At 34.0% G+C, this 72089-nt stretch overlaps 4 protein-coding genes across 4 annotated transcripts; 1 reads left to right on the forward strand and 3 right to left on the reverse strand.

Annotated features, from left to right (window-relative positions):
* Positions 1–25239: 25239 nt before the first annotated feature.
* On the reverse strand, positions 25240–25859 carry LOC139875232 (uncharacterized). The gene is made up of 2 exons (XM_071862573.1): positions 25557–25859; positions 25240–25449 (listed from the first exon to the last, which is right to left on the reverse strand). Exons 1-2 carry the CDS (start codon positions 25857–25859, stop codon positions 25240–25242), a joined length of 513 nt encoding a protein of 170 aa, XP_071718674.1.
* Positions 25860–27641: 1782 nt separating this feature from the next.
* On the reverse strand, positions 27642–30485 carry LOC139877360 (F-box/FBD/LRR-repeat protein At1g13570-like). The gene is made up of 4 exons (XM_071864781.1): positions 30320–30485; positions 28504–29345; positions 28229–28393; positions 27642–28101 (listed from the first exon to the last, which is right to left on the reverse strand). The coding sequence occupies exons 1-4, from the start codon at positions 30345–30347 to the stop codon at positions 27802–27804; spliced, it is 1335 nt and encodes a 444-aa protein (XP_071720882.1). The 5' UTR covers positions 30348–30485; the 3' UTR covers positions 27642–27801.
* A 1303-nt stretch (positions 30486–31788) lies between these two features.
* LOC139875233 (uncharacterized) lies at positions 31789–32454 on the forward strand. Its single transcript, XM_071862574.1, has 2 exons — positions 31789–31910; positions 32010–32454. Exons 1-2 carry the CDS (start codon positions 31789–31791, stop codon positions 32452–32454), a joined length of 567 nt encoding a protein of 188 aa, XP_071718675.1.
* A 395-nt stretch (positions 32455–32849) lies between these two features.
* LOC139877743 (F-box/FBD/LRR-repeat protein At1g13570-like) lies at positions 32850–35901 on the reverse strand. The gene is made up of 4 exons (XM_071865164.1): positions 35794–35901; positions 33661–34493; positions 33365–33529; positions 32850–33283 (listed from the first exon to the last, which is right to left on the reverse strand). Exons 1-4 carry the CDS (start codon positions 35819–35821, stop codon positions 32987–32989), a joined length of 1323 nt encoding a protein of 440 aa, XP_071721265.1. The 5' UTR covers positions 35822–35901; the 3' UTR covers positions 32850–32986.
* Between the last annotated feature and the right edge of the window lie 36188 nt (positions 35902–72089).

A 72089-nucleotide genomic window follows, 5' to 3' on the forward strand; every position in this document is an offset into this window, starting at 1 on the left:
TTTACATTTTTGGGCTGAGAATACATGCAAATGCTTTATTAACTGTTTTACAATATTTATATGTGTGAGTTTCATCTGCCCTTTTACTCTTTACATTTTTGGGCTGAGAATACATGCAAATGCTTTATTAACTGTTTTACAATATTTATATGTGTGAGTTTCATCTGCCCTTTTACTCTTTACATTTTTGGGCTGAGAATACATGCAAATGCTTTATTAACTGTTTTACAATATTTATATGTGTGAGTTTCATCTGCCCTTTTACTCTTTACATTTTTGGGCTGAGAATACATGCAAATGCTTTATTAACTGTTTTACAATATTTATATGTGTGAGTTTTATTTGCCCTTTTTTTTACTCTTTATGTTTTTGGGCTGAGAATACATGCAAATGCTTTATTAACTGTTTTACAATATTTATATGCGTGAATTTCATTATTCCCTTTTTAAATGCTTTCGCAATATATATTTTTGGGACTGAGAATACATGCGCTGTTTTTATAACTGTTTTACGAAATAGACACAAGTAATTGAAACTACAATATATGGTTGAATGATCGAAATCGAATATGCCCCTTTTTATTAAGTCTGGTAATCTAAGAATTAGGGAACAGACACCCTAATTGACGTGAATCCTAAAGATAGATCTATCGGGCCCAACAAACCCCATCCAAAGTACCGGATGCTTTAGTACTTCGAAATTATATCATGTCCGAAGGAGGATCCCGGAATGATGGGGATATTCTTAATTGCATATTGTTAAGGTCGGTTACCAGGTGTTCAATCCATATGAATGATATTTTTGTCTCTATGCATGGGACGTATGTTTACGAGAAATGGAAGTATGAAATCTTGTGGTCTATTAAAATTATGAAATGATTATTTATGTTAAATTAATGAACTCACCAACCTTTTGGTTGACACTTGAAAGCATGTTTATTCTCAGGTACGAAAGAAATCTTCCGCTGTGTAATTGCTCATTTTAAAGGTATTACTTGGAGTCATTCATGACATAATTCTAAAGACGTTGCATTCGAGTCGTTGAGTTCATCAAGATTATTATTAAGTCAATTATATTTGGATATATTATGAAATGGTATGCATGTCTGTTAACTGTCTATGTAAATGAAAGTTTGTCTTTTAAAAATGAATGCAATGTTTGTAAAATGTATCATATAGAGGTCAAGTACCTCGCGATGTAATCAACTGTTGTGAATCGTGTATAATCGATATGGACTTCGTCCGGATGGATTAGGACGGGTCCTTTCATTTAGGATCAATGTTTGGATCATTTAGCTACCTAAACATGTTACACTACTTAATTTAGCAATAATTCATGACAAAAATCGGCCATAAATATCAAAAAGCCCCAAATTGCTCAAGAACACAAACCCTAGATTCCTAAAATTTTTGAAGTTTTTGGCTTCAAATCATGTTAAATAGCATCAATCTAGGTTATACATGCATAATATATCAACAATTTAACACTAATTACACTAAAAATTAATCAAAAATCAAATTAAAAAATAGCTCAAGAACACAAAAAAATTCGAATTTAAGAGTGTTAGAGGTGTAGAAATTACCATTCTTCTTGAAAGGGATCTAGATAGGAATCTCCACATCAATTTTTAGCAACAAATTTGATAAAAAAAAAAAAGTGCAAAATGGCGATTTGTGTGTGTTTTTTCGTGGGATTTTCGCAGAAATATGTGTGGTGTGTGTGTATGAAACTGGTCTGTCGACCAGTTTATCCTTTCTGGGTTTTTGTTGCTCCGCGATCTCGAAGGTGTATACCTTTAGAGCTTCGCGATCTCGAAGCTCCCTTTTTTTTTTTTTGAAGAATCTTATACTAATAAAACATATAATTAATTAAAAATTAAATTTTTGTTTCTTTTTAGGATGAGGGTGTTTCGGATCATTGTCCTAGTCCGTCCCTCGACAAAATTTTAAAATTTGTCAATTCAAAGCTCAGTTTTAAAAGCAAAGATTTTTGGGTTTTTTTTTAAATATTTTTGGCATACTTTAATTCAATAAGATTAAAAATAATGATAATAAATTTCTCATCCCTCCTTTGGGTAAAGCAATTTCGGTTCAACGACCTAGTCTTCAACTCACGACGAATTTTAAAAATCATATTTTTAATTTAACGAAATAAAGTAAATTTTTGTTTTTAAATTCACACCAAACTTAAATTATATTTTTGTTTTTATACATACAAACTTATATTAAAAATATTAATTTTTCAAATATTTACAAATTGAAATATATTGATTTTTAAAAAGGTTCACAATATTAATTTAATTTTTAAATATTAATTTTAAAAACATGGTAAAAATTAAAATTAAAAATCTTTTTGGCCTTTTATCCCACTTTAATCAATTAAATATTATCAAAAATATACGCCCCTCTTTTCGGTAAAGTAATTTCGGTTTCATAACCTCGTTTAACTCATGACGAATTTTTGAAATATTTTGGGTTGATTAATTAAAGATATTTATACCTTAAGAATAAACGGTAAATTTCGCAGTGATGTAATAGATTTTTGTATGATATCAATAATTTCGGTCACAAAATCTAATTTTATTGAGTACCAATTTAATACTTTATAGCGAACGATTTAGCGTTTATTATCAAAAGGTTCAAAGTAATAAAAATAAAAATAAAAACTGTACAAACTTACCTGTGAAATAGAATTCTTAGTGACCTGCTTTAGCCCACACATAAGATAGTCGGACTAATTAGTTTTCCATAGCTACATAGGCGTAACCTCGAGCATTCAACGTTTTTTCTTCGAAACATATGAACGGTCCATCTCTGCATAAAGTAACGAATTCGGTATTGGAATATGTCTGATTCATTGAGCATTTTCCTTCGTGTGACCATTTTCCGCATTTGTGACATCTTTCAAGGTGTCGTGCTCTTCTTTTCGCTGCGGATTTTGATTTTCCTTTACCAAACTGTAACGTATTATTTTCGTTTCTGGATTCTTTTCTTACTCCGTCCAATTTACCTCTGATTAATGATACTATTTCACTTGGAAGGGTGTCATTATTACGTTTAGTGATCAAAGCGTGTAGCATTAGACCATGGTTTAGTTCACAGGAAGTCTTCATCTCGTAAAACCTAAAAAAAATAAAAATTCAGAATGGGGGGAGAAGACTAGTTCTTTAGGGTCTGCTAGGGAAAGACCATTCGGGTTCCATTTTCGAGAACTACACGAAAACAGAAAATCTAACTCTAACAGAAATACATATTATCCTTTAAAGACTCAAACCTCCCCACACTTAGTTGAAATTGTGATTAACGTTATTTTCAATTGGATCATCAACAACTTGTATATCTTTGACTTTTACTTCAATCCATTTGTTGATTTCCTCTGTAGCTTTCACAAATTCAACTAACATCGCCTTTTCTTTTGGCGATAAATTGGATACTAATCAGTTACATAACTTAAAGTTTCCCTTAATCTTAGCATCGTGAATCCGTTTATAAAGTTTCTTCGTTGAACTGTTAAAAACGGGTTCATCTAATTTCTTATCATCAACGGGGTTCTTTGTGATCGGATTATCATTAAGTGTTTCTTCATCTTCCCTATACTTATGCGTTTTTATTGGCTTAACAGTTTTGGTTGGTGGAGATCTAAACTTTCGGTTCACAAAGGTGATCGATTTATCACCATCCCTAAGTGTCATTCTACCTTCTCTTACATCAATGAATGCCTCGGTGGTTGCTAAAAATGGGCGACCTAAAATTAGAGGAATATCAAGGTTTTCCTCCATATTAATCACTATGAAGTTTGCAACAAAGGTCAAACTTCCCACGTTAACAAGTAAATTATTTGCTATTCCAACCGGGTGTTTAATGGTTAGGTCAAATGATTGAACACCTATTTTGGTTGGTTTTAATTTACCCATACCTAATCTTTTGTATAAGGAAAGAGGCATAATATTTGCACTTGCTCCTAAATCTGCGAGTCCATTATATACAGCACCATCATTAAGCAAGCAAGAAATGATAAATTCACCCGGGTCTCCTGCTTTAGTAAGTTGAGTTGGTTTGTAAACCTTTTTCGGGTGTTCTTTTCTTGGTTCTTTCACTTCTATTTGAACTTCTTGTTCACATTTTTCTTCATTTCTTGGAATAGGAGGTTTGTATAAGAATTCTTCTTCATCACTCCAATTTGAATCCTCCCTATTTTCCAATTTTGATTTTTCATATGTTGTTGATAACATATTTATGTTTTCATTTTGAAGGTTTTATTGGGTGGTGAAATTATGATTGACTTCATTGTCAACTTCCATCGGACCATGTATGTAATGTTTAACTCTGTGACCATTAACTTTAAATGCAATTTTATTTGAATTTATTAACTCTATCGTCCCGTACGGGAAAACTCTTTTGACTATGAATGGTCCAGACCATCTTGATTTCAATTTTCCATGAAATAGCATGAATCGTGAATTGAAAAGAAGAACTATGTCTCCTTCTTTAAATTATTTTGAACTTCTGATTCTTTTATCATGCCATTTCTTCATTCTTTCCTTATAGATTAAGGAATTTTCATATGCTTCATGTCTTAATTCTTCTAATTTGTTTATTTGACTTAATCGTAGACGTCCGGCTTCATGTAAATCAAAATTACATGTCTTCAAAGCCAAAATACTTTGTGTTCAATTTCTACTGGAAGATGACATGCTTTTCCGTAAACGAGTCTAAAAGGTGTGGTTCCAATTGGAGTTTTGTAGGCTGTTCTAAAAGTCCAGAGTGCATCCTCCAATTTCATGGACCATTCCTTCGGATTTGATCCTACAGTTTTTTCTAGAATACGTTTTAATGCTCGGTTGGTATTTTCAACTTGTCCACTTGTTTATGGATGATATGCAGTGGAGATTTTATGAGTTACTCCATATCTTTTGAGAACTTTCTCAAGTTGATTATTACATAAATGAGTACCCCGATCACTTATTAAAGCTTTCGGTGTTCCGAACCTTTCAAAAAGATGTTTTAAAAAGGTGACTACAACTCGTGCATCGTTAGTTGGGAGAGCTTGTGCTTCCGCCCATTTAGATACATAATCAATCGCAACGAGAATGTAGAGATTATTATGAGATTTTGGAAATGGACCCATAAAGTCAATACCCCAAATGTCAAATACTTCACATACTTGAATGACATTTTGTGGCATTTCATCACGTTGACTTATCTTTCCGGCCCTTTGACAAGCATCACAGGATTTGCAAAGAAGGTGTGCGTCTTTCAAAATTGTAGGCCAATAGAATCCAGCATCATAAACTTTTCTTGCTGTAAGTTGAGGCCCATAATGCCCTCCTGTTGGTCATTTATGACAATGGTTTAAGATTTGACTAGCTTCATCCCCGAATACACATCGGCGTATTATTCCATCGGGACAACTTTTAAACAAATGTGGATCTTCCCAGAAATAGTGTTTTATATCACTAAAGAATTTCTTTCATTTTTGGTACGACAACCCTTTTTCAAGGATTCCACATACTAAGTAGTTTGCATTCAATAGATATTCATCAGGAAAGTTGTCTTGTATGGCCGATTCATTTAGAACTTCTAATTCGGGATTTTCAAGACGAGAAAGATGATCAGCGGCGAGATTTTCTGCTCCTCTTTTATCTCGGATTTCAATATCGAACTCTTGTAAGAGTAAGATCCAACGGATTAATCTTGGTTTGGCATCTTATTTCGAAAATAGGTATCTAAGAGCAGAATGGTCGGTATAGACCACCGTTTTTGCTAGAACGAGATATGAACGAAATTTGTCAAAAGCAAAGACAATAGCAAGGAGTTCTTTTTCAGTAGTTGTGTAATTTGCTTGTGCTCCTTGTAACGTCTTACTAGCATAATATATATGTTGAAATCGTTTTTCAATCCTTTGTCCTAAAACGGCTCCCATTGCAAAATCACTTGCATCGCACATAAGTTCAAACGGTAGATTCCAATTTGGTGTTATCATGATCGGCGCATTAGTAAGTTTCTCTTTAAGAATATTAAAAGATTTGATGCATTCATTTGAAAAGATGAATGGAGCATCCTTTTCTAGGAGTTTATTCATAGGAGTGGCAATTTTAAAAAAATCTTTTATGAAACGTCGGTAAAAACCGGCATGCCCTAGAAAACTCCTAACTCCTCTAACATTGGTGGGATGTGGAAGTTTAGCAATTACATCTACGTTAGCTCTATCCACTTCAATTCCTTCCTTTGAGATTTTATGTCCAAGAACGATGTCTTCTGTAACCATGAAATGACATTTCTCCCAATTAAGTACTAGATTTGATTTTTCGCATCTAATAAGCATTCGTTCAAGATTAACTAGACATGATTCAAATGTATCACCGAAGGCTGAAAAGTCATCCATGAAAACTTCCATGCATTCTTCTATCATGTCGTGAAAAATCGTCATCATGCACCTTTGAAAGGTTGCAGGGGCGTTGCAAAGTCCAAATGGCATGAGTTTGTAAGCAAAAGTACCATAAGGGCACGTGAATGTGATTTTCTCTTGATCCTCGGGTGCTATTGGAATTTGAAAATATCCAGAAAAATCATCAAGAAAACAATAGTAACTATTTCTGGCTAATCTTTCCAACATTTGATCAATGAAAGGTAAGGGAAAGTGATCTTTTCTGGTGGCGTCATTTAATTTTCTATAATCAATACAAACACGCCATCCTGTTACGGTCCTCGTAGGAATAAGCTCATTTTTTTCATTTGTGATGACAGTCATGCCACCCTTCTTAGGCACGCATTGAACTGGGCTTACCCATGGACTATCAGAGATTGGATATATTAAACCTGCATCCAGCAGTTTAATAATTTCTTTCTTAACAACATCTTTCATATTAGGATTTAGTCTTCATTGGCGTTGCACATACGTTTTATGACCTTCTTCTATAAGGATTTTATGTGTGCAATACGAAGGACTTATTCCTTTAATGTCATGAATCTTCCATGCAATGGCTGGTTTATGAGCTTTTAGCACAAAAATGAGTTTAGATTTTTCATTTTCAGTAAGAGAAGACGATATTATTACAGGTAATTCAGATTCACCATGTAAATAAGCATATTCCAAATGGTTTGGAAGTGGCTTTAACTCTAATGTCGGTGGTTCTTCTATCGATGATTTATATCGATATCTGTCTTCTTCTTTTAGCATTTGAATTTCTTCTGTTGTTGGTTCATATCCATTAGCCATAAGTGTAGCTAACATTTCAGTTTCATCAATTGGTTCAGTACTTTCTTCTAAAGAACATTCTCCTGTTCCTTGTAGTTCTGGAAATTCTTCTAACAATTCTGCATGTGATTCTTAACATGTATCATCTGCAGATTGCGGTTGTTGCATGGCTCTATCAACTGAAAAGGTAACACTCTCGTCCTCTATACTTAGGGTCAGTTTCTTACCGAACACGTCTATTATTGCTTTAGTTGTGTTTAAGAATGGTCTTCCTAGTATGAGAGGAACTCGAGAATCTTCTTCCATGTCTAAAATAACAAAATCTACTGGAAATACTAAAGTACCAACTTTAACTAGCATGTTCTCCATTATCCTTCTAGGATATTTTACTGATCGATCGGCTAGTTGTATACTTATTCTTGTTGGTTTCAATTCTCCAAGGTCTAGTTTAGTGTATAATGAATACGGCATTAAATTTATACTAGCACCTAAGTCTGCCAATGCTTCTATTGAACTAAGACTACCCAGAAAACATGGAATTTTGAAACTTCCTGGATCTGAAAGTTTTTCTGGTATCTTATTCAACAGCACTGCAGAACAATTAGCATTCATAGTAACAGCAGAGAGTTCTTCCATTTTCTTTCTATTTGTGATCAGATCTTTCAAGAATTTAGCATATCTAGGCATTCCTGAGATCACATCAATGAAAGGAAGATTTACATTTATTTGTTTAAACATATCCAAGAATTTAGATTGCTCGACTTCAAGTCTCTCTTTTCTCATTTTACTCGGGTAAGGAAGCGGTGGTTGGTATGGTTTAACATAAGGTTTAGCCTTAACTGTGTTATCTTCATTAACCTTCTCAACTAACGGTTATGTTTCCTTATCTTGCTTAGATTGTGGTTCTTGTAGGGTAGGAATAGCTTCATCAGAAATTACAGGTATTTCAGGTGGTTTAAGTATAATACCACTTCTTGTGGTAATGGCTTTAGCTGTTTCATTCCGGGGGTTAGCATTAGTATCACTAGGTAGACTTCCCGATTTTCTTTCACCTATCAATCTTGCTAGGTTACTTACTTCTTGTTCCAAATTTTGAATAGAAGCTTGTTGATTTCTAAATGCTTGAGCATTTTGTTCATTGGTTTGTTTCTGAGATGTGAAAAACTGTGTTTGAGAATCAACTAGCTTTGACATCATGTCTTCTAAATTTGGCTTTTTATCATCGGTTTGTGGTGGTTTGTTTTGAAAAATAGGTCTTTGTTGATTGTAAGTATTATTGGATACTTGTTGATTGCTAGGACCTTGTTGGTTGTTGTATGGAACATTTCGGTTATAATTCTGGTTTTGATTGTAGATCGGTCTTGGCGGTTGATAATTATTCTGATAATTATTTCCAGGCCTTTGGTTTATGTATGAAACATTCTCCCTTTGTTCCATTGTTAGTTCAATACTGAGAGAATCTTTTGTCAAATGTGGTCCTCCACACTGCTCACAACTAATTCGTATTGAGTGAATATCTTTAGTCATCTTTTCCATTCGTCTCTCGACAGCATCTATCTTTGCAGAAATGGAATCTAAGTCATGGCTAGAATCGGCTCTAGCTGATTTAGATGATCTAACGATATCTTTTTCTTGGTGCCACTCATGTGAGTGGGAAGCAGTGTTATCAATAATTTTGTAAGCATCAGTTGCTGTTTTCTTCATAATGGAACCACCAGCTGCTATATCGATGTCTTTCCTTGTAGTGATGTCACATCCTTGGTAGAATATTTGTACTATTTGACAAGTGTCTAAACCATGTTGCGGACATCCTCTTAATAACTTTCCAAATCTTGTCCACGCCTCATATAGAGTTTCATTTGGCTTTTGTGTGAACGTAACAATTTCTCCTTGAAGTCTCACGGCTTTAGATGCCGGAAAGAATTGTTTAAGAAATTTTTCAACTAAAACGTCCCATGTATCAATCGCCCCTTCAGGTAATGATTTCAACCAATCTTTGGCTTCTCCCTTTAAAGTCCAGGGAAATAACATGAGATATATCTGTTCATCCTCTACTTCTCGAATTTTAAATAAAGTACAGATCCTATTAAAAGTACGAAGATGTTCATTTGGATCTTCCTTCGGTGCACCACTAAATTGGCATTGATTAGTCATCATGTGTAGAATTTGTCCTTTGATTTCATAATCTGGCGCATTAATGTCTGGTTGAGTAATTGCGTGACCTTGGCCAGTGCGTTTAGCTCGCATTCGGTCTTCCATACTTAGAGGTTACAGATTCTCCATAATTGAATTTGTTGAATCTGAATCACTAGAGGATTCTGATTTAATGGTTCATTCCTCAACAATCTCTGTTTGAATGATTGGTGGTTCCGAAGGAAAGATTAATGGTTCAGGATCTCGGAATCGTCCCTGAATATTCTCCGAATTCTCAATTGTGAGGTCGGGTTCAAAAAATGGATTATCGGAAATTTGAATTGGAGTACTTGGTTGACTGGATGACGATTCTAAAGAAAAATCAACGGCGACAATATTTGCTAGATGTCTTGATCTGGTTACAGGTGGTGAACGTATAAAAGGTGGTGAACGTTTTGCTCGGTGCATTCACTGAATATCCTATTAGTTTTTTTTTTTTTAAAGAAAGAAAAATTATATAAGTTATTCAATTAATAGACTTTTCTGATTTTGCCCACGTTTCGAATAGCCAAAAGATGTAGCAGAGGGGCATGATTCGTTTGGTCACAATATAATTGAGTACTGTTTGGCTCCAATAACCCGGTCCACGTACAAATCCAACTATTACTACGAACCAGAAAATTTTGATGTCTATCAATTTAACTACTTAAAATAATTTTTCGTAATTTAAAGAAATTTTAGAGAAGAAATAGAAAAAAAATCTAAGTCCTAAAACTAGAATGTCGAGAAATAAGAAAGAAAAAGAGCGCGTCGAAAAATGTCGAAAAATAATAGGCGTCGAAAAATAAAAATAAGAAAGTAACGCGTCGAAACTTAGAAAGGAACTAAAAACTAAGAATTAAAAGTTGCGTCTAAAAATATTAAAGCTTAAAATGAATTCTATATCCCAAATGGCAATAACTTAAAAAGGTACTAAAATATATAAAACGGCGTCGCAAAATTCTAAAGCACCTAAATCTTAGTCTAAAGAAAAAGCACTTAAGAGATTTTACGGCAAAGCCTAAAAAAATCTAGAAATAAAAATAACTATGGCAAATACTATGAATTAAAACTAAATACGAACGAAAAGTACAAATATTACGCTAAAATAAATTAAAAGTTACAAAATATAAAAATAATCTAAAAGTTGTAAAAAGTACAATTTTTATAAAAATATTATTTTTATATTATTTATTTTATAAAAGTATTAATTTTATATATTATTAAAACTAATTAAACTAAAAATACAAATTAATAATAAAAACTAAAACTAATTAATTTAAAATTAAACCCTAATTAGGGTTTTAATAATAATAATAAATAATACTCCGTAATTAATGCATAATTAGGGTTTGACCAGGCGTGTCAGGGTGTGCTACGCGATCGCTTAGCTTTTTGCCTTGTCTCCTCCGAGATCGCGGAGTGCAATTTTACCAGATTAAAAACTGGGCTAAAACAGTTCGGCCCAATTTAATATTTTATTAAAAACAATGTTGGGCTTCGACGGGTTTCGGCCCAATTATCAGTTACAAATATTTTTTTTCTTCTGTTTTTGATATTTATATAAAATATTTATATAAATTAAATAAAAACTTAATTTTAAAAACTAAAATAGAAATAAAATTACTTTATAATTTTATATATTATAAATTTTGAACAAACTTTTAGAAATAAATATAAATTTTTTTTTTATGTTTTTAAATTTTAATATTTAAAAACGTATTTTTACAAAACTAATTAAAACTTAATAAAAATCTTTTTTTTATAGCGTTGCGCTTCCGGCGTTTAAGCAAGAATGTTCCCCGGCAGCGGCGCCAAAAATACTTGATGTGTGCGAGGTGTACTAGGAAATAGTATTAATTTTTACAAGAAAATACTATTAAATACGATACAATTTTACACAAGTTATTTATTTATTTATAGAGTGGATATACCTAAACCTTGCTACAACACTTATAGGCAGTGTACCTAATCGTACAGTAGTGTAGTTTTTAGTAAGTCCGGTTCGTTCCACATGGATCTCTTAAATAAGCTTAACGCTATATATTTTAAAACTATATTTGTAAAAATACAACAATATATATAAGTAATATTATTATTATAAAGGAGGGTTTTTTACCGTTTAATGACCGGTTTGTCGATTTTTAAAACTTTAGTCGCAGTTAAAACCTAATGTAAAATATTAAAAATAAATATAACTTAATTTAAAGCGTAAAGTAAATAACGATAATGAAATTGCGATAAATAAAAGTGCGATAAAATAAAATTGCGATAATTAAAGAGTGCGATAATTAAAAGTGCAATTAAATATGAAATAAAAGAATTATGCTTATTTAAACTTCCATAATCATGATGTTTGACGTGTTGATTTTTAGTTTATTCCCATGGGTTAATTGTTCTTTTTCCTGGATTATTCAATATGTCCATACGGATTTGTCCATAATAGTCCATCAGTCATAATCATAAAGTGTGAAAGCCTTCGTCAAATTATTCTTATTCCCGAAGTCAAATATTCCAACTAATTGGGGATTCGAATTGTAACAAGGTCTTAATACTTTGTTTAATGAATACACCAGGTTATCGACTGCGTGTAAACCAAGGTTTTACTACTTTGTTAACAATTACACCAATTACCCTTTGTAACGACCCGCACTTTTTCGATCATTCTATACTTATAAGATTAATATTTACATAAATTAAACCTTGCCAACATGATAAGCAATCCAAATTGTCGAGACTTATATTTCCGAAAAGAGTTTTACACAACGTTTGACCGTCTAGTTTGACCGATGATATCACGAACTATACAATATATGATAATTATACGTTTGTGTATATATATGTATATATACATATTTAACATGATTAAAGAATGTTTTAATACCTCATTTTATATTAATAACAACAAGTTATATGTGTATTTTGAAACTACTAACTTATGTTTTCAAAACGATAACTATACGTAACGTTATTTGACATAAATACTTAAGACATATAATGTTTATACATATATTGTATAAGTAATGTATTTAATCACTTTTAAAGACTTAAATACATAAAACCATATAAGTGTATTCACAAAAGATAGCTATATTTGAATCCTCATTCCATTTTTCACAAAATTTCTATACGTATACCTAGAGTATTTATACTCGTATCATACCTAGCTTTTATACGTATTTACTAATAGTAAATACACATCAAATCACCACCTAATCAGCTCCTATACTTGCCCTCATCAAGAGGGAACTTCTTTTTGACATCTAGCTTCAATAATTATACAAAAATACAAGTAGAAATTTTGTTTTTGTCCCCCCCATGATCACGCCACCACCACCTTAAATACATGCATGCATTTCAAGATTTTGATCCATTTTTACTTCAAGTCTTTAGCTAAAAACACCTACACTCTCAAGAACATTAAACACCATAAACATTCAGTAACTTACCAAGAAGATCTAGCTTCAAAAACCTTACTTAAATCACCATAAGAAAACCATACAAAAACACTTCAAGAAAACCCTCCAAGAACACCAACTTACTTCCAATCTTTCGTCCACCTCTAGTACCCTTTTGATTCTAGCTTCTTACTTCTCTCTTACAGCAACTTCATCCAAGGAACTTGAGGTAGAATCTATGTTCATAACCTTATTCGATTCATATATATATAGCTATCATATTTTGTGGTATACAAGTTTAACAACAAGAACATAGTTTGAATGTTTTCAAACTTGTTTGCAAACTAAATAGATCCTTCTAACTTAACTTTTAAAATACTTCAAGACATGTAACATAACTTATTTATATGTTAATTTAACAAGGTAAAACTTGGTTTTTCAAAGTATAAGTATTTTTGGAAAAATGGTCATTAAATGATTTTGTTGTAACAAAAATGTTTAACTTCATATGTTTCACTAAACTTTCACCTATGCCGTATGATTTTGAATACAAACCAAGGTATTTACAGTTCATAGTCTTAAAGAAGAACTCGATCCAAGAAGATGGCAATTTGAATCAACGAAAACGGACTTGTAACGAAGAAACTATGACCGAAACAAAATTGGCTATCCTAGACATTTTCAACTTCGGGATTCATTGGAAAAATTTACATAAAATCACATACTTCTAAGATAACATGATATTTTATATATATGTACTCATAATTCAATTTCATATGGTTCAGGATCACCCGCAAACAACACGAGAAGATTAATCATAAGATCCCATGATTGTACGCAACACGTCATTTAACAACACCGGTACTTTATGTACGCAACACGTCATTTGACAACACCGGTACCATGGGTCAAGATTAATCTCGACCAACACATATACGATGGGGTTTTATTGATTTCGTTGGGGGTTTTATTTATTTCATTGCGGGTATATTAAACATCTAAAAATGAACCATTAAAATTGAATTACTAACATCGGACTGCTAACTACGGACTAAGGAATTATTCAAAGTATTAAAAGTATAACAAGTATATATTTATAACGTTTGTTTAAAAATGAAAACATATTGATATATTATATATGGATAGGTTCGTGATATCAACCGGAAGACCGAGTCAAAATATATATATCATCAAGACAAGAGTGAGTATATAGTCCCACTTTTAAACTCTAAATATTTCGGGATGAGAATACATGTATTTTATGTTTTACATTATGGACACAAGTAACTGAAAAATATATTCTACGTTGAGTTGTACCACTGGCATACTTCCCTGTAGCTTGGTAACTAATATTTACAGCGGTATTGTAAACGCGAATCCTGTTGATAGATCTATCGGGCCTGACAACCCCAACCGGACTGGACGACCAGTATTCAACGGTTGCACAGTACTTCGTTTTGTGACTACACTTGGTACGGTGTAGTAAGATTTCATATTAAAGGGAATATGCGACGTGAAAATGTTAAGTATGGTTACCAAGTGCTCAACCACTTAGAATATTTTTATTGAAATGTTTATATACGAAATCTTGTGGTCTATATATATATATTGCTGCGCACTAAACCTATATCTCACCAACTTTATGTTGACGTTTTTAAACATGTTTATTCTCAGGTGATAATTAAAGCTTCCGCTGCATTATGTTGAATCTAAGCAGGATCATGCGTACTCATATTTGTGTCAAAAATAAAACTGCATATCCGAGGACGTGTGTTGTAAAATATGCTAGAAATCGTGTTGTTATTATCATTTGTAAAGTTTGTAAGTCGAAGATTATCGTTAAACGATAATCATCTTTTTATTGTCTAAAGCTTGTACAAAAATAATGGTTTGGTTTGTAATGTATAATATATGCAGTTTTCCTTTTTAAAAATGTCGCATATAGAGGTCAATACCTCGCAATGAAATCATACGTTATCTAACACGTTCTTATGGTTAAGGACGGGTTATGACATGTGGTATCAGAGCGGTGGTCTTAGCGAACCAGGTCTGCATTAGTGTGTCTAACCGAGAAGCCGTTAGGATACATTAGTAAGTCTGGACTTTGACCGGGTCTGAAAAAAAAAAAAAAAACCATTGCTTATCACTGTTGGTTAAAATTTATATGTAAATATTATATAAGTACTAATGGGTTAGTTGTTGTGTGATAGATGTCGAGCTCAAAAATTGTTATCACAATCAACGACTCCGAATCAGAATCTTCAGATGGCGTTCCAGTCATTAACCTGTCCGATGACGAAAATGATATCTTTGGGGAAGACTCACAAATTCCGGATGAACCAACTATAAAGAACCCGGAAAGTGAACCCGAGGAGGAAAGTGAACCCGAGGAGGAAAGTGAACCCGAGGAGGAAAGTGAACCCGAGGAGGAAAGTGAACCCGAGGAAGAAATACAGGAAATTACAAAAGACGAGTTCGAACTAGGAAAGAAACGAAAGGCTAATGAATTAGAAAATCCAAATCCCGAGTTTAATGAGAATGATGTGGCACCAATTCCACTCAACACTACCACCCCTATCCCCGCTATTCCTATTCGTTCTGTCCCGGCATCCAGTTCTTCAGTCCCACAGCCAAAATATAGGCAGACAGTTAGGATAAGCGTTAAGCAAATCTTTGTGTCTAAACGTCCTAGAAAATAGATCAAACGATGCGCTGCTGTGTCAAACCATGGAACCGAATAATGTTTTGTATAATATTAATAGTGTGGTTTGCTTAATGTTCGATGTAAGATAAGCATATGTAAAATATTGAAGTATGAAATGCAATAATTTTCCATGGTTAAGTATTATTTAGATTGTAGTAATTGATTCTGTACTAAGCTATTAAGTATGAACATTAACGGGTAGGTACTACCCAAGATATAATTATAAAACGCTAATAAGAAGAAAAGGCTTTTATAATAATACCTAGTTCATATTATTAATAAGCTATAATGTACTATAAATACACACTACATCTATAATAATCCATGTGAATAATTATTTTCTTTCATTAGGAAATGGCGCGATTGAATCGAATGACGGAACAAGAACTCGAGGAACTCATCAACCAGCGAGTGAACGACAGAATGTTATGGGTTGAGGCTGCAAGAGCTGCTGCAGTTAATCCAAATCCTCGTGTAGGATGTACTTACAAGACTTTCCAAGCTTGCAAGCCATCATCATTCAGTGGAACGGAAGGACCTATCGGTTTAACCCGATGGATAGAAAAGATGGAGACGGTGTTTAAAATCAGTGGTTGTGATGAAAAAGACATGACCAAGTTTGCATCGTGCACTTTACAAGATAGTGCACTCACATGGTGGAAGAATTATGTGAAGGCGGTAGGAGGAGATGTAGCTTATGATACTCCATGGGAAGAATTCAAAGCAATGATAATCACCGAGTATTGTCCAAGAAATGAGGTTATTAAGTTAGAAGATGAGTTACGAAGTTTGAAGGTGGTTGGTACTGAAATCACCAACTACAACCAGCGATTCATGGAATTAGTTTTGCTATGTCCTGAATTGGTTCCAACCGAAGAACGGAAGATTGAAATGTACAAAGCTGGTTTGCCCAAAAAGGTCAAGGCAAATGTTACAGCATCGAAACCTAAGACAATTCATGAAGCTATAACCATGGCAAACGAGCTAATGGATCAGGTCATCATGGATAAGAAAGTATCCAATACTGATGTGAAGGTATCAGGTAACAAAAGAAAGTGGAATGGAAATTATGATCGAGGTAACCAACAACAATCTTTTAAGAAACAAGAAAACACGCAAGGTGCGGGTAGTGGTTTAAGCTTTGGTTATAAAGGACAAAATCCTTTATGCAACCGTTGCCACAAACATCACTTTGGTTACTGTAGTGTGTTATGCACCAAGTGTAATCGACAAGGTCATCTTGCGGAAGATTGTAAGGCTCTCGTTACAAATGGCAACAAGACTCCTGCCACCAACGCAAATAGAACTGCTTTGGCTAACATTACTTGTTTTGGGTGTGGAAAACAAGGTCATTATAAGAGCCAGTGCCCGAATCAGAATGGCGGACCTGCACGTGGAAGAGCGTTTGTTATTAATGCTAGAGAGGCACGAGAAGACCCGGAACTTGTTACGGGTACGTTTACCATTAATAACTTATCAGCATCTATTTTATTTGATACTGGCGCCGATAGAAGTTACGTGTGTATAAATTTTTACACTAAATTGAATTGTTCATCATTACCTCTAGATGCTAAGTACTTGATTGAGTTAGCTAATGGTAAACTAATTAAAGCCGATAAAATTTGTCGTGATTGTGAAATAAATCTAGCCGGAGAAACGTTTAAAATCGACTTAATACCCGTAGAATTAGGAGGTTTTGATGTAATAGTCGGCATGGACTGGATGTCCAAAATAGGAGCGGAAGTTGTTTGTGCCAAGAAGGCAATTCGTATTCCTGGTAAGGATAAAATGCCAGTGATGATTTATGGAGAGAAGGGTAATTCAAAGCTAAAACTCATTAGCTGTTTGAAAGCCAAGAAGTGTTTAGAAAAGGGATGTTACGCTATTTTAGCACATGTTAATAAAGTCGAAAAGAAAGAAAAGTGCATCAACGACGTGCCTGTGGCAAGAGATTTTCCTGAAGTTTTTCCGGAAGAATTGCCGGGATTACCTCCATTTAGATCGGTAGAATTTCAAATAGATTTAGTACCAGGAGCTGCACCAGTGGCTCGTGCTCCATATAGACTTGCACCGTCCGAATTAAAAGAACTTCAAAGTCAGTTAAAAGAATTACTAGACCGTGGATTCATACGACCGAGTACTTCACCGTGGGGAGCTCCAATTTTGTTTGTTAAGAAGAAAGATGGATCTTTTAGGATGTGCATAGATTATCGTGAATTAAATAAGTTAACTATCAAGAATCGGTATCCACTACCGAGAATTGATGACTTATTTGATCAATTGCAAGGATCATGTGTTTATTCGAAAATCGACTTAAGATCGGGCTATCATCAACTACGCGTCAAAGAAGAGGACATTCCGAAAACTGCTTTTCGGACACGTTATGGTCATTACGAATTTTTGGTTATGCCGTTTGGATTGACGAATGCGCCAGCTGTATTCATGGACCTCATGAATCGAGTTTGTAGTCTGTATTTAGATAAGTTTGTTATCGTTTTCATTGATGATATTCTTATCTATTCCAAGAGTGAGCAAGAGCATGAAGAGCATTTAAGGTTGATACTGGAGTTGTTGAGAAAAGAACAACTTTATGCTAAATTTTCTAAGTGTGCTTTCTGGTTGAAAGAAGTACAATTTCTTGGCCACATTGTTAGTAGCAAAGGAATTCAGGTTGATCCAGCAAAAATTGAAGCCATTGAAAAATGGGAGACTCCTAAGACACCAATGCAGATACGCCAATTTTTGGGTTTAGCCGGTTATTATAGAAGGTTTATTCAAGATTTTTCTCGAATAGCTAAGCCGTTGACAGCATTAACGCAAAAAGGGAAGAAATACGAATGGACCTCGGAGCAGGAGAACGCATTTCAATTACTGAAGAAGAAGTTAACTACGGCGCCTATTTTATCGTTACCTGAAGGGAACGATGATTTTGAAATATATTGTGACGCTTCGCGACAAGGTTTTGGTTGTGTTCTTATGCAACGAAAGAAAGTAATTGCATTTGCATCCCGACAATTGAAGATTCACGAGCGGAATTATACGACGCATGATCTAGAACTGGGAGCAGTCGTGTTTGCATTGAAGATGTGGAGACATTACTTGTATGGGGTTAAATTCACTGTGTTTACTGATCATAAAAGCCTTCAACATATTTTCGATCAAAAACAGCTGAACATGAGGCAACGTAGGTGGGTTGAGTTAATAAATGACTATGATTGTGAAATTCGTTATCATCCCGGGAAAGCGAACGTGGTGGCCGACGCTCTAAGCAGAAAGGAACGAGAACCAATTCGAGTACGAGCGATGAACATAAAAATTCGCATGAATCTCAACTCACAAATCAAAGAAGTTCAACGAGAAGCACTTACTAAAGAAAATATAGGAAATGAAATAATGAAGAAGTATGAGAAGCAACTCGTTATGCGGGAAGATGGAATTCGATATTTTGCAAATCGTATTTGGGTACCGAAGTTGGGTGGATTAAGGAAGTTGATATTGAACGAGGCACATAAGACAAGATATTCGATACATCCTGGAGTTGGAAAGATGTACCAAGATCTTAAGACGCATTATTGGTGGCCTAATTTGAAGACAGACGTTGCAACATATGTTGGGGAATGTTTGACTTGTTCCAAAGTCAAAGCAGAACACCAGAAGCCGTCAGGGTTACTTCAACAACCAGAAATTCCAGAATGGAAATGGGACGGTATTACCATAGATTTCATCACGAAGTTACCAAAGACTGTCTGGGGATACGACACCATTTGGGTAATCGTTGATCGTCTCACCAAGTCTGCACATTTCTTTCCTATAAAGGAAACAGATAGAATGGAGAAACTATTACGATTGTATATAAAGGAAGTTGTTTCAAGGCATGGAATACCTATTTCCATTATATCCGATCGTGATAGTAGATTTACCTCAAAGTTTTGGCAATCACTACAGGAGGCACTAGGAACTCGTTTGGATATGAGTACCGCATATCATCCGCAGACCGACGGGCAGAGTGAAAGAACAATTCAGACTCTTGAAGACATGCTCAGGGCATGTGTGATCGATTTTGGAAACGGATGGGATAAATATCTACCGTTAGCAGAATTCTCGTATAATAATAGTTATCATGCGAGCATTGGAGCTGCGCCATTCGAAGCATTGTATGGAAGGAAGTGTAGATCTCCTATCTGTTGGAATGAAGTAGGAGATCGACATTTAACTGGTCCCGAGATCATACATGAAACGACTGAGAAGATAGTGCAAATCAAGGAGAGATTGAAAACAGCCCGTAGTCGCCAAAAGAGCTACGCCGATGTTCGAAGGAAACCATTAGAGTTTCAGGTCGGGGACATGGTTATGCTAAAGGTGTCACCTTGGAAAGGTGTGATACGTTTTGGAAAAAGGGGTAAACTGAACCCAAGGTACGTAGGCCCGTTTAAGATCATCGAACGTATTGGACCGGTAGCTTATCGGCTCGAGTTACCGCAACAACTCGCCGGAATACATAATACCTTTCATGTCTCGAACCTTAAGAAGTGTCTTGCAAAGGAAGACCTCACCATTCCTCTTGAAGAAATCCATGTCGACAAGAAACTACAATTCGTCGAAGAACCAATCGAAATCATGGACCGTGAAGTTAAACAGCTCAAACAGAGCAATATACCGATTGTTAAGGTTCGTTGGAATGCTAGAAGAGGTCCCGAGTTTACTTGGGAACGAGAGGATCAGATGAAGCAAAAGTATCCACACTTGTTTCTCGATGACGCAAAATAGGTACAATTTTAAAATTTCGGGACGAAATTTATTTAACGGGGAGGTAATGTAACGACCCGCACTTTTTCGATCATTCTATACTTATAAGATTAATATTTACATAAATTAAACCTTGCCAACATGATAAGCAATCCAAATTGTCGAGACTTATATTTCCGAAAAGAGTTTTACACAACGTTTGACCGTCTAGTTTGACCGATGATATCACGAACTATACAATATATGATAATTATACGTTTGTGTATATATATGTATATATACATATTTAACATGATTAAAGAATGTTTTAATACCTCATTTTATATTAATAACAACAAGTTATATGTGTATTTTGAAACTACTAACTTATGTTTTCAAAACGATAACTATACGTAACGTTATTTGACATAAATACTTAAGACATATAATGTTTATACATATATTGTATAAGTAATGTATTTAATCACTTTTAAAGACTTAAATACATAAAACCATATAAGTGTATTCACAAAAGATAGCTATATTTGAATCCTCATTCCATTTTTCACAAAATTTCTATACGTATACCTAGAGTATTTATACTCGTATCATACCTAGCTTTTATACGTATTTACTAATAGTAAATACACATCAAATCACCACCTAATCAGCTCCTATACTTGCCCTCATCAAGAGGGAACTTCTTTTTGACATCTAGCTTCAATAATTATACAAAAATACAAGTAGAAATTTTGTTTTTGTCCCCCCCATGATCACGCCACCACCACCTTAAATACATGCATGCATTTCAAGATTTTGATCCATTTTTACTTCAAGTCTTTAGCTAAAAACACCTACACTCTCAAGAACATTAAACACCATAAACATTCAGTAACTTACCAAGAAGATCTAGCTTCAAAAACCTTACTTAAATCACCATAAGAAAACCATACAAAAACACTTCAAGAAAACCCTCCAAGAACACCAACTTACTTCCAATCTTTCGTCCACCTCTAGTACCCTTTTGATTCTAGCTTCTTACTTCTCTCTTACAGCAACTTCATCCAAGGAACTTGAGGTAGAATCTATGTTCATAACCTTATTCGATTCATATATATATAGCTATCATATTTTGTGGTATACAAGTTTAACAACAAGAACATAGTTTGAATGTTTTCAAACTTGTTTGCAAACTAAATAGATCCTTCTAACTTAACTTTTAAAATACTTCAAGACATGTAACATAACTTATTTATATGTTAATTTAACAAGGTAAAACTTGGTTTTTCAAAGTATAAGTATTTTTGGAAAAATGGTCATTAAATGATTTTGTTGTAACAAAAATGTTTAACTTCATATGTTTCACTAAACTTTCACCTATGCCGTATGATTTTGAATACAAACCAAGGTATTTACAGTTCATAGTCTTAAAGAAGAACTCGATCCAAGAAGATGGCAATTTGAATCAACGAAAACGGACTTGTAACGAAGAAACTATGACCGAAACAAAATTGGCTATCCTAGACATTTTCAACTTCGGGATTCATTGGAAAAATTTACATAAAATCACATACTTCTAAGATAACATGATATTTTATATATATGTACTCATAATTCAATTTCATATGGTTCAGGATCACCCGCAAACAACACGAGAAGATTAATCATAAGATCCCATGATTGTACGCAACACGTCATTTGACAACACCGGTACTTTATGTACGCAACACGTCATTTGACAACACCGGTACCATGGGTCAAGATTAATCTCGACCAACACATATACGATGGGGTTTTATTGATTTCGTTGGGGGTTTTATTTATTTCATTGCGGGTATATTAAACATCTAAAAATGAACCATTAAAATTGAATTACTAACATCGGACTGCTAACTACGGACTAAGGAATTATTCAAAGTATTAAAAGTATAACAAGTATATATTTATAACGTTTGTTTAAAAATGAAAACATATTGATATATTATATATGGATAGGTTCGTGATATCAACCGGAAGACCGAGTCAAAATATATATATCATCAAGACAAGAGTGAGTATATAGTCCCACTTTTAAACTCTAAATATTTCGGGATGAGAATACATGTATTTTATGTTTTACATTATGGACACAAGTAACTGAAAAATATATTTTACGTTGAGTTGTACCACTGGCATACTTCCCTGTAGCTTGGTAACTAATATTTACAGCGGTATTGTAAACGCGAATCCTGTTGATAGATCTATCGGGCCTGACAACCCCAACCGGACTGGACGACCAGTATTCAACGGTTGCACAGTACTTCGTTTTGTGACTACACTTGGTACGGTGTAGTAAGATTTCATATTAAAGGGAATATGCGACGTGAAAATGTTAAGTATGGTTACCAAGTGCTCAACCACTTAGAATATTTTTATTGAAATGTTTATATACGAAATCTTGTGGTCTATATATATATATTGCTGCGCACTAAACCTATATCTCACCAACTTTATGTTGACGTTTTTAAACATGTTTATTCTCAGGTGATAATTAAAGCTTCCGCTGCATTATGTTGAATCTAAGCAGGATCATGCGTACTCATATTTGTGTCAAAAATAAAACTGCATATCCGAGGACGTGTGTTGTAAAATATGCTAGAAATCGTGTTGTTATTATCATTTGTAAAGTTTGTAAGTCGAAGATTATCGTTAAACGATAATCATCTTTTTATTGTCTAAAGCTTGTACAAAAATAATGGTTTGGTTTGTAATGTATAATATATGCAGTTTTCCTTTTTAAAAATGTCGCATATAGAGGTCAATACCTCGCAATGAAATCATACGTTATCTAACACGTTCTTATGGTTAAGGACGGGTTATGACACCCTTGAATGTAATCCACCCCTGTTTCAATAAGTCTACTAACTATTAATCCAGTTCCGTGTCCGGTAAAATGAAAAATTATTGGTATTTATAGATATCCCGCCCACCGTGCCCAGTCAAGCGTATGTGGTTATATATAAATACGTCAAATTGTAAGTCTATATATTAAATTAACGAGGTATCATTTAGTTAATATAAAGTCCATTAATAGCCCATAGTCTAATTTCCACAAGTGTCGTTCTTTTGTCCAAACCCCAATTATGGTACAAAGCCCAATTACCCAATCTTAATATATTTAGTCCAACATCATGATTACTTCGGTATTAAATAAGCATAATAATAACTTAGCTACGAGACATTAATTTAAAAATAACATTAACCATAACTTACAGTGATTAAAAATAGCGTAGCGTTACACGGACAGAATTTCGACTTACACCCTTACAACATTCGCTAACATACCCTTATTATTAGAATTTAAAATTAAAATTAAAATTAAAATTATAATATATATATATATATATATATATATATATATATATATATATATATATATATATATATATATATATATATATATATATATATATATATATATATATATTTTACGTATGATAGAAAGGAAAGAAAAAGATGGTGTTAAATTTCGATCGAATGCGATGCCTTTTTATAGGCCCCATTTCAGTTTTGGTGTGCTCCGCGATCTCGAAGGGTTTTTCCTTCACAGCTCCGCGATCGCGGAGTAGTGGATTACAGCTCATCCAAGTTTGGCTCCTAGCTTGCCGACGGATTTTTTTAATAAATAAATATAATATATATATAATTTTAAGAATTATTTATATATTATATTATATTTATATGCATAGTTGACTTGTAATTTTTGCTCCGTTGCGTCGTGCGTTGAAAGTTGACTTTAGTCCCGGTTCCGGATTTTTGAACGTCCTTGCGTACAATTTAATATCTTGTAGTTTGCGTTTTGTAACTTGTACTTTTGTCATTTCTAGACGTTTCTTATCAATAATTGGAAGCACTTTGATTGTACTTTGTACTTTTGAGCTTTTTGGTCGTTTGCGTCTTCAATTCGTCGAATCTGTCTTTTGTCTTCACCTTTTATTATTTAAACGAATATCACTTATAAATAGAACAATTGCAACTAAAAGCTTGTCTTTCTTGAGGAATAATGCTATGAATTATGTGTTCGTTTTTAGCATTATCAATTACCATCACCAGAACTAACAACAGCAGGGGGTTCAATATGTTTAGGATTCGAATCTTCCAATATGTCAACTCATACACTCACAAACAATAAGCTTGGCACAGTTGCATCTTCACCCACCAAAACCTCGTTCACTGTTTCAATCCCAATTTCAACAAGCAAATTCCTTTTGAATATATCTTACTTTTTGTTCATGATATTGAGATGGTAACCAAATTACTATCCTTTGAGATGAATATACATAAAAGGTAGTGTGCAGAATTTTGTTGCCAACATTATGATATAACAGTATGAATTTAGTTACATCAAGGTTAGAATAAACACATTGAGTTTTTACAATAATGTGAAAACTTTATTTCACCATTGATGTTTAAAATGATGAATGAATAAACTTGTGTAAGTTTATAGTTGCACATGATTTCATCACCAATGTTCACAATTTCAACATTTAAGGCTACAAAGATGCAAACTTTAATTCTCAACTATTGCCCCGATGCCTTCTTACTAGACTTGAACTTTAGACACTTTGACCATGGATTGCCCTGATGCCCTATCTTGTGTATTTTACCATGGATGGTTTTTTTTTTTTTTCTTAAGGTATGATTTGGACGTTAGATTCTAATGTTTAACCTTTGTACTCTATCATATCAATTTTGCACAAAGAAAATACCTTTCTAGTCCACTTTATAGCAGTTTTTTAGATTTTCTTTTTAGATTTTCTTTTGTTGCAGAAAATATATTTAAGTGGCTTCCAAACATGGCTAATGGCTTAAAGATTCTTAAGGATACTAAACATCAAATTTGGTGATCTTTTTTTTTGAACCGCAATATTATTATAAACCCAAAAGATGCAATGAGTTCTCACAAGATGATACACATACTGATACCGAGCTAGCATCCTATGTGAACATCAAAACAAAACCGCACCAAACACTAAATACAAGAACTCAAGATAGCAAAAGTAATTACAAAACAAGAACACGAGGATTGTGCAACCAATCAAGCCAATCAATATTTTTCCTCTTGCATCTCTTCCCGATCCAATCAAAACTCACCACTTGAATATCACACAAGGCAACCGGAGGGGACCAACACGACTTTTTGAATATCATGTTGTTCCTATTTTTCCAAATTAGATAAACGCTTGTCCAAATCATTGCTTGCCAAATCTCCGCCTATCCGAACATTGCAAATGAGAAGACCCACCCAATATGTCGTCGAGATTTTGTATATTAAAACCGACGCCCCACCACATTAATATTTTTTCCCAAATTACACGAACTTTTTTACATGAAGATAATGCATGATTCACAGTTTCGACCTCATCATCGCATAGGGGGCAAAGAACGGAATGAAGATCAATACCCCGTTTGTCAAGTTCCAACAAAACGGGTAATCTATCCCGCCTAGCCCTCCATACGAAGATCCCCACTTTTTTTGGAACAAGAAGATTCTTTTGAGTTGAAATACACGAAACATTATCCGGGTAACACGATCTCATAATATGTTTTGTAAGAGAATTAGTTGAAAAAATACCGAACCCGCAAATCTTCCAAGACCAACCATCATCCTCGTCAACATTCATTTTGAGCCTCGAAATCAGCCCCTCTAGATCGTCCAATTCAGCCACTGTTCGGCCTGTGATTGCGCGCACCCATGCCCAGTTCGTAATACACGTATTGCCATCCCAAGAGACCCGTTCCGACACCGAAACATTTATGTTGGATTCTAGCCGCACCAATCTTTTAAAAAACATCCTTTAAAGGTTTATCTTTGAGCCACACATCTTCTGAAAATTTTGTTGAGTTCCCATTGCCGAGCACCTTAGAAAACGACTTGGAAAAATTGACTCCAAGTTCATCAATCTCGAAACCTGTTTTCACAATTTTGCTCCAAGTAGTATTAGAGTAAGAAAGTGAATAAACCCCACCCGTAGAAATTAAACCCGACCCCCCAAAAATACTTTTGATAACACTAACCCACAATGAAGTGGGCTCGGTATGGAACCTCCACCACCACTTGCCGATTAATGCTAAGTTTTTGCAATTCAAAGAACCAAAATTTAGTCCGCCATCCTTGTAAGAACGAATGACATCATCCCACTTTACCCACGAGATTTTGGACTCGTCACCCGACCCACCCCAAAAAAAAATTCTTCTCACACTCTAATTTTTTAAGCACACAAGGCGGGGCACGGAAGAGCGAAAAGTAGTACAAAGGCAAACTATTTAGAACCGAAGCCACGAGGGTTGCACGTCCACCGAAAGACATCGTACGTGCTTTCCAATCCGATAATCTTTTCTCGAACTTTTCTATAACCGGTTTCCAACTTTCATACTTGTTCATTTTCGCACCGATAGGCAAACCAAGATAAATAAACGGAAAAGTACCAACTTTACAACCAAATAAACAAGCCATAGATTCAACTTCATTTGGTGATCTGGATCAACTTCAAGGTGCTCTATGTATGCTTCGAAACTTACCTAAGCTTGAACAACTTCATTTGATCAATTCACAGAGAGTAAAAAAAAAGTCAAAAGTCAAACTTTCTTTAATATGCTTAAATAGTGAATAAGTTCGGTGCCAATGCCTTTCTAAATTTTAGTGTTTTACTAGTCTCGGCGCATGCATTTTAATGTGTCACCGGCATCACTTTATTTTAAAGCGTCAAAGTGTTTGGGCCAAACATTGAACGAGTTAAAAACTATAGAAATCACACTTGTAGATGGACCGAGACCCGTGCTATCTAATACTAGTTTGCTGTCATTGCAGATATTACAACGACTCGTTAACACTGGATCACTCAGTGATCCTGTTCCCGCTATTTAAGACTTTAAACAAGACATTACATAGTAATTGATTATTGTGCGGTTGCAACCAGTAGTTTTGGTTATTGTTGTATTTGATTCATACTTCATCTACATTACAGTTGTAGATCCAAGTTTTGATTCCATTGCTATTTGCTCATGTTTTTGATTACATGTTATACAAAACCAGTAGTTTTGATTGTTGGTGGTTGAAGCCATTTTATGTGTTTTAAAGTTACTCTCCATCCGCCCTAATATGTGAAACTAAGGTCCAGTATAACACTATAAATTTGGTGTGTATAGCTTATAAAAAAATTAATGTATGGACTACATTTTTTCAAACTGCTTGTTGTTGAACTATCATGCAAAGAGCATTGGATCTCAATTTGTATTAAACCAAACCAAACCAACTAGCTAGCCGTTCTAACACTACAAGTATAGTGCAACAAGTTAATGTGGCATATGAAACCTGTCAAAAGCAACAAAATAACTATAAGACAGGACTTGATCATTGTGAAGCTGCAAAATTTAGTTTATGAAGATTGTAAACCAAAATCTCATTTCTTGCAAATAATTGACTTCATCAAACATTATATAAAGAGAACTCGAAAATCAAAAATGTAAAATGATCATCCAATTTTATGTAATAATTGTCATGTCCCACAACATGCAAGACATTGGAAATGAGAAACAATAACTAAAATCATTAATGAATTGTGGTTACGGATCCAAGTAGACAAGTTCTGCTTTCGAGGAAGCTCGTGCGAACCGCATAACATCCTTAGCGAAGTTGAATTTTTCATGCGCATCACTAGTTTCACGGGGTCGGATTGATATCTTTTCAAGAGTGGGAGAATGTTCAAGTAAAAGCTTTATAAAGAGCAACAAAGGTCTTGATCTTTCTACATCCATTATATTTATAGTTTTTAATCCATTCAATGTCTGGTCCAAACAATCAGACGCTTCCAAATAAGCTAATGCTGGTTTCACATCCAAATCCAAATGCATGTTCTCAAGATCCTAGAAATACATTAGAAGTGAGACTGACTGTGTATTCAAAAAACCCTAGAAATACATCTAAATACGTTGAATTATTATAAAAGCACACACAACAGAAAAACACGAGAAAACGTTTAACACTCTTTACCTGATTATCCACGTCGAGTTGTTCTAAGTTCGGTGAGTTCCGAAGAATGCATATTACACCTTGAAGTTGAAACAGATCACCAAATTTGAATTCGTATAAGGTGAGTAACTCTAAACTATTAGCAGGGTGTGGAAGCCACTTGGGAATATTTTCTGCAATAGAAAACTGTGAGGATGAAAGTGAGATTTTAAGCTACCAAAGAAGATATGAACGACGATATGAAAGAATATATGAGAACAAAAATGAAATATTAGAATTTAAGTTGAAAATAATACCTGGAGAAAATACCCGTCGATGAGTAAACTACCAAGACATGGCTTATCACTTAACAAGCTGGACATATTAATTCTTTCAACCCCTTGAATTGGTTTTTTGAAAGCTATACCAACCGCACCAAGACATTTACTATGCAATAACTGAAGCAAAGTTGCATCAGGGTAATCTATGACCACTAAGATGAACAACTTTGTAGACTTAATCTTGAAATTGTAAACATTGGTGCATGCAGACAGTTTCAACTTCTTTAGTTGTGGTAAGTTGATGATAGTTCCATTCAAGTTAGCCCCAAATTCAATATTCTTGAACGAGAGATTTTCGAGATAAATAAATCCTTGAAACTCGAGCGGTGGCTTAATGATACAGTTTCCAAGTTTTAGCTTTCTTAATTCTAGACAACAAAAAATACAACATGGAAGTTGATAACGTTGATTTGAATTTGTAAGGACGAGTTCTCTAATAACACCGTCTCTTGAAAAGGATAAAATCCACTGATCGACTTCTTGAAAGCTGTCAAGAGCCATGTTTGGTATGTGAAGATGTAACTTTAAGATAGGACCCTTGAGATAGTTAAAGATTTGGTTTAAGATCGTAATAAACCCATTATGACCAAATGCTCCATTTTTGGCAAACTTTTCAGAGAAATGTTTATCAAGAACCAACGACCTCATTGAGGTCCATTTGTATTCCCAATTTTTTGATAAAACGTTTGTCCTCACAGCATCTTGAATTGGGAGCTTCTCTAAAATCGAGTCAATCAAATTCTCGGGAAAGTTACTGACTCTATCCACTTCAGGAGAAGTTACAAACATCCTCTTAGTATTATTATTATTATTATCACCTGTCATTAAAATCAATAAAGAAAAACAAATCCATCGTAATAATCTTGATTTGTGTTTTTATTGTAATTGGACTTGAAAGTAACATGACAAGTAACAAAATAAACACTTGTCTACAGTAACATTTTCATCAACTATCAGGAAATGAACATTCTCCTTACAAAAGAAGGCCGGGTTGTATCATGATTCAACATACATGGAAATGATGTCGGATGACATAACTAAGTGGTGGAACAAAGTACTCAGTGGTTAATAATACAAGTGTACTACTGAAGAGATAAGTAGAGACAGTAACAAACATCTCAAAGAGAGAAACGGGGCAATTCAATAAAATAAACAAAGTTGAGTAGTCGAGCAAGACGGTTCAAAAGGTTATTAAGGGTAAGAATGGGGGCTATGAAATCTTAAGGTCGTAATAATGTCCATCCTAAAGTAATGTTACTATTCAAAAGCAAGCTGCAGGCCAAACAAACTTGAAACTAAGTACAGAGTGAAAATGGGGAATTACAAATGACCAAAAACATGAATATTTGACATATACCTACAGAGTTATAAATAGGTTATCAAGGTATTATCAGTTCTTGTTAAAAAAAGGTGGTTCTACCTCTCTTTATCTTTTATCAGATTTCAACACATTAGGGTTTCGCTTTCACTATGTAGCATCTTATAATCAATAAAACCTAAAGCAATACATTCATACTTGCTGCTTTATTTTTAGGGCTTCTAACAAATATCTAGGTTAAATTTCGGTCACTTAAATATGTTTCGAATAAACCGCAAACTAAGTTATAACAATGATAATGACTCAAATTATAAAATCAGAACCTACGAGTTCAGCTGAAATGAAGAATGTATGTATTACAAATTAAATTAAAGGTAAAAAGTCTAAATAAAATTACAACAGAATTTTTTTTTCAAACACAAGTAGGTTTATACGAAAGAATCAAACCAAATTATGGTCTAAGAATCAAGTTACCGGTATTCAGAACTACAGATGAATCCATCGGAGTACCGATTAGAGTTTAGCGCCCAAATTGCAGTGCGTTTTCATTTTAGGTTTTTCAGACTTTACCTCGGCTTTTGTTTTGTGGGTATGCTCCAGGACCAAAACTCTTATTTACATAATAGGTCCCTTGTTCAATTAAAATTACAACAACAATACTCCGATATAGGGAGGTGAGATGAGATGTAGAGATAAAATCCAAATATAAAAAGTATCAAAATTTGAGTCAACTTTGACCAACTTTGACTTTGAACAACTATGACTTTGATCGGCCAGACTCACCCCTGAATTAGCCCTATTCAACCCAACTTTGACCAGACTTTTTAAGGTTGACTGACTTTTTAGGCACTTTTAGGCAAAATAGGACGGGCTAGTACTCAAATTAACGTGTCGGCCGATGAATCAACTTTTACAACAATGCGTACAGTTGTGACTTCATACCAGTAGGTGCAACCTAAAATTTGTGGCAAGTGGCGACAGCAAAACCTTTTGGAAAGTGAAAGAGAGAAAGAGAGGTGACTGACGCACATAGGAATTCCAGCACGAAAGTGAAACCATCATTGGTTCCACCTTCATATGTAAAACTATTGTCTTTTCTTTATAACATTATAGTTACAATAACAACAACATCAATATGTAACATTACACTATAGATGTAACTAGAAAGAGTTCAGACCGCGCGTTGCGGCGGTTATATTTGAATATACGTTGTTTGGTACCTGTTTGTAGTATCAAACGATATTTTATGTAAAAAATGCTCACGCATGTTTACTATTTGTTACATATATACATAATGTTGAGCGAGAACTGAGATAAAAAAGTTGCAAACAAAAAGGAAGAAAAAGGGACATGAGGACTTGAACTCAAGTCTTTTCTTTTAAAAATTCATGATCTTACCACTTGCTCTAGACATCCAGTTAATACAATTAGTTGAGTTTGATTATTATATACTATTTATAATGTTTTTTCTTTCATAGAAAAAGAACTCCGTTTCAAATATAGATAGTTGCTTTTTATTCGTAAAATTATTTCAAGTTTAATGGTGATGATGATGAAACCTAAATCGCAGCGGAAAATAAATCTCGTCATTAAATTGGGTGGGTTTTATGTAAGAGTTATTATGTTGAATTAAGATATTACACTTTAGCCCTCGAAATTATTGTATACGATAATTTTAACCCTATATATTTACATCTTGCACCCCTTATGTGTAACCCAGTTAACATAAATTTCCCTTGGCAAAAACTACATGAACTAAAGAATAAAACGACCAAAAATTTGTTTGATATTAGTTTATATGTTTAAGAGTTATTATGTTGAATTAAGATATTACACTTTTGCCCTCGAAATTATTGTATACGGTAATTTTAACCCTATATATTTACATCTTGCACCCCTTATGTGTAACCCAGTTAACATAAATTTCCCTTGGCAAAAACTACATGGAGTCTTCTCAAATGCAGCAGCTCTTGAGCATCATGAATCATATTCAGCTTGTAAATGACCGGGATCAATGGTGCTGGGAAGGTTTCAGATACGGGTTGTATTCGGTCTCAAAAGCAAGGCAAATGATAGACAAATTTAATCAACATGAAACATCCCATCCCACTTTTTGGTATAAGTTCGTTCCGATTAAGATAAATGTTTTTATTTGGCGTTTAAGGTTACGACGTCTGCCAACCAAGTCCAACTTGTTGACGAAAGGAATGGAGTTTGAAAATGATAATTGTTGTGTATGTGACAATGGGCTAGAAGATGATCTGCATGCTTTTGCAAACTGTGTTAATAGTAAGTTAATTTGGCTTAAAGTTGCAAGCTGGATAAATTTGGATATCCCTTCATGGAATTCGTTAGATGGTTTATGGTCATGGGTGGACGGTGTTCCCATTATTGGCAATCATAAAACGATTGTTACTGCGATTATATACTCTACTCTTTGGAACATTTGGCGGCTTCGAAATAGTACTACTTTTAAGGATTCAAAATTTCGCAAGTGTCATGTCTTAGATAGCATTGTTGTTGACAGTTTTAATTGGTTGTATGCTAGGTTTAAAAAGAGTAGAGTGAACTGGACGGTGTGGTTACAAAACCCACTGAATGCTTTGTAATTCTTTTTTTGCTTCTAGCTTCTCGCTAGTTGCTTTTTAATATTATTTGCTGCCGTTCCAAAAAAAAACATGGACTAAAGAATAAAACGACCAAAAATTTGTTTGATATTAGTTTATATGGTATTGGTAATATCTATATTTCATCCAAACAAATCAATCTAAAATATATATATTCAAAGATGCTTGTTACAGAACTATCTTGTAAGGAACGTTTGATGTAACCGGACCAACTGCTAGCCGCTCAAACACTATAATTAAATACCACCCAACAAGTTAAAGAACCAGATTGAACCAGACAAAAGCAAATAAAGAACTTGAAGTTACGGCGTTTGTGACCACGGTGAAGCTGGAAAATTCAGATTTAATCACTGTAAACCAAGAACTTATCTCTGGCCAATAATTGGTTTTATCAAACAGTATAAACAACAAATTAGAATTTTGCAATAACCAAGTTTCCAAATTTATAAATTACAAACGTCAAGTCCCGCGGCATACAAAACATGAAAACCCATAAAAAAAATGCAGATTGTGTTTACGGATCCAAGAAAAGAAGCTCTGCTTTTGTGGAAGCTCGTGGAAACCGCATAACATCCTCCTTAGCAAAGTTGTACTTTTCATTAGCATCAATAGTTGCATTGGGTCGGATTGATATGTTTTCAAGATTGGGAGAATGAGCAAGTAAAACCTTTACAAAGAGCATCAAAGGTCTTGATCTTTCTACATGCATCATATTTATAGTTCTCAATCGGTTCAACGTCTGGTCCAAACAGTCAGAAGCTTCCAAATAACTTAATGCTGGTTGCACATCCAAATGCATGTTCCGAAGACGCTAGAAAATAGAAATACATTAAATTACTATGTATGTACAAACAACAAAAGAACACAAGAGAAAATTGTTAGTACTCTTTACCTGATTATTCACATTGAGTTCTCCTAAGTTAGGTGAGTTCCGAAGCATACATAGAACACATTCAAGTTGAAACAAATCACCAAATTTGAAGTCTCGTAAGTTGAGAGAGAATAAATTATTAGCTGGGTGTGGAAGCCATTTGGGAATATTTTCGGCAATAGAAAACTGTGAAGACCGTATGAAAGAATATATGAGAACTAACTATACACCGGGAGTCGAATGGTATATTTCACTTGTTCAAACGCAAAATGATGAAGAACAAAAACTAAATATTCTAATTCAAATTCAAATCATACCTGGAGAAAATACCCGTCGATAACTAAACCCACAAGACATGGCATGTTACTTAACAAGCTAGCCAAATCAACTCTTTCAACTCCTTGAATGGGGTTTTTGAAAACTATAGCAACCACACTAAGACATTTACTATGCAATAACTGAAGCAAAGTTGCATCAGGGCAATTTATGACCACTAGCCGAAACAACTTAGTAGACTTGATCTTAAAATTGTAAACATTGGTGCATGCATCCATTTTCAACTTCTTAAGCTGTGGTAAGTTGATGATATTTCCATGCAAATTAGCCCCAAATTCAATATTCTTGAGACAGAGATCTTTGAGATAGAGAAATCCTTCAAACTCGAGTGGTGGTTTAATGATACAGTTTTCGAGTTCTAGTATTCTCAATTCTAGACAACGAAAAAAATAACATGGAAGTTGATAACGTTGGTTTAAATTTGTAAGGACAAGTTCCTTAATAACATCATCTCTTGACAAGGATAAAATCCACTGATCGACATCTTGGAAGCTATCAAGAACCATGTTTGGTATGTGGAGATGTAACTTTAACAGAGGACCCTTGAGAAAGTTAAAGATTTGGTTTGAGATCGTAATAAACCCATTATGACCAAAAGCTCCATTTATGGAAAAATTTTCTGAGAACTGTTTATCAAGGACCAACGAACTCATTGAGGTCCATCTGTACCTCCATCTTTTTGATAGAATGTTTGTCCTTACAACATCTTGAATAGGGAGCCGCTCTAAAATCAAGTCTATCAAATTCTCTGGCAGTTTACTGAATCTATCCACTTCGAATGAAGTTACAAACCTCCTCTTAGGATTATTATTATCTGCCATTAAATTCATGAAAAACCAACACTAGTAGGTTATTTAAAAGAAAAACAAATTAATCATAAAATTGAACAGGTTAGCATTGCTAATACTCTTGATTTGTGTTTCTATTATAAATGGACTTGAAAGTAACATGGCACGTAACAAAATAGGTATTTTCTGCAATACTCTTGAATTGTGTTTCTATTATAAATGGTAACAAACTAGATATTTTCTGCAATACTCATTATTGCTGGTTGGAAGCATTTTTCTTAACTTTCTCAATAATATGGCACTAACTATATATAGTAACATTTTCCATCAATCATCATATAATAAACATTCTCCTTGCAACAGAAGGAGGCTGAATCCGATTTTTCCATTATTTTCATATCCGTAATAGTGCGAAAAGAAGGCCCGGCTCCAAGTGGTTCAGAAGGAGGCAGGTAATACAAGTGTACTTAAGAATATGATAATCAACAACAAAATTTTGATTAGTAGAGATAGCAATAAACATCTCAAAGATAGAAAACGAGGTGACTGCAGAAATAAACAAGGTGAGCATCAAAACTAAAAAAGCTTAGTAGTCGAGCAAGAAGGTTCAAAAGGTTATTAAGGGTAAGAATGAGGGCTACAAAACTTTAAATGGATGTAATAGTGTCCATCTAAAAGCAAGCTGCAGATCAAGCATACTTGAAACTAGGTACAGAGTGAAAATAGGGAATTAAAAAATAACAAGAACATATTATCAAGAGCTATAATAGTGAAAACGGATGTAATGTTAACCAATAACATGAACATATTACTTATACCTAAAGAGCTACAACTAGAGCCAACGTTTAATCTTTTTTATGTTTTTATGTTTTTTTCTTTTGTTAAAAAAGCTGGTTCTGCTTCTCTTTGTCTTCTATCAATTTTCAAGTTTCGCTTTCACTTTGTCACATCTTTTAATCCTTGACCAGCTTCATTGATGCAAATAATCAGTAAAAAACTTATAAACATTGTATAATTATGCGAACACCTAAAGCAATCTATTAAGATTTGCTGCCTAATTTTTAGGGCTTCTAATAAGTATCTAGGTTAAATTTCGTTATCTTGAATATGTTTCAAAATAATCGCTAACTAGGTTATAATAATCACAATTGCTACACCAGAAACTACGATTTCAACTGGAATAAAGAATGTATGAATTATATAACGAAATTGAAGAAGATAATACGTCGAATGGAAATTACAACAGGAATCAAGTTTTTTTTTTTCAAACAGAAGTACGTTTTTATGAAATAATCAAACAAAATTAACAGGTAGACATTAACTTACCAATAATCAGAATTAAAGAAAAATCCATCGGAATACCGATTAGAATTTAGAGCCCAAATTGCAGTGCCTTTTCGGTTTATGTTTTTTTCAGGGTTTAGGTCACTGACTCACTGAAGTTTTATCAGTAATAAGTTTAAGTAAACATGCTTTTATCTGCACAATAGGTCCCTCTTTTTATTTTTTATTTATTTTATTATTATTATTATTATTATTATTATTATTATTATTATTATTAGTTTTGAAGCCCTCGCTTCGCGCCGGGTGCTCCGTTTTGAATGCGAGTAAAAAAAAAAGTCTTTATTTTTTTTGTAAAAAAGATTTTTTTTCAACATCTAACATTGAAGGTGTAACACCCCAGCTTAACATGACCACAATATTGTCCGCTTTGCCCGCAGGCGCACGGCTTTTTCTTGGCGACCACGCACGAGAAGCACTTTCCCAGGAGGTCACCCATCCTGGTAGTGCTCTCGCCCGAGCACGCTTAACCACAACGTACTCGCACTTCTACTCAACCTGTGATCCCAAAACGCGTTGTGTCATTTAAGCGTGAGTATTACCTTATAATCCCATGATCACTCATGTTCGTGGGCGATGTGGGATTTGCCTAGGGTGTTACATTCACCCCCCCTTAGGGACTCATCTGAAAGGACCCGTCCTAATCCATCCGGACAAAGTCCACATCGATTACAAACGATTCACAATAGTTGATTACATCGCGAGGTACTTGACCTCTATATGATACATTTTTCAAACATTGCATTCGTTTTGAAAACACAAACTTCCTTACATCGAAAATTGACGATATGCATACCATTTCATAATATATCTAATTATAATTATTTTAATAATAATCTTGATGAACTCGACGACTCGAATGCAACGTCTTTTGAAATATGTCATGAATGATTCCAAGTAATATCTTTAAAGTGAGCAAATGCACAGCGGAAGATTTCTTTCATACCTGAGAATAAACATGCTTTAAAGTGTCAACCAAAAGGTTGGTGAGTTCATTAGTTTAACATAAATAATCAGTTCCATCATTTTAATAGACCACAAGATTTTCACATCTCATAAATAAACGTCCCATGCATAGAGACAAAATATTATTCATATGGATTGAACACCTGGTAACCGACATTCACAATATGCATATAAGAATATCCCCATCATTTCGGGATCCTCCTTCGGACATGATATAAATTTCGAAGTACTAAAGCATCCGGTACTTTGAATGGGGCTTGTTGGGCCCGATAGATCTATCTTTAGAGTTCGCGTCAATTAGGGTGTCTGTTCCCTAATTCTTAGATTACCAGACTTAATAAAAAGGGGTATATTCGATTTCGATAATTCAACCATAGAATGTAGTTTCAATTACTTGTGTCTATTTCGTAAAACATTTATAAAAAAAATTGGGCATGTATTCTCAGCCCAAAAATATAAAGGGTAAAAAGGGAAATGAAACTCACCTAATGTATTTTGTAGTAAAAATACATATGACGTCATTTAACAAGTATAGGGTTGGCCTCGGATTCACGAACGTATCAATATTGTGATTCAATATTGGAGGAAAATACGTATACGCGACGGAGATGATAAACACTAGATTGACCTCACGAGCATACCCCCGAACAATACCCATCACCTCCTTAGCTATAATCCATAATTTCCTTTACTTTAAAACCAATTTGAAAACAGTATTGAAAATCACTCGCTAATGTCTTATTACAATATATTAACACAATCATCTTGAAAGAGAAAAAAAAAATGCGGAGCACATGTAAGTGTGTGAGTGTACGAGGTGATCACAAAACAAAAAGAGAATTGAAATGAAATATTTATAATCATATTTGTCCGAACTTCACATTATGATAAAAAAAGAATTAATTAATTTTATATTAATTTTCATCATGCGTCCTTAAGTAAAATAATTGAATGTAGGTCACCAATTAGATAGGATAATGATGTGGTTTTTGGAAATATGCAATCAATAAATTCGATGGGTCGAATTCTTTAATAACATGGCATTTACCATGTAGTAAAGTGACAATTGAGACCCAATTTAGGAACAAATTTATGACTTCTTTCCCAAAGATATTGTCGTTAAAAAAATTTAAAGTGATACTAACAATTGAAAAAAAATCACTTGAGTTAATAACAACAACAAAAGTATTTGTCCCGTGATTCATGTTTGAAATTTTAATCCTTGTATATGATATGATAGTATGAGATTGATTCAATAATGTAATTAGTTTATGTCTTAATTAGATCATGAGTAGTACTATGTTTTATCCTCTAGGTGTCACGGACTTCTATTTGATGTCCCGTTAGCAATAATAATATCAAAAAAAAGTTTTTAGAAAAATTTCCAAAATTTAGGACAACGTCAAAATCTTTATCCTTTTCATGATGGCGAAGACAAAAGTTGTTACAAGCGGTCCTAGATATTTATAAAGATTTTACACGTTTTAAAAGAGACGTATCACTCCAAATGTTATAAAAATATTTTCTAACCATATATTTTGAAACGTGGTAAAATATATTACTGTTTTGTAATATAAGTTTGTACGTTTTGTATTTGAAATCTCTTTGCAAACTTATCATTTATACTATTAGTTTTTGATTTGTTTTTCTAACTTTATATATTCAAATTACGTTATAAAATAACAAGCGTTTTAATAACAAAGTTTCTTTTAGATTGAAAAAAAACGTTTTCGTACCTTTGACACTTTGTTCTCACTAGAAGATCACTTCACCATTCCTCTCGAATATTTTTAAAAAGGAAAGACTTCTCACATCAACGTGGACCTTACATCAAAGACTTATAATAATATCACAATCCTTAAGGGACTTGATAAATATCTTTTAATTCAAACGTTTAACATTATCCTTTAACTTTGATATCTCAATATATCAAATAGATATGGAAACCAATAATTTTAATGTACGATATCATACACGTAATACTTTGTTAATGTTTTTGATATATATATATATATATATATATATATATATATATATATATATATATATATATATATATATATATATATGCACATCAAGTTACATGTATCTGTTCATGAATCGTTGGGAATAGTCGAAGTCAAATGAATGTACGAAAATAGTTCAAAAATTTTGAGACTCAACTTTACAGACTTTGCTTATCGTGTCGGAATCATATAAAGATTAAGTTTAAATTTGGTCGAAAATTTCCGGGTCGTCACAGTACCTACCCGTTAAAGAAATTTCGTCCCGAAATTTGAGTGAGGTCGTCATGACTAACAAAAAGAATGCTTTCGTGACGAATATGAGTTGATAAATAGAGTTTTATTACTGTTGAGTAATATGAATAAGATAATTCGATTACTCGAAGAGTACGAGTGAAGCTATCACAAAAGATTGAGATAGAGATTTAACTTTTGATGTAATCGGGGTTGAATTTAGAAAAATAAGGTGCGTCTTAGCTTTTGACGTTGACTTGGTTGAATTCCGGAATTCAAGGGATTTAAAGAAAATCTTCAAAATCTAAAAGATTTGATTCTTCGGCGAGTAAGGAAATTAAGATTTTCTATAATTAATTACGGTGATCTGCCTCGATTACTCTGACTGATATTTCCATTATAAATTAAACTCTTCCCGTTCCATAATTTTTACCATTCCTATACTTTCTTTCATGGCTCTTACATCTACAAGATTGTGAAAATGCTTAATCCAGTTCTGATTCTTGTTCTTATCCTGACTATTGCAACAATCATTCTCCTTTTCCATCTTCCACCGGAGGAATATGTTTTCTTTTACTTCGCCCTTGGGGTTATAGTGTTTTTAATTCTCCCGTGTCTTTATGTTGCGATAAACATTGATATACACGGTCTGTAATTTCCGTGTTGTTATTGGGCTTTATATCTCCTCTTATATTTCAATGTCCCTATTTCTGTTTCCTATAATCATTGTTATCCACAGTTAATACTCCCTCCTATTTGATGCGATTTATACTCCACTTTCTATTTCGGAGCTTTGTCCCTTCGTTTCTTCTTCTTGCGATTGGGCATCTCTTGTAATAGTCCAGAATCCACATATATAAATTTCGGAATGAACATAGTTAATGTTCTAGGAAAGAAATGGTAATAGTACAATCTGACTTGTCAAATTACCAGAATTCAAGGAAAGATAGGACTATCAAGAAAAATATTTTCTTGATATGTTTATAGATTAGACAGAACGTAAGAGTCATGTAACATGGCACATGATGACGTTATAATCTGTGAATCATCACGTTCCATTAGAAACTCAGCATAAATTACTGTAATATAATCACATTGATCAAGTGTCATTATATTATACTAACTCATGCATCAGTTCCCAACATTACTTCAATAACATTCATATTTCAACTCGAAGGTTTCAGAATTTAGAAACTAAACAGTTTCCTTTACAATGTAATACTGATAGCACGAAGAGATAACTAATTTCGGACAAGAAGAGTTATGAAATATCCTCAGAAATATCGAAGATATTTATGATGATATTTTGGGATTTCTAAGTTCGATGGTTGATGAAGAAAGATTTTTCGCAAGATTTTAACATGAGTACGGAGCAAGATAATCGTTGAAGGTTTCATCGGATCCAGAATTACCTAGATTCTTTGAATATATGGTATGGTCCTGGTATTTGACCTTGGTCTCCTTCATGGTTTGCTCAATCTGTTTTTCAGTACCAAATTTTCTATCGAGCGTTCCTAACACTCTCTTCTTTATCATCAAACTTTTGACCGTTTAGACCATCTAAATTTTTTTTTTGTTTCCTCTGCATTTAATGCTACGATATCTGAATCATCGGTTATTATTCCGAAGTGGTTTTAAGAGAATTGTGTTTTTTAGATGATTAAACGCTGATGGTAACATGGTGGAATATGAAAGGTTCCCCAGTAATAATAAAAGAGCACGCATATATATCAAAGTTATAATAAGGTTGTTTCAAACGAAGAGTCAAAGTTGATTTACTGGAGCTGTGTCAAAATTTGCTAATTTGGAGAGGGATTGTAAAATTATTTTTGGTAATAACAACGCCAAAGGAGCTATCACAGATACGTGTTAAACGTTTACTCAGGTTCCGAGAGTTTTCAAGTGCATAACTATATGCATCAATCTCTTCTTATGTAGATGAAGTGCGATTGGTTCATCCTCTCGATTGAGGTGTTTTCAAGAATCACGAAAGATTTGAATGCAGATTGTAATCGCTGAGATACAATGAGGTTTAAGATGAGATCAAGTGGCAAACTTGAAGAATTATTTAGTTTCATATGTTATAATCAATATTTTAATTTATTTTAATTGTCCAATATCATTAGTCTACAGTCGATGGTCCACAGTTAACAGTCCAATAATTCATATATAATTTAATATATAATATTCAAATTAATTAATACGTATCGTGACCCGTGTACATGTCTCAGACTCGATCACAACTCAAACTATATATATTATTGTAGAATCAACCTCAACCCTGTATAGAGAACTCGATCATTACTGCGTATAGAGTGTCTATGGTTATTCCAAATAATATATATAAATGCGTCGATATGATATGTCAAAACCTTGTATACATGTCCCGATATTTAAAGTGCGTAAAATTAAATAACAGAAATTGAAATGACGATAAATAAAGTGCGTAAAGTAAATAACAGAAATTAAATGACGATAAATAAAATTGCGAGAATGTAAATTGCGATAAATAAAATGTAATCAGTTAGCTAGGAACAATTAGCTAGGAACAGTTAGCGTGGATTCTTAACAAAATTTCTCATAGTTAATTTGTTTGTTTCTAACAAATTTTATTTTGTCAAATATTTTCTTCATTATGCCACATGTTGGATTCTGATAAATCAAAATCCCAATATGAAATTGGATGAATATGGTTATTCTGTGGTGAACGGATTCGTATCTTTGTAGATGTAAGTAGGATAGTAAATGAATGTTGAATCAGATTTGAAAGAATGTACAGTGTACTTATTAATGTGAAATCAAAATATTCCTCGGGTATTACCTACCCGTTAAAATATTTTCACCATTATTAGTTTGTACGAAAATTTTTTTAATTACAATCTTTATGAAAACACATATACATATATATTTTCTTCAGATGTAATCATGAATTTAATGAGTCAATATGATATTAAACTCATTTATTTTACCGTTAGAATAAGAATATATAATCTCTAAATATTAGAGATTACATAATCGCCATGTCGAACGAAGATAAATGATGTAGAATGATATGTAGAATGCTAATTATACTCGAGGTACAGAATGAAATGTTGAGGCATGGATTGTTGATGGTACTGGTGCTGTTATTGATGGTACTGTAGATACAGATACTGGTGATGTTGCTGAAGCTGGTACATTTTGCACCATACTCTCCAAATTGATTACTCGAGCGCGAAGTTCGTTTACTTCTTCCATTATTCCAGAGTGATTGTCGGTCGGAACGAGCGAATGAATAAGATCTAGAATTGTGGATAGAATATAATCGTTGTGGGATATCCTGGCAATGAGAGTGAATATGGTGTTTCGAATAGAATCACCGGTAAGTGCTTCAGATTCTTCACTAAGAGGTGAATTCGGTTGATGAAAAGGATCACCTTCTTCTTGTCTCCAATGATTAAGTAGACTACGAACCCATCAGATGAATTGATGATGGCCGATTGATTGATCCATTCCGGTTATACTGCTTTCGGAGCTCAAGTGTGTTTCCACATTGGAATAACTGTCGGAATAACTATCGGAATAGTTATCGGAATCTGAAGGACTCGAACTGGTTGAGGGATTCATCTCGTACGATCAAATGAAGGATTTTTGATAAGAAATAGATTATAGGATGTAGATTAGTACCCGACAATACATAGTTTACATATGCATATATAATACTAAAATTCCATAAGTTACGAAAGAATCTACGGAAGCTATCTGGCAAAGGTAACAATAACAGAAATGCTAAGATATGAATTTATCTATACACTGTCTATGCAATAGAGGCAGTAAGACGTGTCTAGACTAAGAATGATAAGCAGGTAATTTCCTAAGGATGATAAGCGGATGATTTTCGACACGAAATGATAAGCAAAACTTTTGACATGCAGACACGGTCGAAGTCCAGACTCACTAATGCATCCTAACGACTTATCAGTTAGACACACTAATGCAGACATGGTTCGCTAAGACCACCGCTCTGATACCAACTGAAAGGACCCGTCCTAATCCATCCGGACAAAGTCCACATCGATTACAAACGATTCACAATAGTTGATTACATCGCGAGGTACTTGACCTCTATATGATACATTTTTCAAACATTGCATTCGTTTTGAAAACACAAACTTCCTTACATCGAAAATTGACGATATGCATACCATTTCATAATATATCTAATTATAATTATTTTAATAATAATCTTGATGAACTCGACGACTCGAATGCAACGTCTTTTGAAATATGTCATGAATGATTCCAAGTAATATCTTTAAAGTGAGCAAATGCACAGCGGAAGATTTCTTTCATACCTGAGAATAAACATGCTTTAAAGTGTCAACCAAAAGGTTGGTGAGTTCATTAGTTTAACATAAATAATCAGTTCCATCATTTTAATAGACCACAAGATTTTCACATCTCATAAATAAACGTCCCATGCATAGAGACAAAATATTATTCATATGGATTGAACACCTGGTAACCGACATTCACAATATGCATATAAGAATATCCCCATCATTTCGGGATCCTCCTTCGGACATGATATAAATTTCGAAGTACTAAAGCATCCGGTACTTTGAATGGGGCTTGTTGGGCCCGATAGATCTATCTTTAGAGTTCGCGTCAATTAGGGTGTCTGTTCCCTAATTCTTAGATTACCAGACTTAATAAAAAGGGGTATATTCGATTTCGGTAATTCAACCATAGAATGTAGTTTCAATTACTTGTGTCTATTTCGTAAAACATTTATAAAAAAAATTGGGCATGTATTCTCAGCCTAAAAATATAAAGGGTAAAAAGGGAAATGAAACTCACCTAATGTATTTTGTAGTAAAAATACATATGACGTCATTTAACAAGTATAGGGTTGGCCTCGGATTCACGAACGTATCAATATTGTGATTCAATATTGGAGGAAAATACGTATACGCGACGGAGATGATAAACACTAGATTGACCTCACGAGCATACCCCCGAACAATACCCATCACCTCCTTAGCTATAATCCATAATTTCCTTTACTTTAAAACCAATTTGAAAACAGTATTGAAAATCACTCGCTAATGTCTTATTACAATATATTAACACAATCATCTTGAAAGAGAAAAAAAAAATGCGGAGCACATGTAAGTGTGTGAGTGTACGAGGTGATCACAAAACAAAAAGAGAATTGAAATGAAATATTTATAATCATATTTGTCCGAACTTCACATTATGATAAAAAAAGAATTAATTAATTTTATATTAATTTTCATCATGCGTCCTTAAGTAAAATAATTGGATGTAGGTCACCAATTAGATAGGATAATGATGTGGTTTTTGGAAATATGCAATCAATAAATTCGGTGGGTCGAATTCTTTAATAACATGGCATTTACCATGTAGTAAAGTGACAATTGAGACCCAATTTAGGAACAAATTTATGACTTCTTTCCCAAAGATATTGTCGTTAAAAAAATTTAAAGTGATACTAACAATTGAAAAAAAATCACGTGAGTTAATAACAACAACAAAAGTATTTGTCCCGTGATTCATGTTTGAAATTTTAATCCTTGTATATGATATGATAGTATGAGATTGATTCAATAATGTAATTAGTTTATGTCATAATTAGATCATGAGTAGTACTATGTTTTATCCTCTAGGTGTCACGGACTTCTATTTGATGTCCCATTAGCAATAATAATATCAAAAAAAGTTTTTAGAAAAATTTCCAAAATTTAGGACAACGTCAAAATCTTTATCCTTTTCATGATGGCGAAGACAAAATTTGTTACAAGCGGTCCTAGATATTTATAAAGATTTTACACGTTTTAAAAGAGACGTATCACTCCAAATGTTATAAAAATATTTTCTAACCATATATTTTGAAACGTGGTAAAATATATTACTGTTTTGTAATATAAGTTTGTACGTTTTGTATTTGAAATCTCTTTGCAAACTTATCATTTATACTATTAGTTTTTGATTTGTTTTTCTAACTTTATATATTCAAATTACGTTATAAAATAACAAGCGTTTTAATAACAAAGTTTCTTTTAGATTGAAAAAAAACGTTTTCGTACCTTTGACACTTTGTTCTCACTAGAAGATCACTTCACCATTCCTCTCGAATATTTTTAAAAAGGAAAGACTTCTCACATCAACGTGGACCTTACATCAAAGACTTATAATAATATCACAATCCTTAAGGGACTTGATAAATATCTTTTAATTCAAACGTTTAACATTATCCTTTAACTTTGATATCTCAATATATCAAATAGATATGGAAACCAATAATTTTAATGTACGATATCATACACGTAATACTTTGTTAATGTTTTTGATATATATATATATATATATATATATATATATATATATATATATATATATATATATATATGCACATCAAGTTACATGTATCTGTTCGTGAATCGTTGGGAATAGTCGAAGTCAAATGAATGTACGAAAATAGTTCAAAAATTTTGAGACTCAACTTTACAGACTTTGCTTATCGTGTCGGAATCATATAAAGATTAAGTTTAAATTTGGTCGAAAATTTCCGGGTCGTCACATCATCGTCCTCGATGAGGTTTGCCCCACCACCCCCAATGGCACATGAGTGGCTCTGATACCATTCTGTAACACCCCAGCTTAACATGACCACAATATTGTCCGTTTTGCCCGCAGGCGCACGGCTTTTTCTTGGCGACCACACACGAGAAGCACTTTCCCAGGAGGTCACCCATCCTGGTAGTGCTCTCGCCCGAGCACGCTTAACCACAACGTACTCGCACTTCTACTCAACCTGTGATCCCAAAACGCGTTGTGTCATTTAAGCGTGAGTATTACCTTATAATCCCATGATCACTCATGTTCGTGGGCGATGTGGGATTTGCCTAGGGTGTTACAGAAGGGTTGTTCCTTTTGCCAAAGTTGCTTATTTTAGCGTTCCTTTTTTTTAAAGTTAGTTGATCTATTTTGTAAAAAGGAATATTTTTCGACATCTTTTGGTAGCATTGAAGGGTTGTTCCTTTTATGAAAGTTGCCTCTTTTATCGTTGAGGGGAAAAAAAGGTAGTTGATTTTTTTATATAAAAAAAATTCGACATCTTTTGGTAACATTGAAGGGTTGGTTCTTTTACGAAAGTTGCTTCTTTTATCGTTGGAGACAAAAAAAAAACAAAAAAAAGGTGAAATGACGGAAATACACCCGGTTACTATTGATGAATAGTGAAATAATGTTTTGTTTTTAGATAATATGTAAATTATTATTATTATTATTATTATTATTATTAACAAATAGAAGAAAGATTGTTTCTTTTATGAAAGTTGCTTCTTTTATCGTTGAGAGGAAAAAAGGTAGTTGATTTTTTTATAAAAAAAAAAATTTCGACATCTTTTGGTAACATTGAAGGGTTGGTTCTTTTACGAAAGTTGCTTCTTTTATCGTTGGAGACGAAAAAAAACAAAAAAAAAGGTGAAATGACGGAAATACACCCGGTTACTATTGATGAATAGTGAAATAGTGTTTTGTTTTTAGATAATATGTAAATTATTATTATTATTATTATTATTATTATTATTATAAACAAATAGAAGAAAGATTGTTCCTTTTATGAAAGTTGCTTCTTTTATCGTTGAGGGGAAAAAAAAGGTAGTTGATTTTTTTAAAAAAAAAAAAAAAAAATTCGACATCTTTTGGTAACATTGAAGTGTTGGTTCTTTTACGAAAGTTGCTTCTTGTATCGGTGGAGACAAAAAAAAGTGAAATGAAGAAAATACCCCTGGTTACTATTCAATAGTGAAATAGTGTTTTGTCTTTTAGATAATATGTAAATTATTATTATTATTCTTATTATTATTATTATTATATACAAATAGAAGAAAGATTATTCCTTTTATGAAAGTTGCCTCTTTTATCGTTGAGGGAAAAAAAAGGTAGTTGATTTTTTTATAAATTTTTTTTTTTGACACTTTGGTAACATTGAAGGGTTGGTTCTTTTACGAAAGTTGCTTCTTTTATCATTGGAGACAAAAAAAAACAAAAACAAAAAAAGGTGAAATGACGGAAATACCCCTGGTTACTATTGATGAATAGTGAAATAGTGTTTTTCTTTTAGATAATACTAGTTGTGGAGCCCTCGCTTCGCGTCGGGGGCTCCGTTTTGAATGCGAGTTAAAAAAAAAAAGTCTTGATCTATTTTATAAAAAAGAATTTTTTTCGACATCTAACATTGAAGAGTTGTTGTGATGCCCTGTACTAAATCATCATGTGCGGACCATCAACAACATGATCATTACAAGGTTAAGTACTATATGCGATTTCAAAAAGAATTTGCATTCATAATAAAAGTGACGTCATAACCAACGTCGAATGTTTTACATCAAAAGTATGATTCACTAAGTAGAAGCAATTAATAAGTGTATGTGACCCCAATGGTCGTTAAAAATTATCGTTTCAAAAGTACTAAAGTTTGAATGCAAAAGTAAGCATTCATGCAGTGACATCTCTAAAGCAGCGGGTGTCTACAGCAAGACTAGTATAACAGCGGAAGCAACCTTAAGTACCTGAGAAAAACATGCTTAAAAACGTCAACACAAAGGTTGGTGAGCTATAGTTTAAGTATAACAGTATGTAAGGTAGGCCACGAGATTTCAGTGCTACAAAGAGCGTTTCAAAACAGTAATTCAAATCAGTATGTTTAAGTATATGCTCAACCGTGGGCACTCGGTAACTAACTTAACGTTTAATAATATATCACCCCCTGAAAGTACACTTGGAAAGTGCGTATGTTTACGAAGTATTAAACACTCGTTGACTGCTAGCGCGACTAGCCCGAGTGGGGATGTCAAACCCTATGGATCCATATCTAAGATTCGCGTTCACGGTTCAAAAACCAATGATTAAACGTTACCGAGCTAAAGGGAATGTTTATGCCGTTGTATAACCCACACATATATAAGTTTAAGTACTCGTGCCTAGTATGTAAAACATAAAATCCGCATGTATTCTCAGCTCCTAAAATAAGTTAAAGTAAAAAGGGAATGCTATAACTCACAATGATAAAGTAGCGGTAAAGTATGACTCGGGAAATAAGCAAGTGTGTAGGTCCGGGAAGTCCTCAAACTAGGTCAAATAGTACTAAGTCAGTAAATCGTCCGAATAGGTTTAAAAGTATGTAAATAAGGTCTTAAAGGTCATCATCATTCATCATCAAACAAAAGGTGTAAAGTAAGTTTCGTTCATGAAAAGAGTTTAAAACAAAAGCTGAGTTCGGTCAGTCACCACGGCCTCTATACCTACTGAAATAAGGTAAGACTAGTGGCCATGGCTCCGTCTATGAGTCCTTTAGTTGTGGTAAAAATCCCAGAAGCAAACTCGCATTCGTTTGACCGTGGCGACGGTCTAAGTGCGAGTAGGTCAGAATTTTCAGCACAACGTTAAAAGACATAGTGACGATCGGAGGGCCATAAATCCTAAACCGTAACTCTGATTAAGACGAGTCCTAAATGAAAAGTTATCTACTCGAACAGAGCTATCTGAAAATCATCTTTACAGTAGCCCATGTTTATATATATTAATTTAGATTGATATTTACATGATTAAATGTTTCCAACATGTTAAGCAATCAAACTTGTTAAGACTTGATTAATTGAAATATGTTTCATATAGACAATTGACCACCCAAGTTGACTGGTGATTCACGAACGTTAAAACTTGTAAAAACTATATGATGACATATATATGGATATATATATAGTTAACATGATACTATGATAAGTAAACATATCATTAAGTATATTAACAATGAACTACATATGTAAAAACAAGACTACTAACTTAATGATTTTTAAACGAGACATATATGTAACGATTATCGTTGTAAAGACATTTAATGTATATATATCATATTAAGAGATATTCATACATGATAATATCATGATAATATAATAATTTAAAATCTCATTTGATATTATAAATATTGGGTTAACAACATTTAACAAGATCGTTAACCTAAAGGTTTCAAAACAACACTTACATGTAACGACTAACGATGACTTAACGACTCAGTTAAAATGTATATACATGTAGTGTTTTAATATGTATTTATACACTTTTGAAAGACTTCAATACACTTATCAAAATACTTCTACTTAACAAAAATGCTTACAATTACATCCTCGTTCAGTTTCATCAACAATTCTACTCGTATGCACCCGTATTCGTACTCGTACAATACACAGCTTTTATATGTATGTACTATTGGTATATACACTCCAATGATCAGCTCTTAGCAGCCCATGTGAGTCACCTAACACATGTGGGAACCATCATTTGGCAACTAGCATGAAATATCTCATAAAATTACAAAAATATGAGTAATCATTCATGACTTATTTACATGAAAACAAAATTACATATCCTTTATATCTAATCCATACACCAACGATCAAAAACACCTACAAACACTTTCATTCTTCAATTTTCTTCATCTAATTGATCTCTCTCAAGTTCTATCTTCAAGTTCTAAGTGTTCTTCATAAATTCTACAAGTTCTAGTTACATAAAATCAAGAATACTTTCAAGTTTGCTAGCTCACTTCCAATCTTGTAAGGTGATCATCCAACCTCAAGAAATCTTTTTTTCTTACAGTAGGTTATCATTCTAATACAAGGTAATAATCATATTCAAACTTTGGTTCAATTTCTATAACTATAACAATCTTATTTCAAGTGATGATCTTACTTGAACTTGTTTTCGTGTCATGATTCTGCTTCAAGAACTTCGAGCCATCCAAGGATCCGTTGAAGCTAGATCCATTTTTCTCTTTTCCAGTAGGTTTATCCAAGGAACTTAAGGTAGTAATGATGTTCATAACATCATTCGATTCATACATATAAAGCTATCTTATTCGAAGGTTTAAACTTGTAATCACTAGAACATAGTTTAGTTAATTCTAAACTTGTTCGCAAACAAAAGTTAATCCTTCTAACTTGACTTTTAAAATCAACTAAACACATGTTCTATATCTATATGATATGCTAACTTAATGATTTAAAACCTGGAAACACGAAAAACACCGTAAAACCGGATTTACGCCGTCGTAGTAACACCGCTGGCTGTTTTGGGTTAGTTAATTAAAAACTATGATAAACTTTGATTTAAAAGTTGTTATTCTGAGAAAATGATTTTTATTATGAACATGAAACTATATCCCAAAATTATGGTTAAACTCAAAGTGGAAGTATGTTTTCCAAAAATGGTCATCTAGACGTCGTTCTTTCGACTGAAATGACTACCTTTACAAAAACTACTTGTAACTTATTTTTCTGACTATAAACCTATACTTTTTCTGTTTAGATTCATAAAATATAGTTCAATATGAAACCATAGCAATTTGATTCACTCAAAACGGATTAAAAATGAAGAAGTTATGGGTAAAACAAGATTGGATAATTTTTCTCATTTTAGCTACGTGAAAATTGGTAACAAATCTATTCCAACCATAACTTAATCAACTTGTATTGTATATTATGTAATCTTGAGATACCATAGACACGTATACACTGTTTAGACCTATCATGTCGACACATCTATATATATTTCGGAACAACCATAGACACTCTATATGTGAATGTTGGAGTTAGCTATACAGGGTTGAGGTTGATTCCAAAATATATATAGTTTGAGTTGTGATCAATACTGAGATACGTATACACTGGGTCGTGGATTGATTCAAGATAATATTTATCGATTTATTTCTGTACATCTAACTGTGGACAACTAGTTGTAGGTTACTAACGAGGACAGCTGACTTAATAAACTTAAAACATCAAAATATATTAAAAGTGTTGTAAATATATTTTGAACATACTTTGATATATATGTATATATTGTTATAGGTTCGTGAATCAACCAGTAGCCAAGTCTTACTTCCCGACGAAGTAAAAATCTGTGAAAGTGAGTTATAGTCCCACTTTTAAAATCTAATATTTTTGGGATGAGAATACATGCAGGTTTTATAAATGATTTACAAAATAGACACAAGTACGTGAAACTACATTCTATGGTTGAATTATCGAAATCGAATATGCCCCTTTTTATTAAGTCTGGTAATCTAAGAATTAGGGAACAGACACCCTAATTGACGCGAATCCTAAAGATAGATCTATTGGGCCTAACAAACCCCATCCAAAGTACCGGATGCTTTAGTACTTCGAAATTTATATCATATCCGAAGGGTGTCCCGGAATGATGGGGATATTTTTATATATGCATCTTGTTAATGTCGGTTACCAGGTGTTCACCATATGAATGATTTTTATCTCTATGTATGGGATATGTATTGAAATATGAAATCTTGTGGTCTATTGTTACGATTTGATATATATAGGTTAAACCTATAACTCACCAACATTTTTGTTGACGTTTAAAGCATGTTTATTCTCAGGTGAATACTAAGAGCTTCCGCTGTTGCATACTAAAATAAGGACAAGATTTGGAGTCCATGTTTGTATGATATTGTGTAAAAACTGCATTCAAGAAACTAATTTCGATGTAAAATATTTGTATTGTAAACCATTATGTAATGGTCGTGTGTAAACAGGATATTTTAGATTATCATTATTTGATAATCTACGTAAAGCTTTTTAAACCTTTATTTATGAAATAAAGGTTATGGTTTGTTTTAAAAATGAATGCAGTCTTTGAAAAACGTCTCATATAGAGGTCAAAACCTCGCAACGAAATCAATTAATATGGAACGTTTTTAATCAATAAGAACGGGACATTTCAGTTGGTATCAGAGCGTTGGTCTTAGAGAACCAGAAAATTTGCATTAGTGTGTCTTATCGAGTTTGTTAGGATGCATTAGTGAGTCTGGACTTCGACCGTGTTTTCTTTAAAAATGATTGCTTAACATTTTTGTTGGAAACTATATATTATTAACATGTATATATTATGTGATATATTAATCTCTTAACATGTTTGATATTGTGTGATAGATGTCTACCTCTAGCACAAATCCCATTGACTCACCTAATAATAACGAAGAGTCGAATATATATTGGACTGATTCACAAGTTCCCGAAGAAGAACCGGAAGAAGAATCTAAACCGAAAGAAGAATCAGAACCGGAAGAGGAGGAACTGGAGGAGGAAATATAACCGGTGGGGGAAATAATAAAACGGTTAAGTAAAATAAAATCCTCAACCAACCGACCAAGGTTAATTATGATCAATGGTGTTTCCGCCAAGGAAGCAAAATATTGGGAGGATTACCAATTCTCCGATGAATCGGATTCCGACGAGAATTCCGATGATGTTATAGAAATTACCCCAACTGAATTTAAAAAGGCAAAAGAAAATAATAAGGGAAAGGGCATAAAAATAGAGAAATCTAATTCCAACCCCGATGAACTTTATATGTATCGTCAACCCCCGAAGCCCTTAAGTTGTAACAATGACCCGGGAACCTCTAAACCACCAGGTTTTTCTAAACCGTTGTGGAAAACGACAGCTCGTATTAGGGGAACATCATATATCCCTAGAAATTTGGCAAAACGAACCAAAACCGAAGAAGAAGAAGAAACGAGCGAGTCGGAATAAGATAGTTGTATTCGTGTGGTGTAATATATGTAATATAGTGTGCTTATGCTTTATGATATATGTAAAAATTGCTTGTATTAATAAGTATTTTTTTTATGAATCTAACTCTTGTCTATTTTACAGTATAAAAACAAAAAATGGATAGACAACCCAATATTTTAAGAGACCTACCCGGAGACATGATTGATGAAATCTTGTCTAAAGTCGGTCAGAATTCTTCAGCACAACTATTTACGGCGAAATCAGTTTGTAAGACATTCGAAGAACGTTCCAAGAATGTCTTGGTTTATAAGAGACTTTCGTTTGAAAGATGGGGGATATCACATTGGGAAACCTATAAGTTACGATGTGTTTACTTTGACGCATATATTGCGGGGAACCCAAATGCTATTTTACGCAACGGGTTAAGAAATTATTTTGACTCAATGTATCCGAATATAGGAATTCATGATTTAGAAAAAGCGGCTAACATGCAACATAAAGAAGCATGCTATGCTTACGGGTTAGTAATGTTCGCTTCTCACCAAAGTGAGAAAAAGAACATCGGGCTACAACTATTAAACAAAACGTTCTCACAAGTGACGGAGTCGGTAATTGGGGTAAGAAATGAGGTTTTTAGGTTATTACGAGACTGTTGGTCATTACGTAACCCTCGTCCCTTTGACGACGTTACAACACGCTGTCTTATCAACGGCCATAACAGTTATGTTCCACAAGACCAAGGATGGGAAGTAGTCCTAGTAAAACCAGAATGCATGACTTGTTTCTGGACGTATGAATTACGTGTCTTTATTGCCTTTGCTGAACGACTTGTGTACTAGCTAGAATTATCTTCACAACTATCTTGTATCAAAGTTATTGTGTGCTATATTTCATGCTTTATGTAAAATAAGCGGTATTGTAAGTTTGTAAAATATTGTATAAAAGTTTGAACACGAAATATTATTATAATCAGTTTTTCATATAGAATTGTAGTAGTTGAATTGTATATTAGCTACTAAGTATGAACTTAACTGGTAGGTACTACCCGAATTTAAACTTATAAAACGCTAATATGAAGAAAAAGCTTTTATAAATGAGTTCATATTATGCTACGAAATACTATTAACTACTCTTAATATTCTGTATGATTAACTTGTTCCATTTGACTATTTTGAAGGAAATGGCACCGACTACTCGACACAACGTGAATATGAATGAAGAGGAATTCCGTACTTTTCTAGCTTCAAACATAGCCGCAGTATACGCTGCGCTACATACCAACAATAACCTTAGATCTAGCAGTACAGGAAATCGTGTAGGATGCACCTACAAAGAATTCACTGCCTGCAAACCTTTGGAATTTGATGGAACCGAAGGACCGATCGGATTGAAACGGTGGACCGTGAAGGTCGAATCGGTGTTTGCCATAAGTAAGTGTACTGAAGAGGACAAAGTGAAGTACACTACGCATACCTTCACAGGTTCTGCGTTAACATGGTGGAATACCTATCTAGAGCAAGTGGGACAAGATGATGCGTACGCACTACCGTGGTCAGCATTCAAGCACTTGATGAACGAGAAGTACCGTCCCAGAACCGAGGTCAATAAGCTCAAGACAGAACTTAGAGGGTTATGAACCCAAGGATTTGATATTACCACGTACGAAAGACGATTCACAGAATTGTGCCTATTGTGTCCGGGAGCGTTCGAAGATGAGGAAGAGAAGATCGACACGTTTGTGAAAGGATTACCGGAAAGAATCCAAGAAGATATAAGTTCACACGAGCCCGCCTCCATACAACAGGCATGTAGAATGGCTCACAAACTAGTGAACCAGATTGAGAAAAGAATTAAAGAACAGACGGCTGAAGAGGCCGATGTGAAGCAAGTCAAAAGAAAGTGGGAGGAAAACGGTGATAAGAATCACCAATACAACAACAACAGCAATTACAACAATAATCGCAACAATTATCCCAACAATCGCAACATCAATCGCAACTACAACAAACGGCCCAACAACAACAACAACAATAACAACAACAACAACAACAGCAACTACAACAATCATCCCAACAACAATAATAACCGCAACAACAACAACAATCAGAAGCAGCTATGCCAAAGGTGTGAAAAGTATCACTTGGGGTTCTGCACCAAATTTTGCAACAAGTGTAAAAGAAATGGTCATAGCGCGGCGAAGTGTGAGGTCTACTGACCAGGGGTTAATAGAACGAAAGGAAAAAATGGTGTCGGAACGAGTAATGGCGGAGCAAGTAGTGTCGGAGCAAGTTATGCCAATGTAGTTTGTTATAAATGTGGAAAACCGGGCCACATTATTAGAAATTGCCAGAACCAGGAGAACACGAATGGACAAGGCCGCGGAAGAGTTTTCAATATTAATGCGGCAGAGGCACAGGAAGACCCGGAGCTTGTTACGGGTACGTTTCTTATTGACAATAAATCTGCTTACGTTTTATTTGATTCGGGTGCGGATAGAAGCTATATGAGTAGAGATTTTTGTGCTAAATTAAGTTGTCCATTGACGCCGTTGGATAGTAAATTTTTACTTGAATTAGCAAACGGTAAATTAGTTTCAGCAGATAATATATGCCGGAATCGAGAAATTAAATTGGGTAGCGAAATATTTAAGATTGATTTGATACCAGTAGAGTTAGGGAGTTTTGATGTAATAGTTGGCATGGACTGGCTGAAGAAGGTGAAAGCAGAGATCGTATGTTATAAAAATGCAATTCGCATTGTACGGGAAGAAGGAGAACCCTTAATGGTGTACGTAGAAAAGGGCAACATGAAGCTACATCTTATTAGTAATTTGAAGGCACAAAAACTAATAAGAAAAGGTTGCTATGCTGTTCTAGCACACGTCGAGAAAGTACAAACTGAAGAAAAGAGCATCAATGATGTTTCCGTCGCAAAAGAATTTCCCGATGTATTTCTGAAAGAATTACCGGGACTACCTCCACATCGATCTGTTGAATTTCAAATAGATCTTGTACCAGGAGCTGCACCAATAGCTCGTGCTCCTTATAGACTCGCACCCAGTGAGATGAAAGAACTGCAAAGCCAACTGTAAGAACTATTAGAACGTGGTTTCATTCGACCAAGCACATCACCGTGGGGAGCTCCTGTTTTGTTTGTCAAGAAGAAAGATGGTACATTCAGGTTGTGTATCGACTACCGAGAGTTGAACAAACTTACCATCAAGAACCGCTACCCACTACCGAGAATCGACGACTTATTTGATCAACTACAAGGCTCGTCTGTTTATTCAAAGATTGACTTACGTTGCGGGTGAAAGAAGATGATATTCCAAAGACTGCTTTCAGAACACGTTACGGTCATTACGAGTTTATGGTCATGCCATTTGGTTTAACTAATGCACCAGCTGTGTTCATGGACCTTATGAACCGAGTGTGTGGACCATACCTTGACAAGTTTGTCATTGTTTTCATTGATGACATACTTATTTACTCAAAGAATGACCAAGAACACGGTGAACATTTGAGAAAGGTGTTAGAAGTATTGAAGAAGGAAGAATTGTACGCTAAGTTTTCAAAGTGTGCATTTTGGTTGGAAGAAGTTCAATTCCTCGGTCACATAGTGAACAAAGAAGGTATTAAGGTGGATCCGGCAAAGATAGAAACTGTTGAAAAGTGGGAAACCCCGAAAACTCCGAAACACATACGCCAGTTTTTAGGACTAGCTGGTTACTACAGAAGGTTCATCCAAGAGTTTTCCAGAATAGCAAAACCCTTGACTGCATTAACGCATAAAGGGAATAAATTTGAATGGAATGATGAACAAGAGAAAGCGTTTCAGTTATTGAAGAAAAAGCTAACTACGGCACATATATTGTCATTGCCTGAAGGGAATGATGATTTTGTGATTTATTGTGACGCATCAAAGCAAGGTCTCGGTTGTGTATTAATGCAACGAACGAAGGTGATTGCTTATGCGTCTAGACAATTGAAGATTCACGAACAAAATTATACGACGCATGATTTGGAATTAGGCGCGGTTGTTTTTGCATTAAAGACTTGGAGGCACTACTTATATGGGGTCAAAAGTATTATATATACCGACCACAAAAGTCTTCAACACATATTTAATCAGAAACAACTGAATATGAGGCAGCGTAGGTGGATTGAATTGTTGAATGATTACGACTTTGAGATTTGTTACCACCCGGGGAAGGCAAATGTGGTAGCCGATGCCTTGAGCAGGAAGGACAGAGAACCCATTCGAGTAAAATCTATGAATATAATGATTCATAATAACCTTACTACTCAAATAAAGGAGGCGCAACAAGGAGTTTTAAAAGAGGGAAATTTAAAGGATGAAATACCCAAAGGATCGGAGAAGCATCTTAATATTCGGGAAGACGGAACCTGGTATAGGGCTGAAAGGATTTGGGTACCAAAATTTGGAGATATGAGAGAAATGGTACTTAGAGAAGCTCATAAAACCAGATACTCAATACATCCTGGAACGGGGAAGATGTACAAGGATCTCAAGAAACATTTTTGGTGGCCGGGTATGAAAGCCAATGTTGCTAAATATGTAGGAGAATGTTTGACGTGTTCTAAGGTCAAAGCTGAGCATCAGAAACCATCAGGTCTACTTCAACAACCCAAAATCCCGGAATGGAAATGGAAAAACATTACCATGGATTTCATCACTAAATTGCCAAGGACTGCAAGTGGTTTTGATACTATTTGGGTAATAGTTGATCGTCTCACCAAATCAGCACACTTCCTGCCAATAAGAGAAGATGAAAAGATGGAGAAGTTAGCACGACTGTATTTGAAGGAAGTCGTCTCCAGACATGGAATACCAATCTCTATTATCTCTTATAGGGATGGCAGATTTATTTCAAGATTCTGGCAGACATTACAGCAAGCATTAGGAACTCGTCTAGACATGAGTACTGCCTATCATCCACAAACTGATGGGCAGAGCGAAAGGACGATACAAACGCTTGAAGACATGCTACGAGCATGTGTTATTGATTTCGGAAACAGTTGGGATCGACATCTACCGTTAGCAGAATTTTCCTACAACAACAGCTACCATTCAAGCATTGAGATGGCGTCGTTTGAAGCACTTTATGGTAGAAAGTGCAGGTCTCCGATTTGTTGGAGTGAAGTGGGGGATAGACAGATTACGGGTCCGGAGATTATACAAGAAACTACCGAGAAGATCATCCAAATTCAACAACGGTTGAAAACCGCCCAAAGTCGACAAAAGAGCTACGCTGACATTAAAAGAAAAGATATAGAATTTGAAATTGGAGAGATGGTCATGCTTAAAGTTGCACCTTGGAAAGGCGTTGTTCGATTTGGTAAACGAGGGAAATTAAATCCAAGGTATATTGGACCATTCAAGATTATTGATCGTGTTGGACCAGTAGCTTACCGACTTGAGTTACCTCAACAACTCGCGGCTGTACATAACACTTTCCACGTCTCGAATTTGAAGAAATGTTTTGCTAAAGAAGATCTCACTATTCCGTTAGATGAAATCCAAATCAACGAAAAACTTCAATTCATCGAAGAACCCGTCGAAATAATGGATCGTGAAATTTATATCATATCCGAAGGGTGTCCCGGAATGATGGGGATATTCTTATATATGCATCTTGTTAATGTCGGTTACCAGGTGTTCACCATATGAATGATTTTTATCTCTATGTATGGGATGTGTATTGAAATATGAAATCTTGTGGTCTATTGTTACGATTTGATATATATAAGTTAAACCTATAACTCACCAACATTATTGTTGACGTTTAAAGCATGTTTATTCTCATGTGAATACTAAGAGCTTCCGCTGTTGCATACTAAAATAAGGACAAGATTTGGAGTCCATGTTTGTATGATATTGTGTAAAAACTGCATTCAAGAAACTAATTTCGATGTAAAATATCTGTATTGTAAACCATTATGTAATGGTCGTGTGTAAACAGGATATTTTAGATTATCATTATTTGATAATCTACGTAAAGCTTTTTAAACCTTTATTTATGAAATAAAGGTTATGGTTTGTTTTAAAAATGAATGCAGTCTTTGAAAAACGTCTCATATAGAGGTCAAAACCTCGCAACGAAATCAATTAATATGGAACGTTTTTAATCAATAAGAATGAGACATTTCACAGGCCATACGGGTCAGACACAAAAACAGTAAAACAGTAGGGTCAGTAGGTTCTGGTGGTTCTTGGTGCTCGATGCTTATCATGGTTCTCATCCTTGATGCATATAGCTTCAAGTGTACAACTCGTTGATGTGTTTGCATCATTTTCACCAAGGTTTGACCATCATAACCCAAGTGTAAGTCTAAGACATGAAGCACAACTCACTTAAGTGTTGCAAGTGTTTTGATGAACCAAAGTTACATCAAAGTCTTAGATTCAACACATACATGAAATGTAAAAGTAATATTGAACTACAAACTTGAAAGTAAACTAACTAATCAAGATCTTAAGATGTAGAACATAGTTCTTAGTTAGATCTTGAAGATCCAAGACTCAAAAGTCTAGATCTAACATAATTGTACAAAGTTATAATTAAAGAAAGCTTACTTACATGTTCTTGAACTTTTAAAGTTAATTTTTAGTTCAAGATTAATGAGAAAGTTAACTAGTAACACTTGGCCAATCTTAACCAACAAACATGAATTTAAAGTGCATAATATAAAGAAACAAGCTAAGTAAACAAGTAACTAGTTCATGGGTTGTTCATACTTTAAAGATTCAAACCAAAGTTTGATCTTTAAGAATGTAAACTTTAAGTTTACAAACATGACTTACAAGTAATGATTCTACAACCATGAACTTAAAATCTTTTAACATATTAAGTGTAGAACATAAACTAGAAAGTTTATGTTCTTGTGTTCTTGTAAATACAAGATAGAATGAAGAATTAAACTAAAAAGTTTGATTCTTGATAACTAGTAAGTATGTAACAACAAATAAGTAAACAACTACAACAAGTAACAACAATCAAAGACAAGTGATGATGATGATTATGTATGTATATGTAAATCGGTTTTTGTAAGAAAAAGAAGAGAAGATAGTTGTTTCAAGTTACTTACAAGATGAGAGGAACAAAAAATGAATTGCAAGTAGAAGTGTGAGTTTGAAATGAGAGAGTTACAAGTGAGAAGTGATAAGCAAAATGAAACAAAAAGACCTTCTAAAGGCCTCTTGGCCGTTGGTCACCAAAAGGGGGAGGGAGGAGAGAGTTGCCCACTAGTTTGTTGCATGTTAAAGCTTAAAAGTTGGTTAAATGGGGTGGTTTCATGGGGATAAGGTGGTAACTAGATTCCTTGTGCACAAAACTAACTTAAGTCATCTAGTTAAACTTGTAAGTAATACTTACATGAAGTATTGGGCTAATAAGTCCACTAAAGAAGTAGGGTGGGCTTCATAAGTCCATTAACACTAATAAAGGCCCAAGTTCAAGTAATTAACAAGTTAATCCAATAAAAGCCCAAGTAACTAACTAATAACCTTAGTTAATTAAAATGATTAATAAAAATTAATCATGAATGTAAATCATATTCAAAAATATTATTCGTGAAAAGTTCGTGTGTCACAAAGACGAATCGGGCATTTAAATCAAGTACGGGCAATCATGGTAACATGTAAATGTAATAACATACATTTGTTTAATCACAAGTATTAATAATAATTATTATTAATAGATAACGTTGGAAAATCCAGGGTCGTTACATTACCCACCTGTTAAAGAAAATTTCATCCCGAAATTTAAGGAGTGACCAATCAATGGTAACGTATTCGAATAAAAAGGGCGTATCAAAGTTCTGTGAGACCCGTGGGCTCAGAAGTAAGTTATTTACCTTGAAAGGTACTTCGGCGTCTGAAAGTAAGAATGGGCATCTGCCGTTAATTAAGTCTCTTGTCCTAAGAGATCAACAAATTGATTATGTTTCCGATTAACCTGAATATGTCATCTGAATGTATATCCACAAAAGGAAAGGTGGTGTGTTTAGCCCTACAGGCATCTTCGGTAAGTTGGATGCGTGAAATGCACCTTGAATGATTCTAGACTCATTTAAAACATCGAGCGTTTATGTCGTAATACAAAGCTGACAGTTAGGATGGAAAACATGGTGATCACAACCATGTGATTTGATGTCTGGATAGTGTTAGCCACGGATTTTACTAACCCCCTTGGTTTCGGAAGGTGACCATAGGCATAAGGAACTCGATATTTAAGAACGTTTCATTTGAATAAGTGAATTGAAATTTTAGCTAAAAGTGACCAATCGGACTTGCAAGCCATAATTATTTATAGTGTCTTCAGGACTGTCTGAACGAACAATGAGGAATATCACCTAGTTTACCATACTGCAGGTGAACCTATCCTTGGATGAAATGAAAACACAGTTCCGTAATGTAACTTCATCCTTTCAGTTACATGTTGAAGTTAGGGTTAACGTTAACTAGAGCAACATACAGTTGCAACCAATGAAGGAAAAAAAAAATATATAGAGTATCCACATCAGTGTCGTAAATGTTTTAAGCAGTCCCCTCCCAAGGGGTAACAAGATTCATAGGTTCTCAAAGTTTCTTATGTTACATTTCCGAAAGAAAGTCGCACGTAAGGTGTGGTCATTGAACGAGAGTGAACTCTTCGAGCGGTTCGTTCTGAATCTATCCGTGTACTTAAGGGGATGTGCGGATGAGATGATACGTGAACCCTTGGTCCTAACGAATGGTTTACTCCGAGTGAAAAGAATCTCCAAAACGTAATTTCTTGTACCACAATATACTGATTCGTAGAGATGATGTTTACGAGGGTGTTGCGTTTAGTCGTGAAGTTTGGAGAGTAGAAACTCACCTAGCGCTTTTCCTACAATGAGGTGACCACTGAGTGTACTCTGGAAAACTGATTTATCGGCCCGCGTTTTTGTCATGTCTAGCTTTAAAATAACATTTTTGGGTGCAAGGATTTTCTAACAAATTTTATAAAACCGCCATCCAAAGTGGCTCAAGAGTTTTTAACAAAGATCTTAATGGTAAGTTTCATCTCTAACAGAGGGCGAGAAAAGTGTGATCCATACATGGTGTAGTCTAATATGAAAACCTTTAATAAAATCAACTAAGAGAGTTTTGAAAAACAATACCTTTAAATGTTTGTTGTGACAACGTAAACGGAACGAAGTTCCTAGTAAAGTTAGAAGTAGGTACATCGTGTACCATTTTGCACAAAACTATTTGACTTAAGTTGAATAATTCGGTAAAGGAGCGAATTTTTTTTTTAAATAATTTGAAGATATAACTTAGTATCAAAATAAGTAAGTATAAATTTATGTATGTATGATTTTATAAATCGTATAAGTGATAGAAAAGTTTTTAAATCTCGTGAGGACCGCACAAATAAACAACGGGTAAAAATTTTGATAAACATAGTTTTTCGTATTTCAAAGGTTACGAGTTGAAAAAGGTTGAGTGGAAAATCTTTGAATCATCGGGTGACCGGTTACTAGGTAATGAAAACAAATGACATAAATGTTGTTTTGGTAATTATCAGGACACAAGTCTTTGGGCCAAAATATTCACGTGCGAGGCCGTTGCTAAAAAGTGAGGTACGAAGGATAGAGCACGAGGATGAGAAGTTAATCGCTTCTTGAATTTGTAAAATGCCAAACAGGTTGTGACTAATAATGAAGTCAGAATACCGATGGTGTTAATGTTACTAAATGAGAGTTTCTTGGAATGAGTTAGGATTTAGAGTTATGTAAGAAAGAGCATTGTTCTAACTGGTGTGGTGAAATAAATCCATGGGATAACGCAATAGTTTTGAATGGTTTATATGGATGTCCGAAGGCCTTGCATGACGTGGTAGTCAGTGACTTTATCACATATACATGAATCTCTCGATTTCGAAGGTTATAAAGCCTTTATGATGTCTTGGATACGGATAAGCAACACAAATTTTATATAATAAGCAACGAAGGTTTTATAAAAATCGTTTATGGTGACAATGTAAGAGAAAGAACGAAGTTCTTAGTAAATTAGGGTTATGTATAACACGTACCGTTCAAAGTATGATATCTTTTGAATAAAAGATTTGATTTGTAAAAGTGAAGGTGAAGTTTCATATGTACTTGTCGAAAATAAGTACTCATTTACTTTATTTTATATAACGGGTACGATTTCAAAAAAAAAAAAAAAATTGCAAGAATGGCAAACAAAATAAATTTATTTTTATAAAGCTTTGAGAGGATAGCACAGTAAAAAAATAATGTGTGTAAAGTTTTGGCAAACAAAATTTCATATTCCGGAGGTTACAAGTTGGAAAAGATTGATGAGAATCGAGTAAGAGACTTTTGAAAATTTCGAGTGATATTTGAGGTAATAAAAACCATTGAATTTATATGTGTTTGACGACTATTAGTAGGACATAAGTCCTTTGACTAAAAATGCTTAAGTGTGAAGTTGTTGCTTATAAGTGAGATACGAATGGGAGAGTATGAGGATGAGAATTAACCACTTAATGATTTTAGGAAAATTTTGAACTGGTATGACTAATATCGAAGTAAGAAGGATGATGTTGTGGTTATCATCGAATAAGAAGTTTCTCGTAATAAGTTAGGATTTAGAGTTGCATAAGAATTAGTATCAAATGAGGTTCTTGGGTAATCTTTAATATAGAGTTTGAATTACTGAAGTGACGGAATGCAATTTCCTTTAAGTATCGTTGTGCAAGTCTGTCCATTGTATTGATTTCTTTCATGGCTAGAAAGTGAGCAGTTTTAGTGAGATGGTCAATAATAATCCGGATGATGTCCTAACCGCCTACCGTCTCTGGTAGTTTAGTGATGAATTTCTTCCCATTTCCATTGTGGGATTTCGGGTTATTGTCATGTAACTAATAAGGTTCAGTTTTCAGGCTACATCTCTTCCCATAATAGTTTCACCATTCTTGCGAGGTATACGAATAAATTTTTCCTTATTATAAATAATTTCCGCTTTCATCCTTGAAAGTCAGTTTGTTCCAACTATTTCATTAAAGCTTCCTAACCTGATGAACATTAGGTTAATCCCAAAGTTCATCCCAAACTATTGCATCCAATTTCCCAAATTGATGGGTGGTAGGTTAATCTTAGGGTTCATTCCAACCAATCTTATTATACTGCTGTGAAAATTTTATCAATCTTCTCAAATAACATATGCATGTATGTAGGTAACTAATCCTTCTCAACTACTACATTAAAACTCCCAAGTTTGGTTAACATGAGGTCATCTCCAAATGACCCACCTGTTAATCTTAAAGTACCACTTTAAATTATTCCTCTATCTACGCCAGCTTACCATTTGCTGGTCCTATAGAATACTTAACTCTCATGGTTGTTGATGGCTTATGGGTTTCTATCGTTCTAGTATTAAACAACTCCGAAACAATAAAACGTTGTGATGAAACGTACCCTAACCAAAATCAGGATCCATGCGAGTTTCTATAACTGAGATAACGATTGCTCTACCACAAGTTAGTACAAAGTTTTTCCTATTTGAGAACTTTTTCCTTAAATGTCCAGGGTGTCGATCTCTAATACAAATTTTTGGGTTATCAATTCTGCAATCAAGGCCCTTCTTGTACAGTATCTGGGCTACGTGGTTATTCCTTCCCTACCTTTAACAGACTATAATGCGTATGCTCAAGTGGTCCCTGCCAAAGTTTCCCTGGATCACCTCATATTCCTCATGTAGTAACATTGGAACTTCTGCATGATTAACTTCAATATAATCACGCTGGCCTGGCGTCATTATATTGTACTAAATCGTACGTTCATTCCAATATCATTTCATATGGTCAATGTAACGTGATCACTTCCAATTATACTTATTTTCATCTAACGGTGCTTTATCTATGCCATTTCAAAATAGAATCTACATAACTAATCTCACAGTTTCTCGATGTGGGTGCGTAGGTTCCGTAGATCATGCATTAATGCTTAAATGTCCCGAAGTTTCTTCAAGGGTTCGGATTCAGGTAACGTTGTTAGGTTCCTTCTAGATATTCAATCTGGGTCTTGCGTCGGGTTGTACGTGTAGTAAGTAGTAATACGATGTGTTTGAACATCAGTAGAAGATACTATGACCTTGTGAAATGAGATGTCCTCCCGACTTATTCAATGTCTAGGAGTGGTAGGGACCTAAGTGCAGAAGTGTCGTTAGATCGTCGAGCAGTGGTGAAGAATGAAAGAGTTAAGTGACGGTCATGAAAGCGTACAGAGTATGTGTCAACTGAATAATCTTCTAGATTGCGTGAAGTAATGTTTCGATCTCTGGAACGGTGGAATAGTAGTAACAGGTGGATTACACTACTAGTTCTTAGGGTTAGACGAGTGGGAAAGTAGTTCAGGAAAACATCTGAACTGGGAAGGATAAGTTCTCCAAGTCGGTATAGCGAATAGTAGGCATGTAGCAAGGGTGTAATCAGACATATCAACTACAGCTACCCAGATCGTTTACAGCAGCACGTGGAATGGCAATAGTAACAATATCATACCGAATTAACATACTAGAAGCAGATAGTAGCACGCAGTAGCGAGAATAGGCAAATGCATACAGCGAGTTTACATAGCAGTAAAAGGAAACGGTAGCATGCAGTAAGTTCATACAGCGGTAGAAGTAAGCAGTGGCATGCAGTAGTAGTAAACGATAACATGCAGTAATATAACACAGTAGCATGCAATCGAAAGGAGATAATAGCATGCAGTAGTGAAAACAAGTAGTAGCATACAGCATATAGCAGTAAAAGTAAGCAGCAGCATGCAGTAAGTTCAGTGGAAACAAGTAAACTAGCAAGTTGTAGATTAGTCCTATTAGTGAATCCTACTCGGGTCGGTCTTAGACTCACTAATGCAACCTAATTCCCTACAACCAATGCTCTGATACCAAATGTGATGCCCCGTACTAAATCATCATGTACGGACCATCAACAACAGGATCATTACAAGGTTAAGTACTATATGCGATTTTAAAAAGAGTTTGCATTCATAATAAAAGTGACGTCATAACCAACGTCGAATGTTTTACATCAAAAGTATGCTTCACTAAATAGAAGCAATTAATAAGTGTATGTGACCCCAATGGTCGTTAAAAATTATCGTTTCAAAAGTACTGAAGTTTGAATGCAAAAGTAAGCATTCATGCGGTGACATCTCTAAAGCAGCGGGTGTCTACAGCAAGACTAGTATAACAGCGAAAGCAACCTTAATTACCTGAGAAAAACATGCTTAAAAACGTCAACACAAAGGTTGGTGAGCTATAGTTTAAGTATAACAGTATGTAAGGTAGGCCACGAGATTTCAGTGCTACAAAGAGCGTTTCAAAACAGTAATCCAAATCAGTATGTTTAAGTATATGCTCAACCGTGGGCACTCGGTAACTAACTTAACGTTTAATAATATATCACCCCCTGAAAGTACACATGGAAAGTGCGTATGTTTATGAAGTATTAAACACTCGTTGACTGCTAGCGCGACTAGCCCGAGTGGGGATGTCAAACCCTATGGATCCATATCTAAGATTCGCGTTCACGGTTCAAAAACCAATGATTAAACGTTACCGAGCTAAAGGGAATGTTTATGCCGTTGTATAACCCACACATATATAAGTTTAAGTACTCGTGCCTAGTATGTAAAACATAAAATCCGCATGTATTCTCAGTTCACAAAATAAGTTAAAGTAAAAAGGGAATGCTATAACTCACAATGATAAAGTAGCGGTAAAGTATGACTCGGGAAATAAGCAAGTGTGTAGGTCCGGGAAGTCCTCAAACTAGGTCAAATAGTACTAAGTCAGTAAATCTTCCGAATAGGTTTAAAAGTATGTAAATAAGGTCTTAAAGTTCATCATCATTCATCATCAAACAAAAGGTGTAAATTAAGTTTCGTTCATGAAAAGAGTTTAAAATAAAAGCCGAGTTCGGTCAGTCACCACGGCCTCTATATCTACTGAAATAAGGTGAGACTAGTGGCCATGGCTCCATCTATGAGTCCTTTAGTTGTGGTAAAAATCCCAGAAGCAAACTCGCATTCGTTTGACCGTGGCGACGGTCTAAGTGCGAGTAGGTCAGAATTTTCAGCACAACGTTAAAAGACATAGTGACGATCGGAGGGCCATAAATCCTAAACCGTAACTCGGATTAAGACGAGTCCTAAATGAAAAGTTATCTACTCGAACAGAGATATCTGAAAATAATCTTTACAGTAGTCCAGGTCATACGGGTCAGACAAAAAAACAGTAAAACAGTAGGGTCAGTAGGTTCCGGTGGTTCTTGGTGCTCGATGCTTATCATGGTTCTCATCCTTGATGCATATAGCTTCAAGTGTACAACTCGTTGATGTGTTTGCATCATTTTCACCAAGGTTTGACCATCATAACCCAAGTGTAAATCTAAGACATGAAGCACAACTCACTTAAGTGTTGCAAGTGTTTTGATGAACCAAAGTTACATCAAAGTCTTAGATTCAACACATACATGAAATGTAAAAGTAATATTGAACTACAAACTTGAAAGTAAACTAACTAATCAAGATCTTAAGATGTAGAACATAGTTCTTAGTTAGATCTTGAAGATCCAAGACTCAAAAGTCTAGATCTAACATAATTGTACAAAGTTATAATTAAAGAAAGCTTACTTACATGTTCTTGAACTTTTAAAGTTAATTTTTAGTTCAAGATTAATGAGAAAGTTAACTAGTAACACTTGACCAATCTTAACCAACAAACATGAATTTAAAGTGCATAATATAAAGAAACAAGCTAAGTAAACAAGTAACTAGTTCATGGGTTGTTCATACTTTAAAGATTCAAACCAAAGTTTGATCTTTAAGAATGTAAACTTTAAGTTTACAAACATGACTTACAAGTAATGATTCTACAACCATGAACTTAAAATCTTTTAACATATTAAGTGTAGAACATAAACTAGAAAGTTTATGTTCTTGTGTTCTTGTAAATACAAGATAGAATGAAGAATTAAACTAAAAAGTTTGATTCTTGATAACTAGTAAGTATGTAACAACAAATAAGTAAACAACTACAACAAGTAACAACAATCAAAGACAAGTGATGATGATGTTATGTATGTATATGTAAATCGGTTTTTGTAAGAAAAAGAAGAGAAGATATTTGTTTCAAGTTACTTACAAGATGAGAGGAAAAAAAATGAATTGCAAGTAGAAGTGTGAGTTTGAAATGAGAGAGTTACAAGTGAGAAGTGATAAGCAAAATGAAACAAAAAGACCTTCTAAAGGCCTCTTGGCCGTTGGTCACCAAAAGGGGGAGGGAGGAGAGAGTTGCCCACTAGTTTGTTGCATGTTAAAGCTTAAAAGTTGGTTAAATGGGGTGGTTTCATGGGGATAAGGTGGTAACTAGATTTCTTGTGCACAAAACTAACTTAAGTCATCTAGTTAAACTTGTAAGTAATACTTACATGAAGTATTGGGCTAATAAGTCCACTAAAGAAGTAGGGTGGGCTTCATAAGTCCATTAACACTAATAAAGGCTCAAGTTCAAGTAATTAACAAGTTAATCCAATAAAAGCCCAAGTAACTAACTAATAACCTTAGTTAATTAAAATGATTAATAAAAATTAATCATGAATGTAAATCATATTCAAAAATATTATTCGTGAAAAGTTCGTGTGTCACAAAGACGAATCGGGCATTTAAATCAAGTACGAGCAATCATGGTAACATGTAAATGTAATAACATACATTTGTTTAATCACAAGTATTAATAATAATTATTATTAATAGATAACGTGGGAAAATCCAGGGTCGTTACAGTTGTTCCTTTTGTGAAAGTTGCTTCTTTTAGCGTTGATTTTTTTTCTTAAAGTTAGTTGATCTATTTTATAAAAAGAATGTTTTTCGACATCTTTTGGTAGCATTGAAGGGTTGTTCCTTTTATGAAAGTTGCCTCCTTTATCGTTGAGGAAGAAAAAAATAAAAATAAAAAAGGTTAGTTGTTTTTTTGGTAAAAAAGAATTTTTTTCGACAACTTTTGGTAACATTGAAGGGTTGGTTTATTTATGAGAGTTGCTTCTTTTATCGTTGGAGACCAAAAAGAAAAAAAAAAGAAAAAAAGAAGTGAAATGACGAAAATACCCCTAATTACTATTGATGAATAGTGCTACCGGGTTTTGTCTATTAGATATATAGATAATAATGTAAATTATTATTATTATTATTATTATTATTATTATTATTATTATTATTATTATTATTATTATTACTAGTTTATAACCCGCGAATTCGCGGGATTATACAACATAAATTATTTAAAAGAATGTTGATCGTACAATTAGTTATTTAAGTGGTCAATAAGACGTACTTTAACTGGTCATAATAAGATCAAACACATGTTATCACCTTAATCTTACAACTCATGTAAAATGGAAATTCACAATGTTGCTACACTTATTATTATACTATATACTAAATATGGACAACACCCTCCAACCACAACTCGCCACATACCCAAAAACACTGTAGCTACTGTAGCGCACTGTAGCTACAGTATTTTTTTTTTTTTGGAAATACTCCAACCACAACCTGCCACATACCCAAAAACACTGTAGCTACATTAATTTTTTTTTTATTTTTTTATTTTTGGAAATAAATGGAAAATTTTAAGAAACTTGATTGGCTCAAATTGGAAGGTGACCACTTTAACTTTCATTCTTTTATTATTTTTTTTAAAAAGGGACTAAAAGTGTTAGACAAGAAAAATGCAAGGATCAAAAATGTAAATATGTCTTTACATATGACATGCTATGCAATTCCATAACGACTACTCGATATTGGATAGTCTAAATTTAAAATTGCATATTGACAGTGTATAGCCATAATTTTAAAATTGAAAATATGGACAACACGCTCCAACCACAACCCGCCACATACCCCAAAAAACCTACTGTAGCGCACTGTAGCTACAGTAGTTTTTTTTTTTTTTTTTAATTTTAAAATTGAATTATTAATACTTGAAATCATATATATCTAATTACCATAAAAATACTCCCATTTGATTGACTCTTAAAGGCTGTGTGTTAAATAAGACTAAAACCATGTAACCATATCATAATTAATTTAGGTACACCTTATTTGTATTGTCGATATTGTTATACAAATTATAGGTGCATCTTACTTGTATTTTAAATATAGTTATATACAAAAGATCATTAGATGCGTTATACAATAGTTGATTAGTCTATGCCTTTATAATTAGAACACATTTTACCTAAAAGCTTTTTAACCGTAACGTGAAAAACGATTAACATAACGCAACGTAGTGCGTTGACCTCTACACTAGTTAAAAACAATAAATGTTCATTGATGTAATTACCTGTTTATGTTTTTACATCTATTACAAAAGACTTCACACATACAAAAAGCACTCATAGAATTAACTATCTTAAATGCAGCAGTAGAAGTGTTTTTCAATATACAAACACAATAAATGTTCCTAATTGAGGTAATTATCCGTTTACGCATATACATATACATCTATTACAAATTTTAAACAAATACTTTGATTATTGATCAGAAAATGATTGAAGTCCTATTTTGAGATGTTGCTGGTCGTATAGCAGATACATCCATTCAATTTGAGTTTTCCTTGTTACCCTTCGCCAAGAATTAACCCTTGATAGAAATAAGCGACTGCCTACACAATGTATAACCATATTTATCACTGAATGAGTTACGCGGAGTTCAAATATCTGTCTAAGCAAATAATGATACGTTAGAGAGCAAATGGAATGAATCATTTCTCTATGTGACCAACATGCTGATAATCGAACTCAATCGAATAAATGAGCTTTATTTATAGAATATGAACATTTAATAGAACTGCGATGCAGCCTTTCCTAAATTCAGTAAGTATGTACAAATATAAGAAGTTAATACCTTGGCTTGGACATATATCGTGACTTGACATAAAAATGGTGTTTCTCACCCCAACCATTAGCTAGTGGTAGGTTCGTAATTTTATCAAGGGCCTGCAAAAAGACTCAACAATAATGAATGCATATCAATCATATATATATGCATTTACCAGGTTTGTTAGACTCCAAGTTTAGTGTAATCTCATGTATTAAGCACTATTAATAAGAATTACTCTTTCAGATCTCTTATTTCCATTAGATAAGTCAACAATCTGTATCAGCTATGGATGAAGAATATTTATAACATAAATTTAAGTATAATGCACTTGCAATGTTGCTAATATATCATTAATCACCAAATAAAATTAACATATAAATAAAAGCTTAGAGTACATTCAAATAAAATTTGTGATAGTCTAAATAGGAGGGGAGGACTTTAACTCAGTTGCGTTAAAATGGGAAGTTTGGGTTATATATTAAGTTGATAACAGAGCAAATGGATAAATTTAGAACATTTATCTAAGAAGCAAATGGGTCGAACAGTTAAAAGTCCAGCAAACGATACTATAAGTGTTTACAACCTCCTAATTGTTTAAAAAAGTAGATCATTAGTTTAGAATAGATTCTGTAATCATGATAATTGAAGTGGATTACCCAAGTTTTGTACTTCGGCAGGCGTAGCACGGTGATTTCGTAGCTTGTAAGGAACCACAAGGATTGTAGAAATAGCCATTTAGCATGTAGGAAAATTGCCCATTTAATCGAGATTTGAGTCTGCAACATAAAATCAAAGAGAAAAATACATGTGAGATAAATTGAAGATTAAATAGAGACCCATTTGGTAATACTTGTGATTAAATCTAAACTGGGCAGACCCATTTCAACTTTTTTAGTATGTTACAAAATTGTTATATGTTGCTACCTATGGAAGATAAATGCATTATAAATGAACATACTAACCTCCATGTGGTCCGCGCGGTCAGCCACCTACTCACATAGCCATAACTTTTCGTATACTTGGTGTATCCGTTCCAAGTGAACTGTTACCTCTAAGCTTCATAAATAAAACCAACTATGTCCTATATTATGTTTGCAAAAGAAAACAAATAGCATCAATATTAGCTGGATGTGGCAATTTTGACCCACTGATTTATAGAAAGGGACGTTTTGATCATTGTATTATCCAAAATGGGTCAAATCAGAGAACCTGTAGATAATGTTTTGAACATTCCAACTTCTATCCCTTTAGCATTAATGCCCATTATCTGCTTTGCACACTCTAATATCACCTCTTTAACCGAGCTAACTTCATATTGTTGAATGAGAATAAAATTACCTATTTGATCCTCTAATTTTACACATATAGAGACAACATATAGAGACAGCATCTCTTGCAAATTGTGTTTTCATTTCTTTGTTTTCCAAACTTGCAAGCTAAAATAGGTACACGTAGTATTACCTTTGAATGAAACATTCCAAGTTCTGTTTTTTCAAACTTGCAAGCTAAAATAGGTACATGTAGTATTACCTTAT

The sequence above is a fragment of the Rutidosis leptorrhynchoides genome, chromosome 11, assembly GCF_046630445.1.
Source record: "Rutidosis leptorrhynchoides isolate AG116_Rl617_1_P2 chromosome 11, CSIRO_AGI_Rlap_v1, whole genome shotgun sequence".
Lineage (NCBI taxonomy): Eukaryota > Viridiplantae > Streptophyta > Magnoliopsida > Asterales > Asteraceae > Rutidosis > Rutidosis leptorrhynchoides.

Excerpts from the sequence above, each read along its gene's own strand:
- LOC139877743 (XM_071865164.1), bottom strand. The coding sequence starts at position 35,821 with ATGGATTTTTCTTTAATTCTGATTATTG. Across the intron at positions 33,530-33,660 it reads TCGACGGGTATTTTCTCCAG|TTTTCTATTGCCGAAAATAT; the intron begins GTATGATTTGAA and ends CGGTCTTCACAG. Across the intron at positions 33,284-33,364 it reads AACTCAATGTGAATAATCAG|CGTCTTCGGAACATGCATTT; the intron begins GTAAAGAGTACT and ends TCTATTTTCTAG.
- LOC139875232 (XM_071862573.1), bottom strand. The coding sequence starts at position 25,859 with ATGAATGTTGACGAGGATGATGGTTGGTCTTGGAAGATTTGCGGGTTC. Across the intron at positions 25,450-25,556 it reads CATTATCTTCATGTAAAAAA|GCGGAGATTTGGCAAGCAAT; the intron begins GTTCGTGTAATT and ends ATGTTCGGATAG.
- LOC139875233 (XM_071862574.1), top strand. The coding sequence starts at position 31,789 with ATGGAGTCTTCTCAAATGCAGCAGCTCTTGAGCATCATGAATCATATT. Across the intron at positions 31,911-32,009 it reads TATTCGGTCTCAAAAGCAAG|GTTACGACGTCTGCCAACCA; the intron begins GCAAATGATAGA and ends TTGGCGTTTAAG.
- LOC139877360 (XM_071864781.1), bottom strand. The coding sequence starts at position 30,347 with ATGGATTCATCTGTAGTTCTGAATACCG. Across the intron at positions 29,346-30,319 it reads ATCTGTAGTTCTGAATACCG|GTGATAATAATAATAATAAT; the intron begins GTAACTTGATTC and ends TTTTAATGACAG. Across the intron at positions 28,102-28,228 it reads AACTCGACGTGGATAATCAG|GATCTTGAGAACATGCATTT; the intron begins GTAAAGAGTGTT and ends ATGTATTTCTAG.